Source organism: Antedon bifida, chromosome 6 (assembly GCF_963402885.1).
Source record: "Antedon bifida chromosome 6, ecAntBifi1.1, whole genome shotgun sequence".
Lineage (NCBI taxonomy): Eukaryota > Metazoa > Echinodermata > Crinoidea > Comatulida > Antedonidae > Antedon > Antedon bifida.
The window spans coordinates 5,279,826-5,340,773 of NC_136231.1; the positions used below are offsets into that span (position 1 = coordinate 5,279,826).

Genomic DNA, 60,948 nt, shown 5'->3' on the forward strand with positions numbered 1-60,948 from the left:
AAAGTAGTGAGCCCTCTATCGGCAGCGAATCGTTTTTGCACACGAGACAGCGTAAATAATTACCCGGAAGCAACTTTGTTTTTAAAAATAAATATTAAGTTTTTGCAAACTGGCCAATTGGAACTTTTGGTTTTATTTACTAATGAATAATTCATGAAAACCTTTGACACAGCATCTACGAACCACGTGATATTGTTTTTTTATCGACAAAGCCATTATATCTGTGTCGAACAAGGGTGAATGACACCGATGTTTTTTAAACAATTTTAGGGTATTCGAATGTTAAAATTTCGTCTAATTTGTTGAGGCTGTAATAAAACAACCTAACTTTTTGAGAAGGTGGGTTTTATATTTTCTGGATATTTAATTTTTCAATAGTAGTTAATAAAAAAATCTCGTTGGTGTTATTTTTTATTTTTTTTTAATGGCTGCTTAAACATGTGCCTTTTTGGTTATTTTACTGCTGAAAATGGAACATATGGTTGTAGCTAAAATCATTTTTTTACACCATAAGATTAAAAATGTTGCTTTTTAAAATAATAAGAACATTATATAATATATAGGAAAGCTGTTTTTAATCATAAAACTTTACAAAGCCTCTTTTATTTTATTTAAAAATCAATATAGTCTAGGCCTAGTTTACAGTTAGGAGAGCTAGGCTTTAGCCTGTTATTATAGTGGAGTAGTGCGTGTATTGTTGGCGCGTGTTCATTGTCGGGCGCGCGTATTTATAAGCCTAGGCCTAAGGAAATAAAAATAAATGATTACAAATATAACTAAATAATGATTATTATTAATTTAATGTTGTTTTTTTTTACAGATCACAGAGGGATGTTCTTAAGCTGTCTGCATACTTCAATACAATAGAAATAGCATTAATCAACAACAATTTCTCATTAACTTACCGGCATATGTGAAACAACACATACAGTAATTATGTAGGCCCCTATATCTACAGATTTTTATTGCCAAAGGACATTTAATTTTTAAAAACTTGATATTTTCCTATTTTACTTATTTAAAGGTTCAAGCGGAGGTTGGTTGTTGTTATAAAGTTTAAATGTGATCGGCAATAAATAATCATTATAAATATAAATAGAAAAAGGCCTAGTACAAAAGATGTTAATTTAATGTACAAAACTTGTTGTCTAATTTGTGATAATATTAAAGGTTTTATGTTAAATGGTGTGTATTTCATTTATTGCTCCATTATTATAATAAAAAGAAGGGAATCATGAAATTTCATTAATTATTTAGCCCCAAGAATGTATTGATTTTATAGTATTTTACCAATTTAAACAGTCCAGGCCTAGCTTGCAGACAGTCCCCCCACCCACTTCTTAATAATTTTAAGAAAAATGAAAGTTCAACACTTTATTTCAAAATGTATAAGCCCTTTGTCTTCATATTTTAAGATTATGAATCAGCCACTTAACAAGAATAACAATCGAGGGGCCAATGATGAAGAGCATCTTCCCTCATTCTCTTCGCCTAAGAAAACGATTATTCCAGCCCTGCCGCGTCTCCCTAGGCCTACGCGCACCGTGCTTTCGCTTAAAACAGACCTATATTCAACTCCTTATAGAATTTGTTTGAAAAATAACACCAAGCTTAGTTTTGGAAATCTTAGAAAATACATATAAGACTATATTATACCGTTTTCAGAATTTCATTTAAAAGTTCCAAATTAATGTTAACTATTTTAACAAACTAGTTAGTTTTCACTTTCTTGTTTTCGTCGTATGACTCGCTTTGTTTACGCTTACACTTGGCTTAGACGTTTATCTTAGAATTCGAATAAATGAATCCATAATCAACAAAAATTGGTACTGTTGTGGTTTTTGTTTCATATAAATATTCCTAATACACAGAAATCAATTAAACAGCAATATAATTTAATATAAACGAGTTAAAAAGGAAATTTAGACAGCCTATAAAATACGGAAGTCAGAACTCGCGTCGCTCGAAATGTTCGGTAACTTTCTATTTATAGCCTATCGAAAAAGGCTCTAGCTAACTTTTAAATTAAAACGGCTCTCGGAACACTTAATTAGTTATCCGCTTGGTAGAGCGGATAACTCCTTGTTATTGTATGGGATCAATATTTTTTTTCTGTATTATTCTTGGATCCTTCCTTCCTTTTTGTGAGTCGCGTTTCTCTAAAATGTGTAAACATAACATTTCATAACGTTGACAACATATGGGCATTTACGTGAAGTTGTGCACCTCCTATTTTTGAATGACGTCATAGTTGCGCAACGCGACTTACGCGCAATTTTATGAATTTCAATGATTGATTATAGATTAAAAACCAAAAGTCATTTAGTATTGACACTTTGACAAAATTTAAGTCATATCAGGGGCAAACTTTCTACGGATTAAAAATGGCATGTTTCACAAGAAGTTACGCGCGCACGCGAATTAAAAATTTCAAAATGCGCAAAATTAATTTCTAATCAACTTTTTATGCGTTTCTTGTCATTTTGAGCATGTCAAAAATTCCCACGGGCGCGCAATTTTTTACGCACGCGGTGCGCACGTAGCGTTAAAAACATATTTTTTTCTCTTGAATTATATTTTTCAAGTCTTTCCTAGTAATTTTGAAAACAATTTAGACCTTTTCCAGTTTAAATAACGCCATACGAACACGTTGAATTAGACAATTCGTGCGCGTTTTTTATGAAAAAGCTTAAAAAATCGTCAAAATTATGTCTTTTTTTAAACAGTCATAGTTTCTAAAGTAAACCGTGAACCGTTTATTTTTATTACAAAATCTAGAAGTTGATGAGTTGTAGATATCGGATCATGCATCGATAAGGCTAAAAAAACATTGTGACGTCATCGTATGGCCACACGAATGTAAAATATAGGATTTTTGTCTCTTTCGTTATTGCTCATCACATTCAATGGAGCGCATCACGCTTATCTGTATTCCTTTTTCTCCTAAATTTATATATTGTGTAGGTCAATCAACTTTCTTTAGCATGAGATAAAAATATTTTAATTTTTATGACGTCATCATGCCTAAAAATTTTAATTACGTGGGTCATTAATTTCATCTTTACAGTAAATTTTAATCTGTAATAGCTCGTAAGAATAAAATGTGATAATCACGATTAAAACGTTTTCTGGAAGCTATTGGATTGTAGATACGAATTCATGTAAACATTTTGCCAATCGGATGTTGTGACGTCATCATATGGCCAGTTGAATAAAAAAAGTCGTATTTTCATATTTTGCGTAATAGTTCATCACATTTAAAAGGGTGCGCATCTATATTTTACGTATTCAAATTTCTTCTACACGTTAATATGTTGTTCCTGAGATAATTTCCTCCAGAAATTGCTATTTAAGTGTTTCATTTTGATACCGTCGCCATGTTAAAAATTGGAATAAATGGCGGGTCCCGTAATTTCACCTATTCTACACTGTGTGTAATATGTATACAGATTATACTCTTTGCATGTATATACTATATGACACAAATTGACAGAATTCAGCACTAACAGCATATCATATTCTTCAGTTCTTGTCATAATGCCATAATCTTTATCTGTGTGCAATATGCCAACGTATGACGTGCACGTGGCGTTTGTCGTTGTGCGGATAACTAACTCGTCAAAGTGACGAGTTTCATGTCTAGTTTCCCATTATCACTATTTGACGTGGATGTGTGGTACAGAAGACACATGTGAAACACATGGGATGCTGTATTACCAAATGTTCCTATGATACTGAACAAATACATCATATGAGAGTCATGTACACTTCAGTGAATATTAAAATAGTTATTAGTATAATTTAAAAAATACTGTAATAATTTCTATTTTTATTTGGAATTTATTCAGATAGTGTTATTAGCAGTTCTAACATGTACAGTAATGGTTATGAAGGAATATATTGATTTTGACTTTTGGAATCAACAACATTTGTAAGATGAGACTAATTAAATTTGGAGTTAGGCTTTACTTTCGTAAATCAATGTCAGTACATCTGTATTGTTGATCAGCAAAGTTTATCCTGGTCTTACTACTGTACATGATGATGACTACTGGTTGTGAAAAGGCAGCCAAGAGGATTGCCATATCTACAGTCTTTGTGAAGCAGGTCTATTTTGATCTATAAGTAAAGGCTATCAAACAACCATCAAGAATATGGAAAGTTATGCAAATTCAGGCACATAAAGCAAAAAAATGTATTTTATTATTATATTGTATGAAGAATTATAGTAAGATAAATGCTAAGCCTGCCTAGCAGGAAGCTTAATAGATAATTTGTAAGACCTCCAGACTTAACATTTTAAGAGTCACTGTACTTTACACTACAGTCACTTAAATCCAAAACCGCCAACATTACGTTAGAGCAGACTTAATTCTTAGTCAGTAGGCTACTGCCATATTGCAAAAGTCTGTCTAAGACCACAAGACTTCATGTAGGAGCAGTCATAGTTCTAAGGATTACAGTTTCTGCCATAATATATTGCAACAGTCTCAAGTCGAAGATTGGCATTCTTTATGATTATCACCATCATAATTCTAAGAGTTAGTACTGCCATATTGCAAAAGTCTTTCTAAGACCACCAGACTTCATATTGGAGCAGTCATAGTTCCAAGGGTTACAGTTACTGCCATTATTGAGCTTAGTCAAGTCGAAGATTGGTATTCTTTTTGATTATGGCCATCTTAATTCTAAGAGTCAGTACTGCCATTGCAACAGTCTTGTCTAAGAACGTCAGATTTTATATTGTAACCATTATAATTCTGTCTTTGAATCTTAATTATTTTTCAAAATGTGCCTGTGTTTAATGTTTAATTAACACTGTCTGATTGGCATTCTTTTTTAATATGGCCGTCATAATTCTAAGAGTCAAGAACTGCCATTGCAACAGTCTTGTCTAAGAATGTCAGCATCAAATTTTATATTGTACAGCTAACCATTGTAATTCTGGAAGTCTTTGAATCTTGATTATTTTTCAAAATGTGGCTGTGTTTAATGTTTAATTAACACTGTCTGTCTAGTGGTTCGTAACCTGTCAGTCAGATTTGTCCACTCCATTTCCATGATCTTATCAGTGACACTTTCATGCCCCATAATTAATTGATTGCTAAACAACCGTGTTAAATTTGAAATCACTTAAAAGTTTTAATGGCTGTAAATGGTCAGTGTTGAAATTAATTTATTCAGCTGAATTTCAATGCGTAATATTCAAACAGGTTATCGGAAATTAGGTATTATTAGCCATTAAGTCGATATACGGCATTGATTTTATCTTCTACAGTATTCTTGTCATATTTTCAAATTGATTTCTCAGAATTTTTTTACAACAATACTGTATATATAATTTTACAAATTGAAAAATGTTTTAATCATTGAATATGAAACCGTTTTACATGTTGCTATACATGTAAACTATTTTTAAAAGGAATATTTCTCACCTTAATAAGTTGGGATGAAGTAAGAGTTTGTGATAATGAAATCTACTAAATTTAAATGCAAATATTATATTTTTTTAGTATGATTCATTTCTGAGATGCATCACAACAATTCTGAAATATTCTGATAAATAATATTACCAGGGAAGAGTTAAATTTAATTCTTCCCTGATATTACCTTTTATAAGCTGTCTGCCCTATCAAACTAGTTTAACAAAATATGGTGGTTATAGTATGCCCAAATATACTGTACTGATATGATATCATCATGTCCATATATGGACACATCACATTTTTTTTGTCATATAAAGTTTGATAATGCTTAATGCAACCAATCAAAGTTTTGGTTTATTTAACTATTATTATTATTTGTTTTTGTTATTGGCTATTTTTGTTGAAATCTAAAATCATGCTTGCCATACCAAATAGTCTCCCAAATTGTTCTTATCTTGATCCTTACCAAAAACTCTGCATACAAAACATATTGTCATGAATCAATGACACTGTTGGTACTCAATTCCAACATCCTAGGCTCAAATCCTGATGGAGCTATTATACTGTATAACCATGTAGGAAAAAATAATATAAACAAGATTTTCTAATGGTGAGAATAGTTTCATAAGCCTTTATATTCCTTGTGTTGAAATTGCAACCATGGGCTCATAAAAACTGCAGTAGTTTTACCAATAAGAAACACTTTCCTCCTTCTGAAATTGATGATTAAATTTGATAAAAAGTCTCTTAATACTACAGAAGTTATGAATTTATTTTCACCATAATGTTACCAATAAGAATATTCTAAGAACTGTAACATTTTTATTTATTCAAATGCAATGTATTCTTTTTTTTCCCTAGTTGATGCGGTGAATATTAACGACTGAAATTATATGCGTTTTGATCCGACTGAGAATATTTTAAGTGCAGTCATAGATTTTAAAGGTTAGAATATTTCTAATGTCTTGAGTTTGACGAAAAGGAGAGCTATGATAGTATATTAGTACATTTATCTTTAAATACTATAAATATATAATATATTAGCTCTGGGAATAATTATCTTTATGCCGTCTTTAAACTACGTATTACTACACAATAAATATTTTATGTAAGTTATAACAGGTATACAGTATTTTCATAGTTCATCAAATATATTTTATGTGTCTAGGCATTTTATTCATGGTATATAGGAAATATATTTTCTGCTATATAAATTATGCTTAAAGTATAAAAATAATTCCCCTACATATTTTCTCCAAACATTTTATTTTTATTTTTGTGTCTTAGTGCCAAATGTGATTAGGTTAATTGCAATACACCCTTGTGAATTTGAGTTTGGTGTAATGGTTATATATCCAGCCTTACACATTTGATATCCCTGGTTCAATTCCTGCTGAGGATCTTTTATTTTTCATTATCCTTATTTTTTTTTTACAAATCTTGTTATTTTTTATTATTAATAATATTTTATATTTTGACTTTTTTTTATTTTGAACCTAACATTACGTTATGACTGCTTTTAACACTAAGAGGTCTGAAAATAATAAAAAGTGGTCCAGAATTGGGATCCTGGTTCGGATTGCTTCCAAAATTTAATGGAGTATCCTTGACCAAATGTCTATCTGTGGTTTCAATTTGGTAAAGATTTGGCGATACCTTTTTGAATAATCCTGGTAGCAAACAGACAAACACACACAGGCAATCGACTACATAACCTCCTTGGCGGAGGTAATAACAAGAGTAATAGAGTTTCCTGATATGCAGCATTTCTAACCAGCAAAATAGCTATTTTTGTCACAACTGTCCTGAACCAAGGAATATGTGACTATATAATAGTATACTTGGTATTTTGACACAAACACTGATGTCTCAATCAGCATGATGGGGATGACCCAAATTGTAATATTAATTATTCTTTTATTTAATATTTTATAGGAAATAATGATGATTTGAGTAAATCCCTACATTAATATTTTCAATTATTTAGTAAGATGAGACTTGTGTAGGAAGACTATGTAATTAACGCACTTCCATGTTTTTAATTCTAAGTAATGGCTACTATTATATATTGACCAATAGTCTGCTAAAGGTAATAACAATGATAAATAGATAATACATTTTCCTACAGACAAGGAGATTATAAAAGTTTTCATCCTAGAACTATGAATAACCAGTTAAAATCATTTTTGATAAGAACAATAACATCCAACGATTTTATTGTTCTTATTGACGTCACTTAATTGGACTTTTCATGAACATAGATTCCACAATTTTTATTTAAATAGTTATTACTATTTTAGTCTTCAACTGGAAATAATACTGATATACACTGATATCCACAATCTTTAATTGGATTATTATTTATTATGTATCAACCGTGTTTGGTGAAAGAAAAAATGATTTAAGTATGATTGCTGGCTTCTGGGATTAAGTTTATTTTGTGCCTGCTTACCTGGATAAACCGACAATATAGCAATATAACTTATTTATATAAACATTGTGTTATATGTTGTGCACTTTTCAGGTCCTACAAATAAACTGGATGTACTATTTTGACAGTATACTATACATACGGATTAAACAATAAATACTGTAATAGACTATTTCGTGCCAGCTTACCTGGACAAACCAACAACACCATATTCTCCTCGAAGAACAAGGTATAACTAAAAATTTATTGACTAAATGTTGGTGTTAGTGCCATTTAACTTATAGTTTAATTGTTTTACCATTAGGAAAAAAAGTAGTCTACTTTCAATGATTCTTTCCAATAATGATAGCAGTTTTAATTTAGGAGCATCAAATGGAAGTGGTACTCAATTTTCTCAAAACCAGACACCCTCAAGGGCAAGCATAAATGTCGGATTTCCCGGAAAGTTTGGTTTTTCGTAAAATTGAGAAAAGTGTCGGAACCATAAGAAAATTCTGACATTTGGAAAGTTACTGATTTTCAGAAAGATTGGTCAAGTGAATATTCGATCTCTTTATTACCGTGGAATCGGATTGCATCTCCTCTTTTACGCGAGTTGCACTGGCTGCCTGTCCAGCAAAGGATTGAATTTAAGATCTTGGTACAAGTATATAACTGCATCAATGGTTCAGCACCCGTCTATTTACAGAAACTAATACAGAAGTATAACCCTGGTCGCCAGGTATATTACTCGTCTTGCTGTTCCTAAAACTAGTACCGGTAGACTATTTGGTAATAAATCATTTTCTGTCATTGGACCTAAGTTATGGAATAATTTACCTATTAATATGAGTATAGCTCCAAGTATACAATGTTTTAAAAAATTGTTAACAAGTTTTCCTTTCACTAAGAAATAATTATTAGGTGATCATTTAGAATAAAATGATCACCTATTGTTATTGTACAAAATCTTTATTATTATTGTTATTATTATTATTATTCTTCTTCTTTCTGTACACTTTTGTTTAACAATTATCTCAAAAAGTTGAATAACAATGATCACAAAAATTTCACAATGTCTTTCAAATACTTTAACTTAGCCATAATAAGCTTTTCAGCGTGATCACTCAACCGTGACGTCATTAATACGCGATTTTGTGAAATCACACTATCAATCATATCTCCATAACTCTTTATCACATATCAATAAAATTCACTATACGTAAACTTCAGGTGAAGGATAAAAATATTAACAAATAAAAACTTACATTTTTCAAGGTCATGCACGTGAAATTGCGCGTTAAAAATTTAAAAAGCTCCAAATTAAGTTTTGATCAATTTAGAGCATGAGTTAGGCCATTTGCGTGTTTCAAAAAATTACTGCGCAAAAATGCGTTTTTGCGTGCGCAATTCTTAAAATGCGTAAAAAATATGAATTTTTTTTACAAATCGTATTCTACTCACCATCCTTAGTACATTCACCAAATTTGAGTCTGTTCCGACTTAAAATAACGCTATACGAGCAGGTTAAAAATGACAAAATGCGCACATTAATTGTACAAAAGTGCTAAAAATAGTAAAAAATAAGGCCTTTTTAAAATTAATATAACTCTTCAGAATGCACGATGACCCCCAATTTTTTTAACTTATTCTGGAAGCCAATGAGTTGTAGATATAAATGTATATACACATTAGACGTACAAAATGATATGACGTCATCATTTGGCCACATGAATTTTTAAAATAGGGTTTTTTCCCCTTTTGTAATGGACCACCATATTCAACAGACCGCAACTCGCTTATCTGTGATCGATTTTCTTTAAATTTTAATATATTCTACCTCAACCAATTATGTTACTTATGAGTTGCCAATATTTTCATTTGGATGATGTCATCACGTCTTAAAATTTAAATAACGGTGGTTACGTAATTTCACCTACAAGGTATACTTGAATACCTTACAGCTCTTCTGAATTAAAGTTGACCTTGATGTTTATAACTTATTATGAGAGCTGATGAAATGTAGATATGAATTCATATAAAAAATAAGCCTATCGGATGTTGCGAAGTTATCATATAGCCAGTTGAAGTTAAAAAGTAGTTTTTAAATTTCTTTAGTCAAAGTTATACAAATTTCAAAGAGCGCGCATTGCGCTTCTACGTGCCAAATTCTCTTCCAATTCTTATATTTATTTGCTCAATTCATTATCTTTCGAAATTGTCAACTTCAAGTTTATTTTGATAATTCCATCATATCAAAAAATTTGAACATTGTGTGGTTCCCGTAATTTCACCTATGTTGCACTGTATATAGATATACTGTACACTGTACTGTATAGAGTATATATTCTATGACACATAATATAATAATATAATAATCAACTTTTTACGATCGTATGTTAACGTACGTGCATGTTTAAAAAATGTTAATTTTATTCAAATGATAAAAATGATCACCTATAATTCGTCAAAGTGACGAATTAAATTCTAGTTAGGTGATCATTTAGAATAAAATGATCACCTATTGTTATTGTATGAAATCTTTATTTATTTTTTTTTTTATTTTTTTTTTTTTTATTCTTTCTGTACACTTTTTGTGTACCAAATATCTCAAAAAGTTAAATGTCAATGATTACCAAAATTTCACAATGTCTTTCAAATACTGTAACTTAGTCATAATAAGCTTTTCAGCGTGATCACTCAACCGTGACGTCATTTATACGCCATTTTGTGAAATCACATTATGAATCATATCTCTATAATTCATTATCACATATTAATGAAATTTACTACACGTAAACTTCAGGTAAAGGTAAAAATATTAGCAAATAAAAACTTGCGCGTTTCAAGGTCATTCGCGTGAAATCGCGCGTTAACAATTTAAAAAGCTCAAAATTACGTTTTAATCAATTTAGAGCATAAATTAGGCCATTTGCGTGTTTTAAAAAATTACTGCGCAAAAACGTGTTTTTGCGCGTGCGTACATAGAAAGCTTAAAAAATACCAATTTTTTGTACAAATTGCATCCTAGTCATCTTACTTAGTACATTCACTAAATTTGAGTCCATTCCGACTTAAAATAACGCTATACGAGCACCTTAAAAATGACAAAATGCGCACATTAATTGTACAAAAGTGCTAAAAATGGTAAAAAATAAGGCCTTTTTAAAATGAATATAACTCTTCAGAATGGAAGATGACCCCCATTTTTTTTAACTTATTATGGAAGTTAATGAGTTGTAGATATAAATGTATATACCCATTAGACATACAAAATGGTATGACGTCATCATTTGGCGACATGAATTTTTAAAATAGGGTTTTTTCCCATTTTGTCATAGACCACCATATTCAAAAGAGCGTAACTCGCTTATCTGTGCTCGATTTTTTTTAAATTTTAAATATATTCTACCTCAACCAATTATGTTACTCATGAGTTGCCAATATTTTCATTTCGATGACGTCATCACGTCTTAAAATTTGAATAACGGTGGTTACGTAATTTCACCTACAACGTATAGTTGAATTCCTTACAGCTCTTCTGAATTAAAGTTGACCTTGATGTTTATAACTTATTATGAGAGCTGGTGAAATGTAGATATGAATGCATATACAAATTAAGCCTATCGAATGTTATGAAGTTATCATATGGCCAGTTGAAGCAAAAAAGTAGTTTTTTCATCTCTTTCGTCAAAGTTATACAAATTTCAAAGGGCGCTCACCGCGCTTCTACGTGCCAAATTTTCTTCCAATTGTTATATTTTATTGCTCAATTCATTATCTTTCGATATTGGTATCCACAAGTTTATTTTCATAATGTCATCAGTACCAAAAAGTTAGATCATGATGTGTGTCCGTAATTTCACCAATGCTACACTGTATATAGATGTACAGTATATACTGTACATCATGTATATGGCATATAAATAGGCAAAACTCAGCACTATAAACGCATAATAGGATGGCATACATCAACATTTTCCGATCGTATGTTAACATACGTGCATGTTTATTAATATTAATGTCAATAAAATTATAAAAATGATCACCTATAATTCGTCAAAGTGACGAATTAAATTCTAGTGAGAAATTGTTTTTGTAAAACAAAAAATGTTTCTTCGCAATTTCTTTCTGTACAGATTTTGTGTAACAAATATCTCAAAAAGTTTAATGTCAATGATTACCAAAATTTCTGAATGTCTTTCAAATACTTTAACTTAGTCCTAATAAGCTTTTCAGCGTGATCACTCATCCGTGACGTAATTTAGACGGCATTTTGTGAAATCACATTATCAATCATATCTCCATAGTTCATTATCACATATTAATAAAATTCACTACACGTAAACTTTAGGTCAAGGGTAAAAATATTAACAAATAAAAACACGCGCACACGTAGGGTCATGCGCGTGAAATCGCGCGTTAAAAATTTAAAAAGCTCAAAATTAAGTTTTGATTAATTTAGAGCATGAATTAGGCCATTTGCGTGTTTCAAAAAATTACTGCGCAAAAAAATATTTTGCGCGCGCGATACTTACAAAGCGTAAAAAATGCAATTTTTTTTATAGAAATCGCATTCTACTCACCAGCCTTAGTACATTCACCAAATTTGATTCAGTTCCAACTTAAAATAACGCTATACGAGCAGGTTAAAAATGACAAAATGCGCAAATTAATTGCATCAAAGTGCTGAAAATGATGAAAAATAAGGCCTTTTTAAAATGAATATAAATCTTCAGAATGGCAGGTGACCCCTAATTTTTTTAACTTATTCGGGAAGCCATTTGGTTGTAGATACATATTCATGTACACATTAGACGTACAAAATGGTATGACGTCATCAAATGGCCACTTGAATTTAAAAATTAGTAATTTTTATCTTTTTGTGTGGGTTATCACATTCAATAGAGCGCATCTCCATTATTTGAGCCCGATTTTCGCAAACATTTTAGAATGTGCTTGCTGAATTGATTATCTTTCTCATGGGTTGTAAACATTTTTATTTTGATGACGTCATCACGCGTAAAAACTTGAATAACCTAGGTCGTGTAATTTTAGCTACACCATACATTTGAATATCTAATAGCTCTTCAGAATTAAAGGTGACCTTGAAGATTATAACTTATTATGAAAGCTGTTGAAATGTAGATATGAATTCATATAAAAATTAAGCCTATCGGATGTTGTGATGTTATCATATGGCCAGTTGAAGTTAAAACGTAGTTTTTAGATTTCTTTAGTCGAAGTTATACAAATTTCAATGAGCGCGCATTGCGCTTCTACGTATCAAATTCTCTTCCAATCCTTATATTTATTTGCTCAATTCATTATCTTTCGAAATTGTCATCTTCGAGTTTATTTTGATAATTCCATCATACCAACAAATTTGAACATGATGTGGGTCCCATAATTTTACCTATGCTACACTGTATATAGATATACAGTATATACTGTATATATTGTATATGACACATAATAGGTACAACTCAGCACTATAAGTGTATATGCATCATGTCATAGGATGGCGTACATCAGCTTTTTACGATCGTATGTTAACGTACGTGCATGTTTAAAAAATGTTAATTTCATTAAAATTATAAAAATGATCACCTATAATTCGTCAAAGTGACGAATTAAATTCTAGTTTAGATTTGTTCTTGTATACTGCTCTAATTAATGTACAGCCCTTTGGTCTTTTTTGGAAAAGTGTTTTTTAAATCTACATAGTATAGTAACAAGTGAAATGTGTTTTCTAATTGGCTGGTCTTGTGACACACATTTGTACAGACATAAGAAATACCTTAATGTCTTCAAGTAAAACTGGTACATAAATGTACGATTATTAACAAACTGGAATATTTATATTTTGATTGCCACAAATAAATATCGATCATACTATGATGCTCATCTTAAAGTACTACTACTGTATGTATCGAAATATGCATATATTCAACTAGTTATTATTCAAATTCCAATCCAAATTTTGTAATTATAAATATTTGTTTTCACATGGAAAAATATAAATCTTTTCATATTACGTGTAAAGACTGTCATATTCCATAGTAATAAAAAAAATAGTAAGTAGTAAAAAAAATAATAATTTGACGAAAATTGAACTCATATTGTAGATTAAAAAAAACTACATTTGAAGTTATAAACAATAGTGATTAAGCACACTCGCAGTCATCTTTTGACCGTTTGAGTTGCATCTCAAACGACATCTCACTCACAAGTAAATTAAATTGGATTTTTTCAATATATTTTACCCCTCAAAGTTGATTCTTCTTTCAGGTTTTAGTGCACAATAAGCAGCATATAATCTTTCTGATCTGAAGCCAATTCGTGCACAGAATGTAATTATATTTTGTAGTACAGAATAGTGTTTGCCACTGCTAATAATTAAATAAGGTGATTTATTTTTTCTCCTATCGTTTGTACAATGTCATTTATCAACTGATTCTTCATTATTTCCTTGCAGTAATTTTATTTATTATACTCTTGATATAGTAAGACAAGACAAATAACAAACAGAAGCCTATGTGTAGTGTGTCGTGTCATATTCACATCAGATTGCATACATTGCCTACCTTTTTAGTTTGTGCTATGCTATGCTATGCTTAATTTTACCTCACCAAAAGATGCTGCTATTTTAAGGAGTAAGGAGCGACATCTTCCTTTGTCACTTTCAGCACGTCTGGTGAATAGCTGAGTAAATGGCCACTCTTTTTTTAAGTTACTGTATGGCCATATAAAGACCAACATTAAAAAAATTTAATATATAATAAATTGTCAAATAGGAGGCAAACTTGCTATACAGTATAAAACAGTTAAAAGTTTGGTAAAAACATTTTTTTTCTAAATCCATCAAAATATTATTCACTATCTCCTTCAGAAAGTCTTAGTATTATATTAGCACGATCCTACATATTTGATAGCTCAGTCTGAATTATTATATAATAAGCGTTATAAGACGATCCCTTACTTTTCAAGTGGAGTATAATGTGAAAAGTCTTTTTATTCATACATACAAAATATATTTGTTTCTTTCCAGTCTTCTGCTTTTCAATTCTTACAGTCTTACCGTTTTTGTGAGCATATTGTAATATACAAGCAGAAGAATTCATGTACAAAATATTATTTTTAATAACAGAGAATCCTAACAGCTGATGATATTCCTAATAATAAAGTAAATAAACAAAACATGCATCTGCATTGACATTAGTGCATTAAATAGTTCAACAAAATTGTAAGAAATTTCTATGGGTTATTTCAACGCTCTACTTCAAATATCAAGTCTTGTTATTAAACAACTAGAGTATATCCATCTATAAGTTGTTAAACTGTTTGCTATCATAGTACTTTAAATTCTTTACCTCTTTAAATTTAATTTATAAAGTGTGTCTTCTCGCCTATTTGGCGCTTCTATGCATTCACTGTTTCTTTATAATAGTTATTTTCAGCCATTTATATAACTCGATTTAAATCAATAGTTTTTTACAAATTTTAATCGTAAATATTTTTATTGCTGGAATTTGGTTTTATTTATAAATATAAAAATATATAGATGTTCAATAAATATTAAAGAAAAGATTTAAATCCCATGGATTCCCAGAAAATATAGAGGTTGGAGTCTTACTATCACATAAATAAATGCTTTTTAGTATTGGTACATCTGATTTCAGAGAGAGGGCTAATGTCCATTTATCTGCTGGTAGGTAAAATGGAAGTTAATGTAGATCATTACTACTGTTGGTTTATGTAATTGCAATATTCAATACATTTATATGACATAACAAATCTTTTTGGCCTAAAAATAATTTGTGTGATATTTTTTTTCATAAGTTAGATGATTTGTCGCCAATTCTATAGCTCTGTCTACACTATCAAACTTTATGTGACAAAAAAATGTGATGTGCCCATATATGGACATGATGATGTCATACCTCTACCATATTTGGGCACATCACACTTTTTTTGTCAAACTAGATTTGATAGTGTAGACAGAGCTTAAGATGTTTCTTTTTCCTTCTTTATCTTATCTTATCTTATTTAAAGTTGGGTCCCGAAGGTGTTCCCTCAATAGGGATTCAGTTCTACTGTATAAAAAAATTATTTCATAATAATTTCTTTATATTACAGTAGATTATCAAATTTGAATTTTTAAGCAAGTAACTTACTACTCATAAAAGTATGATTTATAACCTTATAATAATTACTATATTATTGAGATATCAAATAACATGATCTTCATAATTGAAATTGATGCAGACTTCAGGAAGTTGTCTCCATTATTAATTATTGTTTCATAATAACTAAGTGACATTAATTAGTTCAGATAGTTAACGAGCAAGATGTTCATCGGCTTCCTGTGTATTTTTTAGCTATCAATAGCAATTTGTGATGGATTATCTGAATTTTATAGTAGTTTTGTAATTGATATACAGTTGAATCTCCCGTAAGGGACACTATCATGTAAAAACGTCCAATTACGAGAGGCACACACATTTTACACTGCACCTCTGTCTGACATTAGATAAGAATCTGAACAAACAGGCTTTTTAATGATCATCCAATACAAAAGGTATTCACAGAGTGCTTTATATTTCAACATTTTTTTCTGAGTATAGATGTTTTGTCATTTCTTAAATCCCCATGTTGTAAAAAAAATCATAATTCAAATTAATCATATTTTTAAAAAAACACCAATATATTAGAAGAAAACTAAATTAAAACCGTCCTGATGTATTTTGTCTGACATTTTAAGGTTATAGAGTACCAATCAATATGTTAATTTTTACTGTAGCATTGAATTTGTTTTTCCTTTTATTTTCTTTATTCTTTAATTACAGTATAATAAATTGGTATATATCAATTTCTAGTTGTTTTGCTTATATAATTTATGTATTAAAAAATATATTAATTTCATTGTCAACCATTGTTACTATGTATCTAAAATAAAATGCTAAAACTAAAAATAGAATTTCAAAAAAAGACACCTTCCCTACAATTTGTGACGTTTTGTAAAAATAATACATATATATTACTTTAAAAACATTAAACCAGGTCATTCCTTGTCTTAAATGTACGTTTTATGGTAAATTATGATAAAAAGTGAGAAACAATGCACTACCTAAGACTTAGATGGTCTTTAGGCCTAGCCTAGCTAGGCTTAGTTTTGTAGGCCTAGCTGGTAAACATCAGTAACGTACGAACATCGTATGCTAGCTATATACCTAGCCTGACGTTGTATAGTTGCTGCATTAATTGTCTTTCTATTTTCGCCAGACTCCGTTAATACAAATTGGGGAAAACCCGGTATTTTCGCTGAAAAGTTAGGAGTCTTCCATTGGTTTTGGCCTCACGATCGATCGAAAAGTGGGTGAATTACAGAAGAAAAACAAAAATATCAATCCGCATGCAATGCATTTTGGGATTTATAGCGGGCCGCTATAATTATTAGAATCAACTTATTTTTCACATTTTTAACCATTTAAAGACGAAAAAAGTTATCGCAATAGGACCATATAGTATTATTTTTACATTAAATATAGTTTGTGATCTTAAATTAGATCTAAAAAACGTAGGGAAGGTGTCTTTAAATAGTTCTATTAAATTTTGAATTGATTATTTTCTATTCATTCAGTTTAATCATTTGTATGAACGTAATAAATAAATAAATTATATCAGAAAAAAATTGATACTAAAAAACATTTAAAATAGATTGATGGTTCCGCTGTAAAAAATGTACATTACAAATTTGTAAACATGGTACTAGTTATTGCTCCATGTTGTAATTACCATCTGCTTAGGATATACTGAAATAAACTTTGTAAGAAAATCAATTATCTTTGAATAAAAATGAAACATTTTGAATGATGGGTTCAGCCTTGTTACAGTTTTTCTTCCTACAAAAAGTTGTATCAAATCCCCCCTTTTTTTCATTTTATTTTATGTCTTTAGGCACATGTTGCCAAGGATTACCAATAGTAAATAAATTACTGTCCTATCAGATACTATAGGTGGTACTGTAATCCACCTGATACAGGGGCTATTTTGTGAACCAGTCCACTGGGGTAGTCCCCTACTCGTCGCGAAGGATGAACTGGGTTCTTTTAAAGGTGGTCTCTGCTTAAAGTCTATTTTTAGACTTATTTTGACCACCATCCACATTTATACTTAATTAACTATACAGCTCTGCTAACTTTTCTGGCTGATTTACTTATCGTTTTGATTTAGCTTTTCGCTTTTTTTTTTGTATCTCCATTGAGATCCAGCCACTGATACCCACAGCATTGTCATTTTTTCAGTAATTTACCTTTGGATTAATTAACTATAAAGAAATATATTATATATTATTATTTATGGAAAATCAATAAATAACAACAATAAATGCACACAGGTTATAACTGTGTACACTGGACCTACGGTTTATAGTCCTTATCTGAGAAGACTTGTTCCACCATCAGAACTAATTCTTAAATATTTATTGACTTTTATATTTAAGTGAAAATGTATATAAAATAGCTATAATAGTAGTAGTAGTGGTACTGTAAGACGTAAACTTCTAGCTTTAACCCAAACAAAAGTTGATAAAAAAAAAGAAGGTAATTATATTATATTATATATATATTAATTATAAATTACTCCAAAACCTGATTAAAATTCAAAAGAGTGCATTAAACTATGCTATTATTTGTTTTGTATATATTTCTTGACATTAGATTCATGTTCTGACATAGGTTTGTGTTCTTGGAGTTTCAGAATAGAATATTTCTTATCATTGATTGCTTTTTATAATGAGATTTATTCAGATTTGGACGTAAATTTTTTTTTTTGACAAGTGCATGACAAATGAAGTTGCAAATACAGGTTTTGGAATAATCCAATTAACAATAGCCTATTTTATTCCCAATGCAATAATTAACATCTAAAGCATGTTTTTACCAGCCCGTCAATTTATTCCATTAATGAGCATGATAACAAAGTATCAACCACAACTCACACTCAACCTTTTTCCTCCTTGTGTGCGTGTGAATAATAATAAATGCACATATACATGCTAATATCAGGAATCTACCATTATATGATCAATTCTTAATTAGCATAATCTTTGAGAAAAACCACCCCTGTTTTAAGAATGGACTCGGCTGATTCACTCATAATCTAGCAATTAAATATATTAGTTTGTTACTGTATTTGTTGAGCATACACACGCTCTCTCAACCGTCTCACAGTCAAGTAATGATGTGCTATCGTTGATGCTCTGATATTAATGAATGAAAGATAGCATTAGATAACCGAAAAAGACTGAAAGACAACATTTCTCTGCCTTTTGTGTATCGATTTCGATTTTAATTTACTGGGATTTTTCGTCGGAAGGTTGCCATCATTTCTATGATCTGTCTGTGAGATTGATGTTCATATAAATATTCAAGGATTTTTAAATATTAAAAAGAATAACTGTATCACACTAATATAAGGTAATTCATATTATTGTCTTTTTGCATTAAATAATAATATGAGGTAAATAACAATAATAAATTTTAATTGTTCGAAAATGTCTTTTGTACAATGTTTTATTAGATGTACAGTATATACAGTATATAATAATGTATTTAATATTTTAAATATGATAGTATAAAATCTAAACTTAAATATACCATGATGCGCTCAGATGATCTATTATAGGATGATGCAGAGTTTGATTGCGGTCAGGATGACTTGTTTTTCTCTTGTTGCATCCTTTATTATTTAAAGTATATTACTGTATCACTGTGATTAGAGTTGTACTGTAAAGCTCTGTCTATACTATCAAATTCGTTTGACAAAAAAACTGCACTCAAATATTGTAGTGATATACCCAAATATGGTAGTTATGACATCATCATGTCTATACATGGGCACATATAAATATTCATTATTTATATAACGTTAAATAATAACTGTAAACATCCTGTATTCTGTATGTTTAACATTATTCGTGATTATTTAATATCATCATGTCCATACATGGGCACATCACATTTTGTTGTCAAGTTTATACTGTAGTGTAAACAGAGCTTTAGTGCTGCCTTTTTCGTGACCTTTGAAATCAGATTCAAAATGAAATAGAATGATTAAATAAAAGGTATGTTATAAAACAAGTAATAAATGATTTGAATATTGTCATTCAATCAAATCATGAAATTATTCAATATATAAACATTCATTATTTATATAACGTTAAATAATAACTTTAAACATCCTGTTTTCTGTATGTTTAACATTATTTGGGATTATTGAATAATTATATTTATATATTCATCCCACAAACTACAGATAATTGCATAATTGTTTTACATAATTCATCATACTTTAATTATAAGATTTGATTAAAAAATGTTCTTTCTTTTCAAGTACATGGCATCAATGAATTTTATTTACATATCTGTACTGTATAATTAATATAATTCATTAAATTACAATGTTCATCATTGGGAACATAGGTACACACAAATATTGATTTAATTTCAACAATTCGGTTTATTGGATACCAACCACTTTTAATTCTTTTAAATTATTTATTCATTTTTTATAAGCAGAATAATTTCAAGTACTGCTACAGATGGCTCCCTCCCTGATTCCTTCCCTCTTATTTCCATCCATGTATATATTAAAATAGATTATAATTGTGAAGGGTAGATTTCAAAACGGGAAGAAGGGGAGGTGGAGCTTTTGAAAGGTCACTAGCGAAAACATTGGTAATTTATATTCCATCAGTAATATATAGCTATATATAATATAAAGCGTGAACATGTCAACAGTAGGTATTAAATACTAAAGCTTTCTTATATTACATTTGAAGTTTGATTGTGGAAGACAATTTCAAATCCAATTTGCGATTTTTCATTTTGAATATCCTTCATGCGGTAGATTACTCTAGTATAATAATATTTCAGTATTCAATCTGCTGCATGTTGGCTTCAATATTTTTGTACTCAGTGTGGAAGGTAGTAGATTTTATTCTCCGGATTACTATGTACTATTATACTATAATGTTACCTTTTGTACTCAGTGTGGGAACGAGTAGATTTTTTGCTCTAGATTAACTATGTACTATTATACTGTAATGTATTTTAGATTCCAATATTCTGTATGTTGGCGTCAGTGTTACCTTTTGTACTCAGTGTGGGAACGAGTAGATTTTATTCTCTAGATTACTACGTACTATTATACTATAATGTATTTTACAATCTAATATTCTCTATGTTGGCGTCAGTGTTACCTTTTGTACTCAGTGTGGGAACGAGTAGATTTTATGCTCTAGATTAACTATGTACTATTATACTGTACGTATTTTAGAATCCAATATTCTGTTTGTTGGCGTCTTCTGTACTCTGGAAGGAATATATTTTATGCGGTAGATAACTATGTACTATTATAATATTTTAGAATCCATTTATACTGCTGTTACTTCAGTGCTTTCTTTATACTCACATGTGGGAAGGAGCACATTTTAAAATGTTTCAGGTTGAATATCCTTCAAATTATGCAATAGATTACTACCTACACCGCCTACTAGTTTAATTGATTATTAATACCAATTTAATTATTCTTTGCATTATTTGTTGTATCACATTAAAATGTAAACAAGGTTGTTCAAATCAACCTATTGTTAAATGTACCGTGCTACTTTATAGTTCTTGTCCACACTATGTATAGTGTACACCAGAAAATAAATAATAAAACAGGTCTAGACAAAGTTATGTAACTATAATTTATATGTATTGACACTTTTTATGTGTTTGCAGACATAGAATTTTTCATAAAGACATGGCAAGATAAGATATTAAAATACATTTAAAATACTTTAAAATCATTTCTAAGATTACTTATAAAATAAATTTAAAATACTGTAAAACATGCAAAATATTATAACATTAAAAAAAAAACAAATTGATTTGAAAAATTATTCTTTTGAAAATTATCAATTTCTTCTTGCAAATATCAGGTTTTTAAGTATAAAAAAAGGATGATGTTATTTTTATGATATATTTTATTACACTTGGCAGGAAAGTTTTAAATTGCTTCTTAAATTCACAGCCAAGGTTTGAATAAAGTATGTCATCTGAAAATTGCCTACAATTGAAAATATTGTGATGTTATTGGTTATCTGTTTTAGGCATTATTTGATTTCAAATCTAGCATAAAGTTGAACAAATTATAAAACAAACGTCATGTTTTATATAATTTTTTTAATATCGATTGATTTGTTAAAAGATTTTTGCAATGCAAAATCCAGAAATAATTTTGTTATTATTATCTTTATCTTACCTTCATCATAAAACGTCATGAGGTAATTTACCGAATGATGGTGAAATCAAAACAGTATTAGGTTTGGTCTACTGGCATTTCTCCTCCCAACTAGTCATATATTCATAGAAGCACTGATGAAGAAAGTCTACAGTATCTGGTGGTGACTATAGAATGGTCCAGAGACATAACTATACTTTAGAATACGTTTCGAATATTGAAATGTTTTGTTACTAGAAATAGAATGTCTACTTTGTACCGATCTTACCTGGATAAACCGACAATAGCCCTTTCCCCATGAAAAGTAGAAATTTTCATTGAACACCCCTCTCCACAAATGGTATTAGTGTAAATAGTTGGATGTATGATCTTGTATATAGATTAGATTGGCATGTGATGAATTAGTTTATTCATTAAAATTTTATATTTATATTTTTATTTGTTCGGTTTGCTTGCCCTGTCAATTGCGTTCTTAAGAAAACTACTGTTTTATATTTTCTTCTTTACTGTCATTTCGGCTGTATTATGACGTTTTTAATATCTGTCAAGTTTTTGTTTATTGGAATATAAAAAGCTAATTTAATAACTCTAGATAATTTAATTAAGTCTAAATTAAAATACTCTTATAATTTATTTATTATATTTTATTTAGTACAGTACCTGTATTTGAATAATTGAATATCAATGATGACAATAATAATAATGCCCTAATAAATACTCATATAATCAGACTTTGGCAATTTTGAAAAACATTTTTAATTAAATTTAATATGCTATGTCATGTAATAACTGATACAGTATATTTTATTATTCATAGACTACTTACATCATTTCTGGTTTGTGTAATATATTTTATTATTTATGTAAAGTATTTTTGTATACTTTTTGCCCATCGATACAGTACCATTTGAAAGTTTAAGATAATAAATATAAAATATGATAGATATTTTCATTATTATAATTATATGCACGCATGCATCAACAAATCTAGCCATGGAATTTTTAGATTATCTTCAGTACAGTACTTAGAAATCTGAACAAATGGACAAGTCATTTCACACAACGATCGTGTAGATATGTGCGACCTCTTAATCCTCTGAATGACCTCAGTAGAGCTCACGCAAGAGCTTACTAATTAGTCCTAGTGGTAATTTGAAGACTGGAGTAAATGGATAAAAATTGTATATTTTCATCAGATCTGTTGGTAATTAGTTTGTTTTATACTATTAGAAAGAACACTGTATGTGAATGTATATAAATAATGTTATTATTTAGTTATTATCTCCTGACAAGCATGCATTTAGAATGCAAAATGCTGTGAGGTGTCGTGTGTAATATATCTTGGGACACACTCCTCTCCACCTTTTCTAATTCCAAAATTCTGCAGAATTGGTAAGAGTTTTGGTTTAAAAGTAATCTGTTCTCTGAACATCTTGAATTCTAAAGAAAAAATCTTTAAAAAAAATCTTTAGGGAATTTTATATTACTGTATTATTATAATGGTTCATGATTAATCAATAATTATAAAGATTTTATTTCAAATTTTAGTGGAAAACTAATGTTAAAACCCAATCACAAGAAAGAAGCTGAGTTAAGTATAAATTTGAGAGCATTACGTGGAGATGACATGGTTACCTAGGGGGTATTGTTTGTTCAACTTCATTATGATGTGTTCATTGATTTTCTTCAGTATTCTCAGATTTTGCTTGAAGCCAATCAATTAAATCAGCTTTGTTTTCGTTATTAGAATGAAGAGAAATCATGACTTTGTACAGAGGCTATGTTCTTATCATATGTATGAAATCAGGTTTATTAATAACATATTACTGTACGTTTGCTTAAAGACTTTTTTAACAATGTTAATTGCATCGTGCTAAAAATCGTGTGAACATTAAGCTTTAGATCATGAGACGGTATAAAATATAGTTTACATGATGTATGCGTATTCTGTTTATCAATAGATAATGCGGCATCATTAACATCATTAGGTTTCATACCATCATTGATATCAGTATCATTGCTATAGTCATCATCATCAGCCGTTACTGATATCAAAAATCACTATTATCGTTACCTACATCATCAAAATCAGTAACATATCATTATCATACCATTATAGTTGTCACACATATATGTCTGAAGCTGAATTCCTTTTGGACGATTGTACCACAGTAAAATTAGTACTGGTATATATGTGATATAAAGAATATCAATAAATTCAATTTTTTTCTTTTTCATCTCATCATCATTATCGTCATCATCATCTCATCATCATCATCATCATATTTATCAACAATAAAGAGTTTTGACCATCATCATTGTCATTGTAATAACTGTCATCGCCATCACTGTCATTATTGTCATGCTATTGTCATCACTATTATCAATACAGAGTTTTCGATTTGCGACTAACAACAACCAAACTATGTCAGTTCATTTTGTGCATGTGGAGATTTTGGGACGTGTGTCCTCACTCCTCACCTTGACACAGGTTTGATGGTCCAGATGGTCCAGATGAGGGCCGCCGACATCAATTGACCTGAGCTAGGTTGGTCGTCAGTCCACGCAAATCACCATTGCCATCATGATTACCAACGGCAACCATCACTTTGACATCATCAACGTCACTCAAGAAATACTATAGAAATCCTTCACAAGACAACATTCTTAAATTATTCTCTAATATAATCTGTAATCAAATCTAGGGATTGACTCAGGTTAAGTCAGGCTACTATTATTAATAATTATATATATATAATTTAATTGCCCTCCTGTACAATATTCGTTCTAAACAAAGAAATTCAATAGTACCCTGTTTTCATTATCTATATTTACTCTTGCGAATGGCTAATGACTTGAATAAGCAAATATGTTTTGACTGAGTAAATAAGAATTTGTGAAATGAAATTTCAATGTTTATCGAAAACCTACCAGTAACGCATTATTTTCTCTTTATACACACTATTACCAGCATGGAGGAACTTTAAGCTAGTTTAGTGATATGAGAAGAATATTATTTTATTTCATTTTCCAATAACATTTTTATTATATTTACAGTAATTGATTCCTGCAATGGAAACAGTATTAGTCGGGATATAAAATGTATTATTATGGATAGTTCTTTAATATTCATTTTAAGCAATTTCCCAAAATATGCCACCTTGGTCCAATTGTCTGGTGTCATATTCTGAAAAGTTTTTTAAAATTCAATAATAAATTAGGACCTTTGGTTTATGGACATTTTCCGGTTTTCAGACGATACTATTTCAGAAAAAGTTGACTATAACTGGAAATAAAATAAGCAAATCCTACCTTTTAGTAGTAGGCTATGTGCTATCAAGCATGGATTAGAGCAGGCTCTATGACTCACACTGCTGAACAACTTGCATAATATGAAATATCTAATTTTAGAAATATCCATCCAAAATTTTTGAATTTCAAATTACTTTTAATAAATTAAAAATGTTCAAATCCATGGATAAATGTTAAATATTTCTTTATTTTCAGTCTGTTACATTTCACACAATATAAGAGAGTACTTAAAAGATTATAAATAAAAATTTATTATTGATAAATGCAGGTGAAGGTTAGTCCGGTATTCATTCAACATAGGAGAATGAGCAGTTATTAGGAGCACATTGTACCAAGCCTCAGCATTATGTTAAATGAGATTTAATTACAATGAGTAAAATGTATAGTTTCACACATACATATACAGTACGTCTGAAGTTGAATTTCTATTGAGACGATTATACCACAGTAAAATTAGTACCGGTGTGTCAATAGACTATTTTTATATACATTAGAAAAAACATCAATACATTGTAATATGTTGAACATATAGCAATATAGTGTGTTTTCTTTTTTATCTCATCAAATACACAAACATGAAATGGCTATTAAAATGCTTTTAAATGCAAAAATAACAAATGGTTTTTCAGACTAGCATAGAAATTAGATATTTTTAGAATTTTTACGTTTTTTCATTTCTTATTAAACTTGGGTACAATAAATGAAAAGGTCATTTATACAATAATATATCTTACTTATTATCTATACCGATCAAAGTTTAATTGGTATTGCGTTTTTCACGCTACATTTAGCAATTTAGCAGTACATTCAAATAGATGTTACAGAAGAAACAAATAGAAAACACTTATCATGTATCACACTATAATGCACAATTAAAAACTGTGTGCACTAAAGGTATTTAATCTATGTGATACATGACACAAATATATTTCATACCAGCCATACTGATATTAAGCAATAATAATGTATTCCAAATTTCAATGTACTGATATTTATGATATGCATTGAATGACTGGATTGTGTTATATAGTAACTTAACTAAATTATAACATACCTAATTATTATTATTCTTGCCATTTAATTGGTTGATTTTAATAAAGTATCATGTCATCCTCACGATTCGGATTAAATTGAATGTTGAGTTTTTTTGTAAAAATGTCGGGAAACACAATAAAAAACTTGTTAAAAAGCATTCTATTCAGCCTTGTTGAATAGACCAACATCGCCTAGATCCACTTCTTCATAAACATTCATTATTCACTTGCAGAAAGATGTTTTTTCTGTTGCTATTAGTAGCCAAGTACATATTTTCGTAATCTATTGTAATCAAATGTATTCTGCAGAGCGATATGAATAGAACATTAAGGTTGGTACATAAAGGCCAAAAAATACAAATAACCACACTCGTCATTTCTGTACATGTGAGCCAGTTTTTTCCAAACTTATATAATTATTTCTTATTTTGGGGGCTCATTCTTAAGAACATCTCATTAATTTTACCATGGGTGCAATAAATGTAAAGTCAACTTTAATCTTTCAATTTTGGATTTCATTCTATATAATCATTACACTCTAAATTTAACTTAAAAGTAATCCCGTCTTGAAGGAGATTATCATTTTCTATCCCGTTGTTTAAACAAGGCATGGGTTTCGTTTTATTCCTAGATAATTGCTGATTTGATTTGCTGCCAGTAAAATAAATCATTAATATCTCTATTTTACTACAGGTACAACTTTGAAAAGGAAGAATATTTTGTTGAGTTTAAATCTTTCAACACATGCAAATATATTCTCACAATTCAACTCATAAGCATTCATTATTTTAATATTAATCCAACATCTCCTAATCCTAATTTATGTTGGTCGCAATAGAAAGCACACAATGGGAAAATCTGTAGTCAAAGTATATTTTAATTGCCTTAACAATGTACATAATGACTACAAATTTTAATCATATAATGAGGCCTGTGAGAATTCATTATACAAGTCTTTCAATTAATATTTATCGAGGTTAGAGTTTGAAATATTTTAAAATGTGTACAACTACAGTTATTATTATTATTTTGTTTGAACTACTGTAGTATGTAGTACACTGCAGGAAAGACATCACTTTCCCCCCAGACTCTCTATAAATATTGTAACCAATACCACAATAAATGTTATTATTTTACAGCCACAAAAGTGCACCAGAAAAGGATTCACAGAGATAGGCCTACAGTTCCCATTGGCTTCACATAAAACTATCCCCATTATAGGGGTGTCCCATATTAGTGTTTCTACTCTATTTGTTTGTGAAATAACTATCTGTTTAGTAGCAATCTGCAAAAAAATGAGATGTGAAAGCTGTGAGTAATAGATACAGGCCTACGGTGCATATGCATTTTTCCAGATCTATAGTCTAATGTTCTCATTTATACATGATAACGTATGATCTATCTCCAAGTCTGCCAAATACCCAGTACTGTACTATTGCATATATTCAGTAGGTTTATTCCCCCTAAAAACCAAAAAGTAACCATTTTAAATAAAAAGAATCAAATAGAGTTCTTCTTATGAATCCAAAACAATTCTATTTTTATATGTCGATGAAATTGATATTGGTACAATAATGAGGAAAATTAATTGGAGAGGGAGAGCCTCTGGGTATTTTGATTGCAAGTAATTATTACTGCATAAGCACAGCTTTTTTAAGATCAACCTTTCATTTTATAGTTGATGTAGTATAGGCTAAAGCAGATAGAATAAAAATAGTTTTAGAAGATTCAAGATGTTAGAAGTTTATGGTTGGCCCGAAACATGAACAAGAACATGTAAGTTAATATACTCTGAAGTTCACTCCTCACACATGGATAAATATGTAAATCTATTCTAGTTTTTTTTTTCTAGTGTAGCAGTAATATTCTTTCACCTTATTAGTTATTAGTTATGTTGCAGTTTGTAAACTTGATCAATTCTTTTACCTCGGTTATATTGTTATTATAAACATGCTTGATCAGGTGTATTTTGCCTTAAAGACCGCTTTAAACGTTCGCCCATTTCTGCAAGCTTGAATGTTATTAACATATTTCATGCATTTTTAAAGTACAGCTGGTTTAAGCTACGATTGACGTGCAATATCGATCTTAAGCACATTTGATTGATAGTTATATTAAGACATTAATAAATAAAATATAATATTACATTATGATGTATACAGTTTATAAGTACACAGGTGATGTTACGAGGAAGATTAGCAACTTATAGGTAATGCGTGACCATCAGGACAACCATTACCTTGCAAATGGCTCAAATAACAGTTAAAATGTCTCCCAATGGACGCACTGTCCCACTTAGTCAATCTGGCTCTTAACAGCAGTCTGACGCAAGTACCTTTTTTTAACGTTAGTTTTATTTTAAAAACGTGTTTGCCGATGTAACTTACAGTGATGTATTAGACAGACGCCACTTTCTGGTTAGAATTTATGTAATGTATGTAACTGAATACCTTAATCCCTTTCATTTACATGTCCCTTGTGAATTGGTATCAATAACTGATTATTTAACACATTTCTAAATTGGAAGGCGGATGATCCAATTATTTTTTTTTTTGCTGATTTCTTTTTTTCTGGAAGTAATAACATAATAATTAGAATACTCTGTAATATAAGATCATCTTAAAGCCTTTTTTGCATTGGAATTGAAAAATGGTAAATTTAACCAATGTAATTTTACCCAAAGCCACCAATAAATTTGACCATTGTTTGCACAATAATCTCGCTTGGTTATAGTTTTAATACCATAGGTTTTACCAAAATTTATGTTTTAAAGTCATGATTAAAATTCTATAATTTTAAATAAAAAACTTTTGTTTATGTCAAAACTGGCTACTTACTGTAGTAAAATAGTTTGATTAGGATTAAATACCCATCAACTTAATGAGCTTGACTTTATGTTATAATACAATACTGTCATTTAATGTGGTTTTAACGACTTTTGACCTTTTTTAATGGACTTTCAGATGCCAATAAAACAATTTGTCATTTTTTGTTTATTCATTTTACATTATAATCGGAAGACAAGAATAACAATGGAAGCTGCTTTAATTTGACACCAAAGAAAATGATAAATTCAACATGCTTCTAAAATGACAGACATATATTACATACCTAGGATCTGATTGGTCAAATGTTTCCTGCTTAAATAGTTGTTCATTGCAAGAAAGTTCTGATTGAAGTTGAGTTCAGCTTCTACTATAATCCTATGACCAGAGGTAGTATACAAATAATGAATAATTTAAGTTTTTTATATAAATGTAAGTTTTTTTTTCACAGTTTTATCGTGTAGATAAATTTCCTTTTTACATCTGATTCAGTATTACCTGTGAATATACTTTAAAACTGCCAAATGGCAACCTGCATTAATCAGGGTGTTCGGATACTAAGTATTTGGGTCACTGCCCCATGCCCCCACGCAACTCTTAGAAATTTACAGACACGTATCGCTCGACATACGCTCATACAGGGATGAAGGTATGAGTTATTCACGAACGAGTTTACAAATTTTTCAATTTACTAATAACCTTTTGTACTGTGAGGGATTTTCAGAGATGAGGGTGAGGTATTGGGCATGTCGGGGTTGGGGGTTAGCAGTCGGTTAAGAGGGTTCGCCCGAACCATAACCCCCCTCCCCCTGGCTATGGGCCTGTTAATAGATCATTGATTTGATTTGTTGAAACATTTCTGTTACAGTGACAGCATCAAAGAAATGTAAGCTGCTGTGTAGAATATCTTGTGTGTATAGATCATTGTAAAAAAAAATGTTAGTGAGGTTATAACACCTTATTTCAGACTTTGAAGTCCAATTATTTCAAACTTCTATTTCTAAGAATAAAAATTCTAAGAACACGCCGTATGTAGTATAAACTAATCAATGTAAAGTGTTAATGTGAATTTTCACATCTTGATTGATTGAACAATTCCATCTACTGGTACTCCTGACCTTCTCTTAGTAATTACGAGATTTACGATAATAAGGTAAAATAGATAACATTTAATTGCGCTTCCTTGATGATTTAAATGTACTTCCACAAAAGCAATTCATTCATTCAACTCAAGAAAAATTACTATTACTAAGGCCTAGCGATTAACATTTTATTGTTGATTTGTTCAAGTTCTCTCCTTTTGAAAGTTGGTTTTACTGACTTTGCTGGTCTACATTAATCGTGGTTCCCACTGGGACAGAACACAAGGGCTCAGCACAACGAAAGTGAGTTGACCAATCACAAGTTTGGATGAGCTGTTTGTGTCATAATCGGTCAAACTCTACTCTTACATCCTTGTGTCCTTAGCTACTGAAACAGAGCATCAATTTTTTAATGAGTTACCTGTGAATTTCACTATTCTATTAAATTGCTTTGGTTCAATAAAGCATTAATAGCAGATTAATTATATGGTAATTAGAATTTTAGTATTTTCTGCCAGCTGATACTTGACAATATGGCCTATAAAAAAATGAATAGCGAGCTTTCATTTTGGGATATGGTAGACGAATATTAAATCGACCAAATACAGTCCTAAAAATGAATTTAACAGTGTATAATGGGCTTATATGCATGTACAGATTAATCTTTTGTATAAAATAACTAAGGTTAGCTAAGGATAGTTGACATCTTTAAGCAGTAGTTTATAGAATGCGTTTGGTAGGTAATACAGTAGATGAAAATTAAGCTTGGTTAATTGGTATTTAACTACACTTTGAACTGAGTTGAATTTATAACTACAGTCAAGCTGGTATAATGTAATTTTTATTCATGAAGTACACATTCAATATGCTCGGTGTTATTAGCTGTATGGTGTTGTGATATTTGTGAAATCTAATTAATTGTGAAGTACAGATGGGAATAAGAGTAAAAATCAATGCCTAACTCTGCCAGATGATTTAATAAAGTATACAAACAAATGCTGTATGCTCTCCACTACTGTCTATGATATTGAAAATAATCATACTACTACTACTGCTGATGCTACTACTACTATATTACTACTACTACTAGTACTACTACTACTACTACTACTACTACTACTACTACTACTACTACTACTACTACTACTACTACTACTACTTGTACTACTACTACTACTACTACTACTACTACTACTACTACTACTAGTACTACTACTACTACTACTACTTGTACTAGTATTACTAGTACTACTACTACTACTACTACTACAACTTACTACTACTACTACAACTTAATACTACTACTACTACTACTACTAATTATCACTAAATTAAATATAGGAATTTTGTTGCAAGACTTGCAATGGATAAAAACCAATAATCATAATTATCAAGGATGTTGTCATCTTTATCATCAATATCACATTTAAATTTCAAGTTTCATCATTAATATGATCAACATGAAATTCTTGATATGGTCATCGTTGGCGCCGCCTCGCGGAGTGATCATCAATCATGTCAGTATTAGAAATACATCATACGCAACATAAACTTACAGCTGCCTTTTTATATTAACTGAAAATGATAATTAGGCTATTTGTGGTTGAATAATGATTTTATTCTCCTCGTTAGCTTACACATGTTAATTATTTAACTTTATTTACAAAGCAATTCCATCCAGTGTCAATGTCCAAGAGACCTACTTCTATTGTCCTAGATATTACTTATTGATCCTAGTTTTTAATAATACTGTATTGTCTGCATGTTACCATATTTGTCGTACAGTCCAATACTTGATTATAATCCCACTGCTAATTTATGCGTGATCTAAGTATAAGCAATCCCTTTTGTGCCTATATCGACTCTTAAAGATATCAAATAAGTTGAAATGGTTCTAAACACAACTTCTAGACCAAATAAGTTTTGGGTAAAAAAATAATAGTTATATTTACTGTATATACTGTATATATAAGTCCAACCCCTATTTTATTATTATAATTTTGGACTCATTTTTTTTTATCATGACTGATAATAATACCTGTATTAAGGTGTTATGTTTCTCTGGATAGCTAATACATTACTATAATACTTTATTATGGTCACAATTTTAACTCTTTTGTTAGCTCTCTTTATTTCTCTCATTTAGGTTTGTAATTTTGTTTCTTATTTATAAAAAGATTTTTTAATTTAAGACAGACCACAAATTATGTAATTTTAATTCTTGACATTTTTTTATAATAAACTTAAGTAATAAACTGATATTTAAAAAATATTGACACATATTTTGCTTCTTTTAGGCTTTGGTTGAATAGAATCAACATAGGATGCTATTTATTTCACTCTGAGAATTAAACAAACCAGAACTTGGTGTTAGAAGTCAAGATGGAGAAAATATTATGTGGCAGACTGGCTGGGTGCCCGTCACCCCCTTCAAGGGTCGTCAAGATGATAATCAGCTGTAACAAATCAGGTAATGTAGTTCTATTCTAATAATTACAATATTTGTCATTTTAAAATTAAAGTTGGTAGGTAATAAGTAAGGTAGGTAATATATCCTTCATCTCCTGACATCCTATCAATTAATACAAGTGCCTTTGGAAGATTGAAAAAAAACCTGGAGCAAGTTATAAATGTATTTTCAGTTTTGTATTCTTTTGATTTTTTTGTAATGACCTTTCATTGGTTTAAAGTTCTAAACTTAAGAGTCAATGCTCTGAAACAAAACAAAGTTGAAACATTGGAACTATTGTGGTGAACACATACTTTCATACCTTGCTAAATGGCAATTTAATACATTTTGAAATACCCAATGGAACGAAAATCATTAAACGTCTTATATACAATTCCACATAGAACTAAAACTAATCCATCTTCAGGATACTAACAGATCTTGAAATTGTATTTAAGCATGCTTTGCCTTGTACGTTCATTGCATACTGATACAAAATTAAGCAGCATTTATTTAGCCAAAATAAGATTGTAGATTGTTTCTACACAGTATTTCAAATGAATTATGCCAAGTTAAATACAGTAGGTAAAAGATAGAATACAGAAAACCTATAGTTGAAAAATTGAAACGTAAATCTAACTTTCATCTTTCACCTCATGCATTGCCATGATCTTAAACAATCTAATGTTATTATTCACTTTATTTCGTAAATGTCGCTAAAGTGTCAGTGATTTAAACACCTCAATATACACAAACTTGTAACCAGAGTTTCATAGGGATTTTTTTTGTTATCATATAAAGGGCAAAATATTCCTATTTACTATCACTTCTGCTACTGATCTCCAGTTTGAAAAGGGCACTTTAGCAAAAAGAAGGGTTTGTTTGTCAGAATTGATCGATGTGATGCTAGATCAATCCTAAAACATGGTAAATGTAATAGGGTTCTTGTAGATGAACACTAAGTCAAAAGTGAGCTAATTGGTTTTAAAGAAAAGTTACTTAATTGGAATGTGAACAGAATAATGTTTTCATTTTTCATTTATAATATATGGGCTGTTTATTAGAACTATGTTATGTTATATATATAAACTTTATTTTGCAAATAAAATGCATAGCAAAAACATACAAAAGGTATAAAAATACATGAGTATTATAAAAAATCTAATATAAAATGTCAGACCAGCTGACATACAATTTTGAATTCGAAAGCAATTTATCAAAGACAGTTTTTAAACTATAAAATTATTAGACATACTAATACGTAACATAAACTATAAATAGACTAGAATTCACCAGAACTAGGGATACCAAATTTAACAAACATATAGGCACTACAAAATGTACTCATTTTTTTCATTCAATAACATACGCAAAGAATTATTATAACACACTTTAAGGGAATTAAAAGCTTGCTTAGTCAAATGAAACCAAAGAGTACAACAGTAGAAACTCATACAATAAGATTTGAACAAATAAACTGTTGTTGGAAATAAGCATTATACTAAGTACAGGAGTAAAGCATGTTAAATAAGACACAAAAATGAATTAAGCTTCTAATCCACTACAATCTATACCATCTTTATTAAATTAAAAAGAGAATTTAATTATACTCAAAGCAATGATTTCAATCATGTTTTAACCCTAAATAATAATAAATCAACAACTTAAATATTGAATGGAAAAAAGACAAAAATATATTGCTGTTATTAATTGACATACGATTTACAACATTAATCTAGATCACATGATCAACATTAATGCCGACGTTGAGACTAAAATCTGTACTAAAAAAATATATCAATTACATCTTGAAGTTAACGGCTTATGCTTCACTAGTGTGCAGATAAACACGATTTTTGCTAGACTCGTAATTTACAGAAAATTTGCAATTCACAAAATACAGTCCTTGTTTTCAAGCAACAAAAATGTTAATGAAACTTTCATTATTTACAATTCCTATCTTAAATAAAATCTAGACTTTCTGTGCAAGACATTAAACTATATAGATTCTAAATACAACATTTGTTTATATATAAATATATACGTATCTGTTTTGAATTGTTTTAGTTTTAAAAGTCAGGTGTTTGTAATAAACTTGATATGCATTAATAGGCAATTTGGAATTGATTTGATTATTATCAGATTACATATAACTGCTGTCAATGTCCAACATAACATAAACTGACCTACTTTCACTTTTACATATTTTTTCATATGTTTTTTTACTGAATATTTTATACAAATCCTCTGTAGCATCAAAGAGCTGGAAAGCAATATTACAATATTTCAGGATCAAGATTTTTGGTTGCTTTGACATACCATCAGATATGTAAAAGACATACCGATTCCTTTACATATTTCCAAAATCATTCTGAGATACTAGGAAAATCAATAAGATTTTTCAAAAATGTTTGGCGTAGCTACAAATTTCTAATTCTAAAAATTAATGCTAATTTGAACATTAACACTAGATGACAAGCAAAAAATAGTGTGCAATATTATTATTTTGTCAATTACTGCACATCATGTCACCTGAGTAATCCAAATCTTTATAAGTTGACCTCTTTTTTACCTTGCTCATCATTTCACTGTCATTAAGACCAAAAGATGTCATCAAGCTTGGACAAGGTGCTAATTAAAATCCTCATTATAAGATGTGTTGTTATGTTAATAATAATAATTAATTCTGGCTTTCTAGAGCAATTTTAATTTGTTGGGTATAAAATGTTGTAGCTTTAATCTACATGAGCTTTTGAAGCATGACTAAAACAATTTCTTCTTCTTTGGACACCAGCTATTTGTGAAAATAAAAATAAAAGACTGCCACATTTTAAACAAACAAGAAAGTTAACTTTTTAACATTTGACTCCACATGTAGTATAAACATACAAGAGTGTCATTTAAAAATAAATAATCATTTCATTCATACTTTGTTATGCTTAGAGAGTGTAGTGAGTTATTAGGATTGAACCCTGGAACTTGTGATAGGAAGGGAAACATATAAACTACCAGGCTAAAACTCCACAATTTGACCAGTTCTATTAATTATTCCCTAATTTTATTCAACATTTTCTGTTCTTTTGTACTATAGATACTGTTCAGGAAAGACAAATGTTATTAAAGGAAGCATGTCCAGAACTACAAAGATACTGTGAAGAGTATGGTCTTGAGTTTCAGGTATTTAAGAAGCTTAATGCAGATAAATAACCTTTAATTCCCACGCACATGTTGGGTCATTATGCACTTGCATGAAAACCTCTTAAACAAACATTGAGTATGTACTCAGATTGCCCTCCTAAAAAAGTTAACTTTGCTTGGAACGTGCAAAAACCTTTTATTTGTGAACTTCAATGCACAATTGTATCAAAAATGTATATTGCAATGGTAATCTATATTTTGCAAATATACATTCGGTAATTAAAGAACACTCTAAACCTTTCTGTGGTTCTGAGTTCAAATCTGGTTTTGATTTGTACCAGGATTTTTCTGAAATCAAACTTTTTTTTTATTGAAACAAAAGCATTGCTCTTCCAAATTGACAATCAACTAAAAAAAATTGAATATCAACACACTGTTAAAATAATGATATAATTAGTAAATTTTATTTTCATTTTCCCCCTTCGTTTTAAGATACAGTACACTATACTAATGATAAAGAAAACATATTCACAAAAAAAATTCAAAATAAAAAAACTCACAATTATATTTAATTTCATTTTAACGGTATAAGAAAGAAACTCTACACCACCCAGTAACTTATAAATTAATAATAGTCTTAAACAATATTGCATATAAAGCAATTATTCATCATAATTTCTAGCTTGTAGATCTGCACCAAGGACCAAAAGACCTAGCAGCGAATGACCATGAGGCAGCAGCACTACGCATGAACGAGATCCGAGAAGCTCATAGGATCTCTCAAGGGCCTTTTTTTGTGGTAAGTGCAACTAAACTATTTTAACGGTAAATTAATTTCATTTGAAATGGAGGAATTCGAACCATTGCAACTTATGCTCTTTGCAAATAGAATATTATTATTGTATATATTATGAATTTAATCTTAGTTTTGTCCTCTGTCCTTTTTCGAGGTTATTCCTGTCTTTGTATCCCTTTGTACCCCAACCCGTACCCCAACCCAAGATATTTTCTGACTTCTTCCTTTCTTTATTTCAAAATTACTATATTTATATTTTCCCTTTTATTTTCCATTATTGTGCTAAAAAAAGAAGTGAATTCTTATAAGGTAATGGCCTCATCAAACAGGTCTATAATCAATGTGCCACCAACAACCATATAATATAAGGTATATCTAATCCCTCTTGGTAAAACTCTGTGTACTTGTCTTCTCATACAAATTGAAAAATCATTTGTATTCCAACCTGCTAATAATATACATATTTTTTTTATTTTAGTCTATTATAGGAAACAAGTATGGAGAGTGTATTCTGCCGGTTGAGATTGAAAGCAATGAGTTTTCACAAATCCGAGATTGTGCTTTCGAATCTGGCAAAGGTATGATATTTATTTATTGATGATTTACATTTTTATTTTTAATTGTCAAATTTAAAATGAAAATATTAAATGATTTTAGATTGGAAAAACAAATGTATGTAATACAAAAGAACATCATTTTTTTATTTTTTTTATTTAATTAAATTTTCTGCCATATAAAATACAAAGAAGACAAAACAATTATAAAAGAAGGCAAGGAAAGACCAAACAGGTGCTAGTTGGTTAACCCAGAACAGAGCACAGAAAGAAAGAAATAAATAATTACGTTTAAATTAAAATTAAAGCATCTACAAGAAAGCAACCAACTACACACATTTTCAATATCAAAATTATTTAAAAAAAATAAATATTGTGATAATTTGATAATTTAATAATTTCAGTTTGTATAAACTAGAATTAACAAACATCAAATTGAAAGACATCTTTAGTTTTTTGTAATGTTACTGGTCCCATTACCAGGTGTGGTCATAGAGTTGCTTTGCAATTGAACATTTCACCAGTTCTCTTCACAAGTCTTGGTTATGTGCCAATATCTGTGTTTCTGAGAAAGATTTTCCATTCCATTCGGTTATTTATCCATATTTGTCTACCTCTTCTGCTTCTTATTGTGGTATAGTGCAAGAAATTCATTTGCATTAGAAATATAATTAATACTATTGTTTATCAAATGTTTGAAAACATATGCTACAGTACACAAAGATTGGTAGGTAATAGTGGAAATGTCTATGAAATGGATCAGGATATACAACAGATGAGTTGAAACAACAAAACAACTACACAGACACTAGCAGCCATGTAGTTCATCAATGAAACACCTTTATGTGTAGAATACCTCACTTAAGGTCTGTTTAATTAAACGCATATATTCAACACACTGATTCATTGGTGTATGGTATCAACAAAGCAAGATTATATGTAATTACAAAACCATCTAGAAAAATATTTGAAAAAATAAGGCTACTCGAAATCGCCAAATTTGCCAGCCTCGGAGGCCAAGTTCATAGAAAATCATTGTTATGTTTAGTGTATTGTTGAGAAGAGAATACTTCTTGTTCTAAGGAACAATCGGGAACCAACTGGAGAGGTTACTGGACCTGTGTGCCAGGAATTAAAGATGACAGAGGAATATTATTTATGCCTTTTCAAATTAAACAATACAAATACTGTGAGATTAGAAGAATTAATACAGTACATACAAAATAATAGACAAATTATATAACATTTTATTTTGAAAAACTGTTAGTACTTCTAATTCAACCAAAGATATTTTGTGTATAATTATAGCATCAATGAGATAATGCATTGTAAGTTCTTTCTTGATATTATAATTCTGTGTTTTGCTTAGGGTGCTCGTTAGTAGGCTCAACTAGATCCACTTCTGTTTTGCATATTAATCTTCATAATCATTACTGGCTCCATCAGAATTGAAGGGAATGTTTTTAATACGTAGATAGTTGAAATTTAATAATTATAATACCATATTACAAAGAAATAGTGTCATTTTTAATACACATCTCAAATGATTTATGCTTTATCTTGTCATGAGGAGATGTCTACAGTATATTCAGAGGATAATAAATGACTGTGCATTCTTATACATATATTACATTTATAGTTGAAATTTAATAATTATAATACTATATTACAAAGAAATACTGTAATGTTGAATATACATCTCAAATGAGTTATGCTTTATCTTGTCATGAAAGGAAGTGTACAATTTATTCAGAAGATAATAAATGACTGTGCATTCTTATACATATATTACATACGTTGTAGTTGAAATTTAATAATTATAATACTATATTACAAAGAAATAGTGTCATTTTTAATACACATCTCAAATGATTTATGCTTTATCTTGTCATGAAAGGAAGTGTACAATTTATTCAGAGGATAATAAATGACTACACTATACATATTACATAAGTTTGCACAAATCTTGTTGATTAATGTATATGATATAACAGTATTAAATTTCTTGGGTTGTAATTCATTTTTACATAATGCTATTATTTTGTAAAGTAAGATGAAATTCACCTTCTTCTACTGTATATTTTAAATCATTTTCGTTTCACATGCTGTGCACAGATATGAGTGTGTTATGACTTTGAAATATTGATTGATGCATGCTTCCATATATACAAAAAAATAGAAGAAATGATTTAAAATATAAATAGAAATGCAAGTGGTTATTGATCAAAATTGCTTCGGTATTATTCTAGAGAAGGCCCAAAGCACACGCATGGCCCTTTTAAATATTACTAAAATAATAGGATTTTATTTCCTTAAAGTACATTGACATTAATATCAAATAAGATTATTTTAAGAGAATTTTTACCAGTTTTTAATTTTTTTAAATACTGTACTGTTTTGTAGATAGTTACCTTTTTGTAAATGTGTGTGTACTATTAGTGTTAGTTTTCTTTGAATTATTTTTATTATATTGTTAATGTTCTCTATTGAACCACTTTTGAAATCAATGCTTCTGAAAATTGTATTCAGTATAAAGACAGAATAAATAAATAAATAAATAAATATCGTTTTTTATCCTCATCTCATCTTTAAGGTGAAACTACAGTATTTCCATTACTATACCATTCTATCTGTATAATACAGTCCATTGCATGTATTATCGCATAGCATATAACCTTTGACATTTATTGACGTATGTGGAGTCTACTTAGAAATAGAGAATTAATGGTTTTGGTCTTATTTGTTTTTCTGATCATAACTGATATTAAGATACTTTTTTGGATGAAATCTGAAATCTTTAGTTGTTCTTTGATGTAATTAAGTTAATTTCTAATTATTTTCAGAAGAGAGACACTGTCATTTTTAATAGTTTTGAAAAAGAAATTTAGAATATTTCTCTTTCATCACCAGAAAAGATGCATTATATATAATATTTATAATTATAGTATTTAGCTTATTAATACTTAAAAGTACTCTAAATACTATAATTTTTGATAATTATTAAATATTAGAGAATTACTGATTGTTGTTTATTTTTTAATTACACTTTTGTTGACCTTTAGTGTGTTGTTGTATGATGAAAAATGAGAATCTTTTGATTAACTGTTTTTTTTTAGATGTCAACCTTCTTGATGAATGGTACCTTCCGAGGGGTGAGGGCGCTAATTGTGTTTACGTGCTACAGCCAATGACATCACATATCAGATATCTTTATGATCAGTAAGTATATTGTTAATCCTTATTTTATGGGAAAACTTCATTTTATAGTAATGTATAAATGGTATAAATTTTGAACATGGTTCATCAAGATCATTGGTTCGAATCCTACACAGGACTATCAATGTTGCATACCAGTGTTATTATCCAAGTTTACATAAAGACATTAGTTTAGTTCTAATCATATAATTGGCAATTAGATTTCCTGTTTGATGTGTGCTGATATAAAAAAAAAAAGCGTTGCATATAAACACCTCTGAAATACACATAGAAGCAAGCATGACACTATTGAAATCCAAATGCACTGAGTCGTTTGTTAATGTGAGTTTGATTAATACGACCTTTGAAATTTACATTTGTGTGCTGGAGATTTATTATTGTCGGAAATGTCTTTAGAATTTAACTAATTTTCATTAAAGCTTTTAAAATGTTGTTTCTTGAAGTATAAAAAGAAAATTTCCTTCCCGATTATGTTTCCCCGTCTTAGCTCAACAAAAGTAGCTCGTTATAGTGGTATGCGTGCTGTTTAACGACATAAAAGTGAATAGTGATGAGCCTATTCTGCAGTTTAATAACAAGGGTTTATCAGTAATTGATTTCTTTGGAAAGAACAAAAACACTCTCTGTTTTTAAAAATGCATCTAAAAAATGTCTATTATGTAAGATAAGATTTTTTTCATCTTTAGCAATTAAATTACATAAACCAACCACCTTGTTCCTCGATACATTCCATCTTGTTGCCTTTGCTCCTCTGACAAATCATTGTTATCATCTGTTCCCTGTTTAACAACTAATACTTGTATGATGCTCCTTTTCTTTTGTTGCAATTCCTCCCCCAGCCCTCCCCCCTTCCCTTCTTAGGAACGAACTCCCACCTTATGTAAAACTTTCACCCACTTTTGATTCATATAAATGCTCATTTGATCATTTTTTGGGTATTGACGCTATATAAATGTTTGATTATTATTATTGATTATATATATATATATATTATATTTTCTGAGATAGAAAGAGAGAATAGTGTTTATGTTAAGTGTTAATTAAAATCTCTTCCTCTACATCATTTCTCCTAGTTACATTGTTGCCCTACATATTTCATACCAAATGTGTATGTTAATAGTGGTTGAGATTATGGTGATATTATTCTCTATTATGCATGCATCAACATAATTTGGAGATCATACAATTTAAGCTGTTGAGTTTCAGTACATTAGAGAGCATTCAATTTGCATTGACCGACGACCATAGTATGTCATGTGAATTCACAGGGATAGGGGTTTGATGGTTTCTAGGTCCAGGCTACAACCTATGGCACATTGATTGACCTGACATCTAGTTAGGTCATCGCGAATAAGTAAGATGCTAGATATACATATTTATAACAATCCATTATGTTATAAAAACATATTTTGCCATCTTTTTATCTCCCAAAACTATGAATACTTATTTTTATTTTGTAAACAAATCAAATCAATTAAAAATATACCTATTTATTGAGGCCAAGAGGTTTACTATCAATAATTTATCATAGCATAAATATGTTTCTCCCATTGTATATACAGTACCTTATAAGGATTTCATATATTAGTACTGGATTAATAAATTAATTAATTAAATGTGATTTTTATATGTGCATGAAGTTAAAATTCAAAATGGTTTATTGTGCCACAAAAAATTCTGTGATTATATAATAGAATGCTATATGAATTAGATATTACATTTTTATAAGTTGTCATTTTTTGTATTCTATGGTAAATTATGTTTTTTAATTATTCATACAATTGCTCAGACAGTGGAATGTAATATTGCATGTATGTCACTCTATAGCAGAGATTGTTAGGTCACCATAGTGATACTATTGTGAAAGTTAATTGGGGAAGATGATGAGAGGTTGCCATAGTGATAGAAAGCTAAAGAGATAATGAGTCTGTCCAATTTATGGTGTGACAATAGTGATGGTGATTTATTTATTAATCATTGAAAGATGATTCCATACTTGTTGTCAAGTCAATTGTTAACAGCAAAAACAGATTTCAACAACATGCTAGTTAGTTCATTTAGAAAAATATCAGCATGACTCTTAAGGACCTAAGATAGATGATGTTTTCACCAACACAGTTATCTTATCCATAGATCATTTTGTTGCGTAGCACTGAACATAATATTCAAGAAGTTTCAATGCTCATGATACGTGATTACATGATCCAACATAGCTCAACAATCCAAAGCTATCATCCTCACTATATGATAGCCACAAATCCCACCAATAAAACTATAATGTTCCAAATAACGGTTTCTAATGTTTTTTATTACTTATATGATGATTTTATTATATTTATTCAGGTCCACGATATTAGTTGCTTGTTTAAGTTGAAATACAAATAAAATATTATCTGTAACATTGTATAGACAATCAAAAAAAGTATAAAATAAGAGGGAAAAATGTAATTTAAAAATAACCGTCAAAATATAGATACATGTTTCATTTGTATGGCATATGGACATCCTTAGGTTAGTTCCTCCTCTCCTTCCCCTCACTCTCATGCTTGTTTCCCAATCTTTATTAAAATGTTACTCCTATCGTAACATTTTAGAACAGAGTAAAAAATAGTCAATGGCAGATTTACACTTTTTCTTTTGGTTTTATTTTTTATATATAAGAATATTTACATTAAGCCTGATGAACATCAATAACAACTTTCAATTATTTTTATTTTTTTCTCATTTTTTCCCCTACTGTTTTAATGGTACAGTCTTTCTAGTATTTTTGCAATGAAGTCAGTTCTAATATTATGGATTATGCTCATCTTTAGAGGATCATCAGAAAATGTTTACCATTCGTTGTTTTGACTCCAAAGTAATACCAAGATTTTCCAGACAAACTGAAAAGCAAAAAACAAATCGCTAATAAGCATGATATTGCTAGCTATTTAGACTAAGATGATAGTACTGTAGTTTTAATTTTTACTTTCATTTTAGAGCTAAGAGAAAAGATATCATAAATTACCACATATTAATAAATTATATTAATACTTGCAATATAATATGGATTTGTACCCATAAATTATTGATTTGTTGAATGATGAAGAAGTACTATTCCTTGTAGCAATAAATTAAGTTTGTTTCCCACACCACGCAGGGCCGTAACCACACTGCAAGTAATTTGACCAATCGTAATGCGATAGATCATTCAAACTGTTGTTTGTGATTGGTCAACTCACTTGTGTTGTGCCTACGTTGTTGCATTGTAGTGGGAACCAAAGCTTCAGTTGTGATTAACCACTTTACCATATACAGTATTTTTAGTCGCGTGCAACTCACTATGTCGGTTGGTCGGTCGGTTGGTAAGACTAACTTGAGCACACTACTGCAGCCATGTATATGGCCGTGTTATATTATTTTATTGTATTAATGACTACCTTTTGAATACTGGGGAAGAATTTCATGTTTTCTGTGTTCATGGGGTCATGTTTTAAGATTTACAGTAACACCAAATGATAATTTTCACACCCACACATTTCTTTTTAATCCTTGACTAGATTGAATAATAATGTTTTCATTTTTTTCTCTAATCTGGTTCAAAATGAAGCAAATAATCTAGATTGTGCTTACGTTTAGATTAAATAAATGTTTAGTCAGATTAGATAAAGGTTGATTTGAGAAAAATTGAATCTGTCAGTTGGATTTATAGGATTAATAAGATTAAGTGATTAAATAGTTTACTGATGGATTGATCCGGATAAGAAGATGTAGAATAATGTTCAATATGTGACAGACATATGTTGAAAATGGAGAGTTTATATTAGCGAGTAAAGTAGAAGCTTGGTGGTTACAATGCTAGGCTACTAATCCCAGGGTCCCACAAATGTGATGTCTTTATAAATAATGGCTTTTAATTTTGAAATCTTTATTATTGATTTGTCTTTAAATAAGAATGAAATATAGATAATAAAAAACAATCCACGAAGCTGCGACAAGAATGCATATAGTAAACATGATACTGTATATAATAAAGTAAAGCATGTCACTATTTCATTTTAATGACAATTACCATATTACAGTAGAATATAGGTTGGTCATAGTGCTAAAACACATAGTTCTCATTTGTTTTATTTGTTTCATAGGAAAGTGTTTCCTGAATAGGTGTCCCCCCAAAGGAAGAGTTCTACTGTATATGAATTATTTTTCTAACTAAAATGGTATGATAGACAATTAGAAAATTTATAAAAACATGTTATCATTTTTTAATTTATTTTTATTTAAATTTCAGGACTGATGAAAATAAGGAGCAGCATGAAAAGGATGTGACGCGTTGGCGCAAGACTTACGAAAGTTTATTGGATATATTACAACAAAGTTCAGAGTATATACATGATGAAGGATTAGTTAAAGAGAAAGAACTACAGAAATATCATATGTCAGGTATTGTTTAATGTATGATGCATTTGATTGGTGTTATGGAGGTAGTACTGTATGGGGAAAGTTAGTGGTGAGTGATTATAAAGGATAAGTGGGTAGTATAGGTTGTAGAGGAAGTTTTTGTGAAGGTGATAGGAACTGAAGACTGTACTAGTAAAGGAAGTATTAGTGAAGCTGATAGAGGTATACTGGTGAAGGTGATAGAGAATATATTGGTCAAAGTGATAGAGGATATACTGGTGAAGATAATAGAGGATATACTGGTGAAGGAGAAGAAGGATATACTGGTGAAGATGATAGAGGATCTGGTAAAGGTGATAGAGGATATACTGGTGAAGATGATAGAGGATCTGGTAAAGGTGATAGAAGATATACTGGTGAAGGTGATAGAGAATATACTGGTGAAGGTGATAGAAAATATGCTGGTGAAGGTAATAAAGGCTATATTGGTGAAGGTGATAGAAGATATGCTGGTTACTGTAATAAAGGATATACTGGTGGAGGTGATAGAGGATCTTGTGAAGGTGATAGAGAATATACTGGTGAAGGTGATAGAGGATCTTGTGAAGGTGATAGAGAATATACTGGTGAAGGTGATAGAGGATCTGGTAAAGGTGATAGAGGATATATTGGTGAAGATGGTAGAGGATATGGTGAAGGTAATAAAGGATATACTGGTGAAGGTGATACAGGATCTTGTGAAGTGATAGAGAATATACTGGTGAAGGTGATGGAGGATATACTGGTGAAGGTGATAGAGGATCTGGTAAAGGTGATAAAGGATATACTGGTGAAGGTGATAAAGGATATACTGGTGAAGGTGATAGAGGATATACTGGTGAAGGTGATAGAGGATCTGGTGAAATATAAGGGTAAATTACTGCACATCCACACAAGAATAAAATTATTTATTAATATCGCAATATTTGCCAACATTACAAGAACACCTATTATGTTTTTTACTACTAAATTTATAATTCATACTGGCGTCTATTTTTGTATTATGCAAGTGAATGTAGGATTTATTAGCTATTGGCAGCCTTGCAGCACGTGTGGAGATAAATCACCAACGTGTAATGTATTTCACCATTAAGTGTACTTTACATATGTGCAGAGAATTCAGTAACATTTTATTACCTGTAGTTAAGTCTTGAATTTCATCTGACTTCTCTATTGCACAGTAATAGTACTGAAATTATTACAAAATCCAAGATAACAAAAATATAATTGTTAACCTTCCAAATTCAGGTCTAATACTGGTTCTGGTTGATGTTTGCCATTGCAATAAGCATCACTATCTTATTTTAAAATGTGCTTTTATATTTGTTCTAATGGGTGACTAAATATACCTAAAGATAATTATTTTCTGTACATTTTTTTTCTTTTACAGCTTTGGAATGTGAGTTAACCCAATCACTGGCATTGACCTCTGACCCAGCAAACAAATGTATTTGTATATTTCGTAATTTGGAAGGAATGCCACAATCTGTTGACAGTCAAGAAATGCATAGTTACATTGATCTGCGAAAAGCCACAAAACCGAAAATTTTGAAAAAAGCACAAGAACAGATTAAAGTGTTAAAAGAGGTGCGAATACCTGCAAAAGTTGCATCAGAAAACATTCTGAAATTTTCTGTGAAATGGACACCTGTTGGAATTTCACCGAATAATGAGGAACATAATACCTACCTCAAGCAACTATGCAATAAATTTGTAACAACTGTTAAAGGTATGATTGATAAACAAGCCTTGAAAGATCAAGTTGCCGCTTACCAACGAAGGCCAGATGAAATGCGTAAACTACAGAACGAGGTTATGAAACATTTGGAAATTGCAAAGAAACATTGTGAGATTTTCATAAATCGAGACAGTATCATGTCTCAGGTGAAAAGTCTTGTGCAAGAAAATTCAGCTGATAAGAACTCAAGTAGTTCACCAATTGTTTTGTATGGAGATTCAGGATCTGGAAAAAGTGCCGTTCTTTCGCAGATTATCAAATTATCACCAGAGTGGTTAGGAGACTCGGTGGTGAATGTGATTCGTTACTTTGGTGCTACAACTGATTGTAAAACAATTCATGGTGTTCTTTATAGTATATGCCAGCAAATTATGAAGGTTTATAAACCGAAAGGTAAAACCCGAATTCCACAGGATTTAACCGATCTTCTTGCATTCTTTACTGATCTTGTGAAAACTGCAGCAAATACCTACAGACCACTAATGATTGTTCTGGACATTCCATCTGATATTACATCAAACCTTAATGCTAAGCATATCAAATGGCTCCCAACTGATTTTCCTGCCTCTGTGTCAGTGGTCTTATCTATGGATGGCAACACACCAGTTTTGAAAGAGTTACGGAATCTTATTCCTGAAAAGAACTTCATTAAAGTCACTTCGATGAATGACCGTGAATTGTCTGAGATTGTTCGATGTTTCTTGCACAAGAATGGCCGGGTATTACCGAATGAGCAGTTTAAGATTTTGACACGCGCATTGGCTCGAAATCCACTGCCTTTGTACGCCAAACTTCTTTGCCAGGAGACACAGATCTTGAATTCTTCAGGAAATGGAAGAGATCCGACATCGTCAATCTCGGATGCTATTACTGCACTCTTTGTAATGCTGGAAGAGAAGCATGGACAATTCTTAACATCCACAATTTTAAGGTAAATATTCACTTACATTATCTTATTTATTACTTTATTACACAAAAGTCTAAGATGAAAATTCATGTAAAGTTATCCTTGTAAAACATGGATGGCTAAACATGAAAATAGGTAGAAAACAAATGAATAAATTAAAAGGAAATTAGTAAACTGGTAAAAATGAAAGTCTGTTTTCTATATTAACCACAACTTCAAGTTTCTTCATATGATAGCAAATCTTCATGCTTTAGTGTCTAGAGGCTGCTCGATACTTAATAGCCCTAAGGGCTGAGATTTGAGCCTAGACAGATGGACAAAGATGCAGATTCATGCACAGTCTTGGGAAACATTAAACTTATAAATTGAGTTCAATCTATCTCCAGAGGCTGACATGGATCAAAGTTTCATTCTGAATAGATTCTCTATCTTAATGACTTCAGCCTAGCAGTACATTATAATGTGATTTTACTTTTGTGTTTTAAATTATGTTTTTTTCTCCAACATATAGTCTATACAACAGTAACAATTGTTGGATTTGAATTTGTTTATTTTAAAAATGAATGATAATATTAATTAACAAATTCATTAAATTATTCAAAGAGTAAATAATAGTATAAGCCTATTGACAAAATATGTTTTTGTATTGTAGGTATATCACATGTGGGCATAACGGAGTGACAGAGTTGGAACTTCTTGACTTACTGTCGTGTAATGACAATCTACTCCATTATATCTATCCAGATTCTTTGCCTTCTCCTCTCAGATTTCCATATCAAATTTGGGCAGGGTTTAAGAGAGACGTAGGTAAGATATCAGATAAACTAGTGAGTGCTGTGAGCAGACCTGTGAACATTATGTTTCTCAAACAAAAATGAGTTATGTCCAGTTTAAAATCTTGGAGATTCAATTTAAAAAGTCTTTTATTAACAAATTTGACACAATGTCTTACTGTACTGGTTTAATTTTTTGGTAAGCTAACATTGTAATTGATAATACTATTCATCTTCTGATAGAATATAGGGTACTATGTTTTTTAGTAAGTTTATATCAATGCTAATTCTATTTGTTGTACTATTTTAGGATCTCTTCTGGAGGAAAGACATATGGACCACAAAAGCCTTCTAACATGGTGTAATACTGTCATTGCCTCGATGGCAACTCAACGGTATTTCCCATCAAAAGCGCTCAAAGTAGAGTGTCACCAAGACTTTGCCAGCTTGTTCATGAATACGTGGCTGAATGGTAAGCCATACAAACCCAGCAGTTACGCTTCTGAAGACGAGGTGCTTACGATCAATCGTGGGGTGGCACCACAGCCTCTCATTTATGGACAGACTCGGTACAATCTACGCTGTGTTAGTGAGCTTTGGTATCACCTTCTTCATTCAGGTAATATTTTGAAATCCAAGATGGCGGCCAAAATAGGGTCGGGAAAAATTGGCCCCCAGTTGCAATGAATTCTGCTAGTCCTAAGGATTCAAAAACTGCCAAGAACTCAACTTGAGCATTAAAATCTCACGGAATTACGTTAGGTTCCCCACTATAAGTAGACAATCTAAAAGCTACTTAAATTATATACATATTTGTATACTAATTACAACTGTATATATATGTATGTATATACTGTAGATATGTTTTTTTTATTTTGAGGAAAGAGTAATAAAGAAATGGTTGCAGTAAAATAATTTTATTTCTATGAAAGAACTTGAGAATGTGTCTAGACATTTAGGCCAATATGATGTGACCTTCTTCTATAGAAGAAGTTAATACTAGTAATGATATTCAAAAAAATATTGTGTACTGAAGTTTTGTGCTTTGCTGATAGGTAGTCAAAGTCAACAGTCTTTAAGCTCACAGCTTATTACAAAAAAAATCATAGTACGGCCAAATAATAACTTAATCCAAATGCTAAACTCTTTCAAGAAATATTGATATTTGCACGGTTATGCTTCATCATGATTTTTCTCTCCTTTTTTTGTACCATTTGAATATGGTATTAAAAAATGTAGGTCAAAGTTTTTTTTCTTACATGAAAGTCTTAAGGAACTTTTTGGTTTTAAAAAAAGCTACATTTGTGAACATGTGTAATTTAAATCATTTGAAAACTTTTTTTTTACTTTTACTCAGGAAATGTTAACCAACTGAAATCAGCAAGCATCTGTAATTTTGAGTTTCTTCTTGCCAAGATACATGCCACTTCAGTCTACTCTCTTATACAGGACATTGACACAATTTTAAAATGGACGATAGATTCAGAACTTGACCTGATTAGGAGTGCTATCATCTCGTCTGCGAGTACACTGGCTGAGGATCCGTTACAACTTGCAGCAGAGCTTATTGGGCGGCTCCTTCCAATGAACCGTTAGTAACAATAGAATTGTTAATTTGTTAGCTTTTTTTTTTTATTAGTCTTCTTTAAAGAGGATAACCCAGATCAGTGATAATACTGCTTTCCACTGGGGCCCTCTAATCACTATAATACATAAACATTGACTACAAACAAAACGATCGCACACAACAAACTGAGAAGTGGCATAAATATACAGCATTATGTTTACAAGAAATTTCTCAAATATTTATAAAAAGATTAACTAATCATTAATTATTATAATGCAATATTAACAATTATCATTTAAAAATAATACAAAAATATAATTTATTATTAACAATTGAGTTTCACAAATACGAATAGACATAATATGTACAAACAATTTTTTTATTTTTATAATTATCAACTATAAATAAAGTCAAAGAATTTGTCTTATATATTGGGAAATTAGATACAATTTAGAATTTCAAATCTAAAACGCTTGTCTAACATACATATACAAGGTACTGCGTTTGTGCAAGAATGCATATCTGATCTACCTCAAATACTTTTGTCAAACACTGTCCATGATGGGAGAAATGCTGTAGCTTAATGATCCTATCAATCCTAGGTCTTGGGATCAAATCCTATCTGATGCGACTTGTAAATACTTAATATAACACTATTCATTTGTAGGATTGTGTGTAAATCCACAGTGATTAAATTCCCTATTCCCTAAGCCATATTAATAAGACATATTTCGGGCGTGTCCCCTAAATAGCAGCTTGCTGTAGTGTTAAAGCATATGTTGCCCCTCATTCATTTCATGGAAAAGATAAAAATATGGTTGTCCCAAATGGTGGGGTTACTAAACATAATTATTATATACCATATTGTTAAATGTAAGTGAATACATTTTCGTTAAGGTTACCTTAAAAAAAAGCTAATGGTAGATTTTTATAATTTAAATTCTATGATTTGTTTTAGGTGACTACCCACATGCGTTACAAGATCTTGTTAAACAGGCCATGGCATGGTGTGATGTTTTCACAAGACCTCTGCTAAAACCGATAGCTCTATGGCTTCCCACACCGCGCCAACAACACATCACTACCCTTACCTGTGACGAGGATATAGCCAGAGTTCAAATCTCCAACGACACACAGCTTGCATACTGTCTCACGAAGGCAAACAAGATGGTTGTTTACCATATAGCATCGCAAGAAAAAATTGGGGAATTCCCACCACTTGGGGGGACTGTCACAGCATACATTTTGTCTCAGGACGACCGGTATCTTTTGATGGGATGCGACAAAGTGGCAATACTCTGGGATGCGGAGGCAATGAAAGAGGTGCACACATTCCGGGACCATAAGGATGTAGTCATGTGTGTGTTAATCTCGCACAATGTTAAATGGCTGTTTACGGGGTCGGCTGATGCTACCGTGCGTGTTTACAACCTGAACACTGGGAAGTTTGAATATAAGCTGGAAGGGCACGAGAAGGCGATAGTTGGAATGGGAATTAATACGCATGATGATGTTCTCGTCTCTTGTTCCCTTGATTTTTCATTCAGGGTTAGTATGTATATACAGTATTGTAAAGTGAGCTCATTTAAATATTGACCCTGCAAAGTACAGTGTGATTTATATTTGGAGACTGTATTCCTGTGTGTTAATGTAAACAATCGGAATTAATATTTTGATACACATGTCCTTCATAGCATGTCCAGTCTAAATCTAAAATGCCTTTTTAAAAGATTTGCCTGCTTGTATTACTTTGAATTGCTTTATATTTATTACTAATTATTGCTAAAAATAAACAATCCTATTTTCATTTCTACATTAATTTGAAATTTATAAATAACATCATGATTTGTTGCATTTTTAGGCTAAATATAGTTATTGTTGGTAAGATGCAGTACTTAGAATTAGGCTTGAAATACCCGGGGACCCACAATGGCCATGGCATTTAAATGCTATTTCATCACATTACAATATAGTATATTGCATTACGATATATTTTATCACATTACGCACATTAAGTATCTATTTCACCTGAATACAATACTGAATGGTGTATCGCATTACATACCTAGCTATATCATTATAGTCTATACATAACATTATATTTTATGACATAGCCTTATTTGGAAGTTATTGCATTTCATTTTATATTCTATTATATCGTAATTTATTGAATTACATTTATTGTAGATAATAAATTGTGTTATTTTATTTGCTTATTCCATTTGCAAACCAAAATTTTATTACATTTACACTGATAATTGTACCATATTTTTCATATTATTTGATGTGTTACAACAGTTTTCAACAAATAGTGTCTGCAACAAGATAATGTATACAGCATTAACCAAGTTTTTATATATTAAATTATATGGTCTTTTCAATTTAGCAATTTATTTTCAATGTCGTTGTTTCAGACATGGAACCTTGATGACAATTCATTACTTGATGCCATTGAGATGCACAATAAACCAATCACAAGCATGACGTTATCTAAGGATAGCACGTTTTTATTGTCAGGTATTTCATTATGTTTCAGCTACACATAGTATTTTTATTTTCATAATTGTAAAGTCTAACACATTTATAGCTGTGAAAATTAATAGCCTTACAGAAAACCCGTAAAATGTACATTGACATACACTAATAACCAGATTTGAAGGTAGATTATCATCCTCCAAACAAATTTAATTTTGTTTAATGTTTTTTGGATAAGTAAATAAACATTTTTTAAACTAGATACTCAATTGAATAAAATGTTGTACTAAAAATAAGTCCAAACATCATTAGTCATCAGAGTTTTTCTCTGCCTAAAGTTTAAAATAATCAATGTATAGAATTGTCTGATTGCTGTTTTTCAGTTTCTTTCAATCTGGTTTTTACTTAATATAAATTGTTTACGCTCCCTCTTCTCACATTGACCACATTTGTCTTCTGACTGACCCCAATTGAAGCTATTCAATTGCAAATTAATTACTCATTGACTTTTCATAATGGTTGTCTATGCTTCTCTATTGCCTACTTAAACTTTGTAGGTGAATAATTTGGATTATAAGAGAATCACAACAGTTACTTAGCAAAGTTTTTTGTAGACTAGTGGAACTACCATGTGTTTAATAATAATAATAATATCCTGGATTTATATATTGCCTAATGTTGTGAAACCTCTAAGCGCTGAACATTATTACCCCAGTCATTTTTTTTGGATCAAACACGTATGGAAACAAACTCCCATAATGCAGCTAGTAATCAGCGCAAAGTTGTGTCTTGATCTAACCGGGTTCCCATTTATACACCTGGGTGAAGAGAGGCAAACAATGCGACGAGCATTGGATTCGAACCTCGATCTCACGATCAGTAGTCGAATGTCCAACACAATGCACTTATGTACTTTAATATCCTTCTTCAATATGTCGACTGTCTGAAAATTAAACAGAGTGGTCATTTTAAAAGAAACATTATTATGTATATTAAAATGAAAGGTTTATGTAAAAAAAGCTGCTTAGACCTACAGAATTAATCCTAAGAAGCCGCCACTCTCAAAGATCTCAGATAACGACTGTGTTTAGATCAAACTTCAACAGTCTGTTTTTCTTCTTTTTTTTTACACTTGCTATTTCATCTAAATTAATAATTTGAACAGAGGAGCATATCTTGAAAATAAATCCATTTAAGCATCTTAAAAGAAAAGGGGATTGTATGGTGATTACCGACTTGTTTTAACAGAAAAACATTCATTCCTTGTTTTAGTTTCTCATCATATTTACATCTTGTTTTTATTGAAGCTTACAATGACTGCAAACTAGAAGTGAGTTGTTTGGTAACTGGAAGTGGAGTACACTCTTTGGAAGGACATGACACCAAAGTAAGCTTTTGACTGATGCATTTTAAAAAAACACAAAACACAAACAACTTAATAATGTTCTAAAATAGTCGTGGAAGTTTGAAACATGTTATGTCTTTACAAACAGAATATCAAAATACATAGAAGAAATAGATACATAGAAAAATCTACACAGCTTGAGGTAATAGAGTGAAAACTAAATACAAATAGAAAAGTTGAATCAAAATTATAATGTGTCTTCTTACCCCTTCGTTGGATTATAATCTTTCGGTCAGCTCATGTACATTGTGTGAAGTTAAGTGGAAAGTACCGTTATCAACACCTTGGGCGGTTGAAAATGGTGTGATCTTATATTGCTATTTCTGCACATTTTTAATCGTCTCGTTATGAGATATTTGGTTCTGTTTATCTCTCTGAAAATTAAGATAACATAATGGCAAGGAACAACTACACTTGTGTGAAGTATTATGCCGTCGTGTCTTTTAAAATGTTTTACTCTCATTGCAAGGTCCGGCCAGTGTGAAATTAAGTGGCTCATGTGTGAAATGCACGAAGAAGAAACCAATCCATTATTATTTTAAAGTAGAGCTTGTCCACTACGCATTTACCACTGCTTTGTGAATCATACTACTTAATTTATTTCCGTATGCTAATTTATCAATTTCTCTCTACTAATTCAACCTCACAATTTCAGAGCATAGGTAAATTTGAGAACAGGACCAACAATTGCTCATAGTGGCAATTTATCAAATAGACAGGATCTGGTTATAATGGCACAAAATAAGCGTTGATTAATTTGGGGGATTATTAGGCTTTTGTGAATAAATCATGATTCTATTAATTGTAATTAATCATTCTGTAAGTTCATGGCTAAATAAACATTCACTTTTAATTGGATTTTAATCTTATGATTAATCAATTAATTAATTTTTACTGACAAATTCATTGTACTATAATTCATTTTACAACATAATATCCATGTTAATTTATTCATATTAGGGATTACTACTGTATTATGTCTAAATTTGACAGAAATGTATTATTATATTATTGTTGTTGTTGTTATTATTATACAGAAATGTAATTTTTTTTGTATAGATACCTTTATTTTTACACAAATTAATTTTGAATGATTTTGTACAATATACTATGTGGCAACGTCATTTAATGTACATGTCCATTATTCTGCAAAGCATCTAATCTTTCCTATTTACATGTCCACACAACAAAGTGATACATATTTTCCTCTATTCCTTTCTACTACATTAGATAACTTCTATCAGCATATCATCCGATTCAACATATGTTGCAGTTGGAACTATTGATTGTAAAGTACATGTATTTAACATGAAAACTACTGAGTTGGTGCAAACATTCACAGAACATACAGGACCTGTGTGTGATGTTCTGATAACAGATAAGGACTACTTCTTGATATCTGCCGGCCACGACAACCAAGTGCATGTCCGTAACTTTATCAAACCTGAAAAGAAACATCAAATCAGTAGTCTTCATGACGGCGAGGTCACTTGTATTGGTAGGCTACAGATTAATTATTTTTTTTACTCTTATTCCCTGTATTGCCAAGCATAACATTGATTGTACATAAAATTAAGCAAGACAGATGGGCTAAAACACAACGTAAATTAATTACATTGACAACATAAAACATATAATGAATGTACTGCTTCTTCCTTCCTCTTCTTTTCTCATAATGGTTTAATGGTTTTAAATTTATATAGCAAAATAATGTAATGTAAATGTTGATGTAAACTAAACTAGGAAAAAGCCTAATAAACCGAATAAATTGACCAAGACAACAGAAAAAAAGCCTGAATCAAATAATCAATTTTAATCAGCTGTTTTTACCTTGCCAAGCACTATTTACATCCTTCTAGAATCATACCTATGATACAATATTGTTTACATTTTTTTATTAGCAATTTCAAAAGAAAATTCATATGCTGTGACTGGTGGAACAGATTGCACACTGAAACTATGGAACTTGGAATCTAATACAATGTTTCAGACGCTAGATGAACACTTAGAAAGCATTACTTGTGTTGCTATTTCAGATGATTGTAATTATATTGTATCAGGTTCGTATACAAATTAGTTGTCTGTTTTATTAATATTTCGGCACACACCTTATGTAATAGTCATGTTTTCACCTGAAACCCCATTCACACTGCATTTGTAGTATTGTATTGCTTGTAAATAGTTTTTAGTTTTGTTTTTGTTTTGCTTTTTTTTTTAGTTTAGTTATTCATGTCTTTTTATTTTTCAATATTTCCTGTTCTGTTCTGTTTTTTGGACCGCACCGCATATTGTGAGTGCCACCGATTCAAAGGTGTATGGTCAACAAATAAAATAAAAATAAAACTGGAGTGAATGCAATGACTTTGCACGAAGAAAACTATAGGAACAGTCAGCCATGCATATAATTTATTATTTTCTATAGTACTTCGGCAAGTTCTCATTTGTCATTAGACAACATAATATAAAATGAATGAAAGGCACATAGTCGACCTTAAATAGAAAGCAATCAATCTGGCGATGGCCTCCACATCAAATATATCGGCATGGGCATGCTATAGAAAATACTAATTAAATATAGAATTGTATTATTAATTTGAAGTTACATGTTTGAACAATGCTTGTTTGACTAAAGAGGAACAGTATAACTCACTCTTAACAAGTTTACTGTTTGCATTAAAATCAATTTCAATTAAAATCAATAAAATTCTTTTTTTTTTCTCACAACAAGCTTTAGTTTATTTGTTATGTTTGTGTATACAGTAATTGTGTTATCGTGGTATTATCACTTATCTAAAATGTTTTAAAGATGTTTTTCACTCATTAGTTATATGTATACATTTTCTGTTTATACATTTACAGGGTCTGAAGATAAAACTGTCAAGATTTGGCACATTGTAAAGCAGAAGTATACAGTGAACTTCACAGAACATGAAGACACTATCTCTAGTGTAATGATAGCAACTGATAACCAACGCATCCTCAGTGCTGATGTAGGAAATCGATTGAAGCTCTGGGAGGCTGAGTCCAGCCAGGTAAGATAATACATATGATATGGTAACTACTATTGAATAAGGTAACTATTATAATGGAATACTTTCAATAAAGTAATGCTTTATATTATGAGAAATATTATGCCTATAGTAAATAATGCAAGGAAGTGTTTAAAAGTTCAAATTGAAGTAGAAAACAAGATCACTTAAAGCTCAGGGGACTTTTATTTGCAATCGTATATTTTGTTTACTTAGTCAGATACATGTATCAATCTAAAGCTCTCTCCACACTATCAAACTTTATGTTTTAAAAAAAATGTGATCTACCCATATATGGACATGATGATGTCATATCACTACCATACTTGGGCATATCACCAGCATATTTGGGCACATAACATTTTGATAGTGTGGACAGAGCTTTGTTTTGAAAATATCTTCTTTTCCTTTTTTTTAATTTAAAATTTAGGTTTTGATGTCATACGTTGGTCCATCAGAACTTGTCACTCTGACCCCTGACAACCAATTTGCCATAAGTGGTGATGGCAATGAACTTATGAAGATCTGGTTCCTTGATAATGGTGAGTCTGTCAAGACCATCAACCATTTAGAGAAAATCACCTGCATAACGATTACGAAGGATACACAGTTCACAATCACAGGTTCCGAGGACATGTCACTGAAAATTTGGGAAACAAAGAGTGGCAAGCTAACTCAGGTAGTGAAATAATTATTTTGCTTAAACAATCTTATTTGAATTGTGAAGGTCAATTTGTAGCCCAAACCCAAAGCTACTGGTCTCATTAACGTAAAAATAAGGATCCGTAATATTATTTCTGTACCATAAAGTTGCCAAAAGATCAAATGATTTTCTGCCATTAAATATCTATCTAGTCTGCACAGATAACTGATTATTTTTCTTTTTAATTGTTCTATAGATTCTTGCTGGTCACGATGAGATGGTCACATGTGTGGCTGTTGCCAATCACAATCGACATGTAGTCTCTGGCTCCAGTGACAAACTTCTTATTGTCTGGAATTTATCAACAGGAGAGACAGAGAAAACTTTGGAGGGTCACCAAGACATTGTGACAAGTGTAAAGATGACCAGTGATGGAACGCTGGCTGTTTCAGGTATGTTGTGAGGGTGCCATTTAGTTTTGTGGTTTATTTTATCTGCACATCAAAATTTACTATAATTAATAATAATAATTAATTAATGATAGTAAGATATGGTAAAACAAAATTGATAAAGATTGTGTATTCAAAACAAACATAAAACACAATTAGATAGAGAGGATGTATAACAAAGGCAAAGTCTGTAATATTTTATACACACACCAATAAAAAAAACACCAATTAAATACACATTTTGCATTACGGAAATAACCCTGTCTTGTTTTTCAGGCTCAAGAGATGGAACCTTACGAGTTTGGTCAATCCAACATGGCGTTATGGTGACTGCTTTCTACCTACATGTTCCTGTACTTGAGCTGAAAATGACGTTCAATGCTGAACACATCCTGGTACGTGTTGAAGAGGGCGGTTGCGCTCCGCTACTCTGCTTACATAACAGCACAGCAGCTGAAATCGAATCCCAGAGCCAAGTCAATATAGACCTGAAAGATGGTAGGTTATAATTTGGCAGTTTTTAAATATATATATTTGTTTGTTTGGAAGCAAATAGGCACTAGCCTGAACTAATTCCATAATTTAAACATTAAGTGTAAGTGTATGTACACATTTTTTGGAATATTAAAGCATAATGCAGTAAGTAATTTAAACTGACTTAATGCTGTTCTTTTTTTAATCTCTGCTTCAGCTGCTTCATTTAATTCTGTGATGAGTTTCCTCTAGTTTCTCTTATCCCTTGTTATTTTTGGAATATTATAGTCATTATATGATAATATTCATCCAAAGGAAAATTACTGAAAAAATGATAATGCCATGAGTGTCAGTGGCTGAATTTCAATAGAGATACAAATAGAAAAAGCAGAAAGCTAAATCAAAACATCCAGAAAGTGCCAAGCTATTCCTTCGCCATGGCTAATGAGGGTACTTGATTAGAAACAAGAAATATAAAGCTGATTTTACACTTGGCGAATTTGTTTGCACGAATAGAAAGCGTCAGCATGTGTATTCATGTTTCGATCTTCCAAATCCCTATCTATGCATACGTATAAGCTGACGCTGTTATTCGCGTGAACATATTCGCCTAGTGGAAAATCGGCTTAAAGCTGTCATGAGCTGCATGGAATATAGAAAAGTAGAACAAAGAAAGAACAGATAATATATGTATTGATAAAAATATATATATGTGTTTATTTTACAGACTCTTCCAGCTCGACCACTTCGCCAATCACTGTACCAATGAATAAACCTCCACCACTTGAGAAGAAGTCATCATCCATTCGGATGCCAAAAATCAATCGCAAATCGACATCGTCTGTAAATGAACCATCAGATAAGAAAAAGCATTCAAAGAATCGTCACCAGAGTTACAGCGATGGAAATTCAAGTCCAGGAAAGGCCAAGAACAAGAGGTCGGGTGTCTGTAAGATTCTCTAGATCATAATGTTGATGATAATGTGTTGTGAACCATCAGCCACAATGCGCATACCTATTTTCAGGTTGCCATCACCATAGCTTTGTTATTTTTGAATGGTAACTTTACCAATGTCAATATGCTATACATGGATACTACTTGAAGAATAGCAAAAAGAAGAAGAGAGAGACCATTGTGTGTGAAAGCATTCGTTTTAACAGGGAAGAGGAATTTTAGATGTTGAAACGATGTACCCTAACATGTGACATGTAGGAACATACGATGTACCCTAACATGTGACATGTAGGAACATACGATGTACCCTAACATGTGACATGTAGGAACATACGATTTACCCTAACATTTGACATGTAGGAACATACGATGTACCCTAACATGTGACATGTAGGAACATACGATGTACCCTAACATGTGACATGTAGGAACATACGATGTACCCTAACATGTGACATGTAGGAACATACGATGTACCCTAACATGTGACATGTAGGAACATACGATGTACCCTAACATGTGACATGTAGGAACATACGATGTACCCTAACATGTGACATGTAGGAACATGATCTTGCTCACATCGACACATCCATGCTCTGGCACATTTGAACAAACAAATTGACTACAAAATGTGAAACTCAATTCTTGAATCGCCCAGGAACTATGAGTCTATGAGATTGTTTAGGTAATCATGATAAAGGAGTGCTGTTGATAATTATGATTCAGTGATGTGATCCATGATTACCCTGGTTATGTAGACAGGACACTGTTGAACAACAGCATAATATTGTACATAAGTAGTTGGTGTATTGGCTACCTGGTAGTAATTTGTAATTATACACCCTGTACCCAAAACATTGGTCTTTCTATTATACCGACATCGGTTAAAGCTTGTGTGTGTATTTTCCTTGTATGTTCTTACTAAAAAAAGTCATACAGCACTAATATAACTGATTAAGCAACTATTACAAGAGGTTAGTAGTCTTTGGAAATTATTAAACTGTATTTCGGAGCAATCCATGTAAAATTGTAAAACCAACTTTTACAACCTGCATAGCTCTGTAAGAAAAAAAAATTAATTTTTATAGATTTTATACTAAATTAGAACATTAGTTTGTTTTAAATAAGTTAATTTTGAAAACATTGTAATTTCATAAATTAGAATTTTTGAAATCTTTTTCATAATAATTAAAATCAGACGTGCTATGGTGCAATATTTATTAGCATTCCTAGTGAAACGATTCTTAAAAGCTTAAAATATTCAGTTCTCCTCTTTCCCATATTTCACTATTAATTCCAAATTAAGGTATTTTAGTAACAGTATACATATGTAAAATTATGGATATTTATTATTATTAGGTGTGACATCCATAATAACAGATTTTATTCCGTTTATTCCATTCCACCCAAAGTTTGTGTAGAAAATTGTACATTCAATGACTGTGATTTAAATTGGACTTTAATATAATTGTACTAATTGACAAATTAAATTTATATTTGGTCCAAGTAAGTAATTCTAGTTTTAATAATGTTTAAATACCAATTCCAATATATATAACAAACATAATTGAATGTTT

At 30.6% G+C, this 60,948-nt stretch overlaps 1 protein-coding gene across 1 annotated transcript; it reads left to right on the plus strand.

Annotated features, from left to right (window-relative positions):
- Positions 1-19,063: 19,063 nt before the first annotated feature.
- Positions 19,064-59,694, plus strand: LOC144845050 (NACHT and WD repeat domain-containing protein 2-like). Its single transcript, XM_078702178.1, has 21 exons — positions 19,064-19,316; positions 32,679-32,851; positions 35,922-36,007; positions 36,651-36,767; positions 37,243-37,342; positions 40,435-40,537; positions 44,805-44,956; positions 46,344-47,622; positions 48,251-48,405; positions 48,682-48,990; positions 49,729-49,962; positions 50,897-51,486; positions 52,353-52,455; positions 53,721-53,800; positions 55,049-55,316; positions 55,720-55,878; positions 56,678-56,850; positions 57,278-57,526; positions 57,747-57,942; positions 58,216-58,437; positions 59,141-59,694. The coding sequence occupies exons 2-21, from the start codon at positions 32,764-32,766 to the stop codon at positions 59,374-59,376; spliced, it is 4,899 nt and encodes a 1,632-aa protein (XP_078558304.1). The 5' UTR covers positions 19,064-19,316; positions 32,679-32,763; the 3' UTR covers positions 59,377-59,694.
- The last annotated feature ends 1,254 nt before the right edge of the window (positions 59,695-60,948 follow it).

Coding starts and splice junctions, on each gene's coding strand:
- LOC144845050 (XM_078702178.1), top strand. CDS start 32,764: ATGGAGAAAATATTATGTGGCAGACTGGCTGGGTGCCCGTCACCCCCT. Junction 36,008..36,650: donor AGTATGGTCTTGAGTTTCAG/GTATTTAAGAAG, acceptor CATAATTTCTAG/CTTGTAGATCTGCACCAAGG. Junction 44,957..46,343: donor ACAGAAATATCATATGTCAG/GTATTGTTTAAT, acceptor TTTCTTTTACAG/CTTTGGAATGTGAGTTAACC.